At 45.9% G+C, this 60,948-nt stretch overlaps 1 protein-coding gene and 1 long non-coding RNA gene across 6 annotated transcripts; one reads left to right on the top strand and one right to left on the bottom strand.

Annotated features, from left to right (window-relative positions):
• Positions 1–3,821: 3,821 nt before the first annotated feature.
• Positions 3,822–12,444, bottom strand: HIC1 (HIC ZBTB transcriptional repressor 1). Of its 5 annotated transcripts, none has more exons than XM_069761367.1 (2): positions 12,289–12,444; positions 3,822–7,628 (listed from the first exon to the last, which is right to left on the bottom strand). In XM_069761367.1, exons 1-2 carry the CDS (start codon positions 12,311–12,313, stop codon positions 5,701–5,703), a joined length of 1,953 nt encoding a protein of 650 aa, XP_069617468.1. In that variant the 5' UTR covers positions 12,314–12,444; the 3' UTR covers positions 3,822–5,700. The 5 variants fall into 5 exon arrangements, with proteins under 5 accessions (XP_069617468.1, XP_069617467.1, XP_069617469.1 ...); XM_069761366.1 differs by lacking the exon at positions 12,289–12,444 and adding an exon at positions 11,096–11,279; XM_069761368.1 differs by lacking the exon at positions 12,289–12,444 and adding an exon at positions 11,088–11,253.
• A 1,010-nt stretch (positions 12,445–13,454) lies between these two features.
• Positions 13,455–45,436, top strand: LOC138671949 (uncharacterized). The gene is made up of 3 exons (XR_011319500.1): positions 13,455–13,642; positions 21,739–21,853; positions 45,033–45,436. It is a non-coding gene; the product is annotated as an uncharacterized lncRNA (long non-coding RNA).
• The last annotated feature ends 15,512 nt before the right edge of the window (positions 45,437–60,948 follow it).

Below are 60,948 nucleotides of genomic sequence, written 5' to 3'. Positions count from 1 at the left end.
TTTTTGGGGTCTAAAATAATACTAAAAGCTCAAAACGTAGAATTTAAGTTTAGAGAGATTAAAGGGAAAAATATATAGGGGGCGCTCACTGCACATTGAACTCAATAGTAACACTTTGTTTAGTAAGCTCCTGCTAACTGTAGCTGCAGGCAGTCCAAATATTATGTGTGAAGAAGTAGGGAATTAGCAGAGAAGCAGGGATCTAGACATATGGAGAATAAGATTTCGTATAATACCTGTCCTTTTATCAAAGTTTGATTATTTTTCTACGAAACCTTCATCAAATTTGCACTGTTTGAATAATGTCTAACCATTATAAGGCTGGAATCACTCTTGCAGTTCTGTGGGAAATTTTTAAGCCTTGTTTTATAAACCATGAGATTTAAAGGGAGTATAAAATATAAAGTAATGACTTGTACTTCTCCATCATGCTGTGGATCCACTTCTGGCATTGAGATATTGAAAAAAAAAACTGGATAAAACAAACTCAAACTACAGGGACAATCCCAATTTACTGAGGTATTTTGACATTAATCCGCACAGCACTTTGGACTTAGATAATTAACCAAAAAGAACAGCTGCACATTTGTGACCATGAGGTTATGTGCACACGTATTCTTGGCCACTGCAGATTTTTCCGCAGCAGATTTGATAAATCTGCAGGGCAAAAACGCTGTGTTTTTGCTGCAGATTTATCGCGGATTTACCGCAGTTTTTCTGCGGTTTTACAACTGCGGTTTTCCATAGGGGCAACTGTAAAACCGCTGCGGAATCCGCAGAACGTGACATGCTGCGGAATGTAAACCAACCGCTGCGTTTCCGCGCATTTTTTTCTGCAGCATGTGCACAGCGTTTTTGGTTTCCCATAGGTTTACATTGAACTGTAAACTCATGGGAAACTGCTGCGGATCCGCAGCAAAATCCGCATCGTGTGCACATACCCTGACAGCTTAGCCTCTGTTCACACGTTTTTGATTTTTTTTTTTTTAATTTCCATTTTTCTCTTCTGTTCTAGGAGCTACAAAATGGAATTGATGTCCAAAACAGATAAGTTGGTTACATAGCTCCTACAATTGAAGCACAAGAGAATCCAACCCTGATGCATATAATGGGGTCTGTGTTGTTTCTGTTACCTGTAACAGAACAAAAAGTGCTTCACATTCTGTAGTAAAGTGTTATATGTACAAAAGTCTATATCTTAAAAGCCAGATGGACCTGGTATTGGTGTTTACAGCTTTAAAATATGAAAGCCTAAAACTGAATTTGGCCAAGGCCCTTGTATCATTGTTGGTTGACTTAGAATAGTGATAAGTTACCTAATATAATTCTTATTAAGTATTATTAGTATTACTATTATTCGTAGTCACCTCTAGTAATATAATCATTAAGTCCATCATATAGACAAAAGTTTTAGATTGTAAGCTCTTTGTCCAAGAACTGTACTTCTTGCATTATTTATCCTATAAGGTACGATAGTGCAGACCTGTTCATATATTGAAGCATTAAAATGCCCATTATGTCTGAGAGAATTGACTTTTGTTTGTAGAAAGTGGGTGTAACAGGTGTAAGGAGGGATAGGACTACGTAGGTCGGGATTCCACAGATTCAGGCTTTCCAGATCATATACCACAACTGATGACTACTGATGTCAAAATGGCATCAGTTGCCTTTAGGCTCTTTTACCAGTTGAGTCAGAAAGGAAAACTCAACAGGTAGCATTGACCGATCTGATTCCTTAAAGGATCAGGTACAACAAGTGATGAGCCACATGAGTGTGAAGGATTCCATATAAATATTTAGAATTGAGAGTCCTCAGTGGTTGATACCTTTTAATGGCTAGCTGAAAAGATGGAAACAAATTGCAAGCTTCCGAGTCTACGCAGGTCCCTTCATCATTCATAGACCTGAGTAGTCTGGAAAGCTTGCAATTTGTTACCATCTTTTCAGTTAGCCATTAAAAGGTATCAACCACTGAGAACTCTCAATTCTAAATATTTTTCCATCTACTGGCTAACACGGTACAAAGATATATATATCTTTCCTGTATCAAGGATCCCATAAGAAACTATGGGTCAGTTCTTGCATAATTCCTTCTGGTGTTTCATTGCCAGGTCCGAGACCGACCTGCCCTACATTATATGTGTTTGATCAGTACTTTGCATCACTGTTTGTATGTCAAAAGCAAGAGTGGAACTTACAAAGAAAAACTATAAGTGAAAGATTGACACCTGTTCTGTGTTTTGGAGACTCCTGGTTTTGGCATACATGCTGATGAAATACTGATGTGGGAATAAAACTTTAGACTCAGGGAATTTTAGGTAAGAAGCTGAGATGTAGTTACAGAAAACCTGCAGATAAAGTATTTACACCTGAATGACGACACCATTTACAAAGTAATCTGAACTCATGCCAGCAAGTGTCACCGACATGATAGAACAATATATTGGAGTATTTGTGGAAATGAAGGCAGATAATTAAGACAATGGAAAACGTATTGCTTTGCCGGCCTGGGCAGGATATTGTTTTCCGCTATACATAGGAGCTGGTGAAGTAGTAAATTACCCAAATACTCCTGTTTCATATTTCAGCAATGTCCTGGGACTTCTAAATAACTAGATCACTTTTTTTACTTCACTTTAGATGAACAATGCTTCATCTTTCTTCATTTATTTTTTATATATATAGCGCTAACATATTCCGCAGCTCTTTACAGTTTCATCTATAGGAAACATGATCATTTGGGCTAAGGCCTCATTCAGACGTCCATTTTTCATGTACTTATTCTGATTTTTACATGGATTCCCATTATACTCTATGTGGCTGTTCACATGTCATGATTTTTTCCCGGGTTGTGTGCCCACAAAATAATCACAGGACATGACCACTTTTGTGATCTGAGAAACAGATCAAAATCACCCATACTTAGTCTGTGGGTCCATGAAAATCACAATCAACACATGGATTAGAATTTGTTTTTTTTTGCATACAATAAAAATGAGACGTCTGAATAGGGTCTTCATCATCTGGAAACTTACACAGTGTTATTGAAGGCTTATTCTTACATCACCATTTCAGTAAATGACAGTATAATAAACCTTGGATACCACATATGGCAAAGATAAGAAACTGTAAAGAATGCCAGAAATGTGGCTACATATGTAGGGGTTTTTTTTTTATCAATAATTAGATCTTGTTTTATACAAATAAAAAGGTAAAAATCATATTAAAATGGTTGTATATAGATAGATAGACGCGTGTATATTTTGTTTTGGCATCATAAAATAATGGCAATATTCCTATCTGTTGTTTGTATACAAAATTTTACAAAGGTATAGAAATAAAAATAACTTTGCGACCCTGGTTGTGTCAAGTGCTACTCCTATCTTGTAAAACCTCAGTAATCTCTGACAAGTCATGCAGCAATTGTTAGTGGCTTTGGAGTTACTCCCCATGAAATGATGACAATACTCTAACAAAGTACAGTCTAATAGTTTTCCTTAAATAAGCCAACTTGATAAAATAAGTTCTATAAGTATAAGAAGTCCTTGTGAGCCCTCAGAAAATACATGGACTGATGGGATCAAGGATCATCTGCTCTGGCTTTTCCCAGCTGTAATAAGTAACATACAACCATGGACATGTTCCAGTAATTGGTTCCAGGTGAAGCCGGAGCAGAACATGGTGACACTGACCATGATTCCTGCTAACAGTCCTGGAACTTTATTAACTCTTCTATTGACCTCTTTGAGAAGAAGGTAATGAGATGTCTACAGGAGGTGACACCTAAGGAGATATCATACATAAGCATGTCTGACACAGTGTGGTATTCATATGTTTATTTCAGGTTGTGATCTCGTTTTGTGGTCTCTGTTCATCACCAGTATAACATTCATCAATATGTGACACAGTGACTGACTGTATAATACAAAGCATAGTCCGCCATCCTAGTAGGCTTCACACTGTGATCTGTGAGAACAAGACACCAAAGGCAGAAAACCAATGTCAGCTCAGCAGCTGTGGGACTACTTCTGTGTAATGCCATGGATTGTGAGCCTCTCTTTATTGTAGACATATGCAGGTACCCACATCTTCACAGTTGGCACATAATATAATACATTGGATGATTGCCTATCTACAGTCAGCACATGAACTTGCACATAAACAGTCTTTGCCCCCCTCCCATTAGTGGTTATTGTGTTGGCTCCTACAGGAGAGCAGGCTTTGGTCTCAGCATAAGGCACTGTACCAAGAAGGTTGGGGTTTATTTGGTTTTGATACTGCTCCAATGTAATAATGTCTTTGGTGTGGGGTTAGGGTAGTGGAGGCAATGGAGGATTGCACATGTAATAAAGCATATATGCTCAGCTCCTGATTCTGGAAACCTGAGCTTATTGCTGTAAAGCACTGCAGGAGACATTAACTCCTGCTCAACCGGAGGATTGCTGGTCTTACAACAAACATACTAGGCATCAAGTGGTATAATGGTTAAGGCACAATGGTCTCCAAGAGACCTCATTACAATACAAAAATATTCATATAATACACTGTGCAGACAGCACAAATCAGTATTCCCGCATCACACACGGACCCAGAGCCTAGTTGCTTTGGTCCCACAATAAAGTGGGGGTGAGGAAGAGTTGGGAAATAATGGCTGGGAAGGGAGGTGTCATTTCTAGGAAGTAAACACCCACACTTCACGTCTGTAGTGGGTGTGAGTGGGCCTATGAGGCAATTCACAGTGCCCCAACCTGGCAGGCGACATCCCTCTCTGCTCTACTTCAGGTGACCATTATGACTCTGGTCAATCATGAAGTGCCACATCCCATGTCACAGGATCATTGTGCTCCCCATCGCTTGGCAGACATGAGCTACTTGTCTCCTGGCTTCTAGTGACAGTAGACTGGGGATGGTTGGCTCAGGATATGAAAGGCATTGTTGTGGCTCAGTGAAGGCGTTGTGATTGCACAACAGCCAGACTGTTGAGTCATGCTTGTTCTTCAGAAATGGACACATGAAGACTAGAGTCATCTGTGGCTGCTCTGCACTCATAAGAAGTCAGGGTCTTTTAAGAACATATTTCATAGAGTGATTAGCATTGCAGATGAAGCACAACTTGTTCTAAACATCCCCAATCCATTGTCACTAATGCAAGTCAAGGGCAGCTAATACGCACATTGCTAGTTATTGCTATTAGTCTGTCTAGTGATTCTGGGAAAGCCTCTTCACATCTTTACAGGGCATTCAATATTGCATAGCTACTGTACACTTGGGAAATACTGATTTCTGCATCTGATTGTCCTTACAATACAAAAAAATTACAATATTCTATATAAACGTCCACCATTCATAGGTCAATAAGCAGCAACTCTCACCACTACCTTGGGCAGAGGAAAGGTTGTCTACATGGTGGAGGGATTTTCTTTTCTGGTTCCTGTGGGATAGTGCACCAGAGCCTTTGCACAGGTCCCTCTGAAAGTGCTTCCCCAATGTGACAACTCTGCCTGGTCACTTAGTGATTCACAGGATCAAGCTGCCACTTTAGTCTTTGGCAATCATTATTTGGAAGCCCAGAATCTGCAGCCAAGCAATGGGCATTGCAGGGTGATCACTGGGGAAAGAAATGTCTGTTTGGTCCATGTTGGTGCACACTTTTGATACTGAGTCACTTTTGATTTTTAGCCCCAGAAGGAAAGGATGTTTTTAAGGAGAAGAGAACCTTTCAATGATCCTATCAGTGCCCAGGAGCTGACTTTGAGTTAAGACCTCAGCAGCCTTTTCTTGGGTTAGTCCAAACTGTTCTGCTGTGAATTTAGCCAAAGGGTATAGGCTCTCTATAGTTTTTGGATCATTGAGAAAGTGTGAGGTCTGGGACAGGATTTCAGCTGCTTTCTCTTGTTTAAGGCCTAGATGATCTGCAGTGAACTTGGCCATAGCATAGACACTGTCAGGAAAATCCAGCTTGGGCTTTCCATCTGGTCCAGTGGTGTGCATTTTCATGTGGCTAATGAGGTTTCTCTGCTGAGCAAACTTTCCCCCACATACTTGACATTCATAGGGTTTTTCCCCAGAATGGATCCTCATGTGCTCTGTCAGACGATACTGTCTGGTGAAACGCATCCCACAAGCATCACAGGCAAATGGTTTGAGCCCAAGGTGGCTTCTCATGTGACGGGTCATTGTTCCTCTTTGGGTGAACTTCTTTCCACAAATACTACATGGGTAAGGACGAGTGAGCCAGTGAGTCTTCTCATGCTGACGTAAGGTGGCTGGGTCTTTGTAGGACTTCTCACAGGAGGAGCACCTATAGGGCCTGATTATGTCCCCCAAACTTTGACTGGTCTTTTCTAGAAAAGGCACTGGGGGCTCCATGATATCCTTGTGGTACAGTTCATCTTCATTGTGAGCTTCCACATGGGCATTGAGTTGCTCACTGCTAGGGAAACCTTTCCCACAGGGAATACAGACATACAGGTTGTCTCCATAGCTCTCTGGATCATACAGGTGGTTACAATGGTATCTCTCAAGGTTGGAAGAAGGAGACGGATCCCCACTGCTGCCAGTCTCCTCACTGGTACTTTTGTCATCGTCCGGCTCATTACTCTCAATGCTGGGATATCTAGGCTGCTGAGATAAAGGGGAACTCTCCCCTTTCTCCTCTCTGTCCAAGTCTTTCTCTCGATCACTTTCATCCACATAATTTCCAATTGGCTCAGGCTTCATCCAGTCAAACATCATATCACGACTCTCATTCCTAAGGTGACTGTTAGAAATGCTGTTTCTAAAGGGTTCAGGGTGTGGGACTGGTGGGGTGTTGGCCCGCTTAGGATACCCATGGTTTTGGTCTTTGTAAGAGTTGCTGTTGGTCAGAACACTGGCACTAATTATAGGGCTGTCTGTTCTGCCTGGTATGGGAGGATCCCTGGTTTCAGGTCCATCTGAATGGAGCTGATTAGATGGTCGGCTTGGGCTTTTCTTAGAAAGGTCTAGTCCACACAAGGGAGAGCAATGCCTTTCTGGTGGGCACAGCCCATGCTGGTGTAACTGGTTCCCCTGAGATATAGAGGCATAAAGCTCTCCACAGTGTGTGTTAATGGGGTTCACTGGTTCTCCAGGTGGTATATCTACTGCTCTTGGAGTTGAATTAAAACATGATTGGATGACTGGGGTTGTAGCTCTCAGCCCCCTTCCAAGACTCCCATAACCTGGGTAACCTGCTGTCCTTACATGGCAGTATTTTCCATTTCTCTTCAGCTTCTTCTTGCACAGAGATACCAGGTCAGCGATCTGAAGGTAGCTGGCAGCTGCCAGCACAGCCCCAAAGAGCTGCTCACTAGTTGGCTCACCATCTCCCAATCTTCCCGTGTAAATGAAGTCTAGGATAATTCTGAAGATGCTGGGGCTGACCATTTCGTGGTCGAGGTTGATCAAGTTATCGTGGACAACCAGTGATTTCAAGTAGACACTGCTAGCAGCTAAAATGTTCTTATGTGCCCTGAACAGGGCGTTCTGTACCACAATGATCACATCGCACAGGAAGCCTTTAGTCCTCTGGCTGTTGAGCTGCAGGAGAAGTTGTCTGGAATGACTTGGTACCTCCATGGCATCCAGCATCGTGTTCAGTTGTCCACCTTCAGAAACACAGACAAGTCATCATTAGTCACTCAGCTGTGGGCATTACCTGCTTACTAAGCATGCGACAGGGGGGCCAGTGTTTATTAAAGGTGGGCACAAGTCTCAGTAGGTTGCTCCACTGATCCTAATATCTGTGATTAAGCCATAGTTCTCCAGGTTCTATAAGGAACAAATACTAGAACATCAGGACTCAAACTATAAGGGAGGTTGTGCTGAAACTTGTAGTCCCACAATTCCAGACCGTGTAAAAATATGGAGCAGCTCGAAGTTATCTAATATGTAACCATCGTGATTAATATATGTATTTTACAATGTACCCCCGACATTTACATTGTAGCTCCGAATATTTATCCCCAGTTTTATCTGCTCAATCATTTCCTGCAGAATAAGGTAATAAAGAGTGATCTTGTGGCCAGGAAAGACAAGGGTTCAAACTAACAACCCTGTCCGTATTTTACCCGCACCTCCAGACACGATGTAACGGGCAAAGTTAGCCGGCATTCGTTATAAATGGCTGAATCATGTATTCAATCCTCCTGATACAGGACAGCACAACGCTGCAATCCATCACAACACAACCACACCTGCCGTGCACCCCAGTCACACGGTGAATATATGTACGTGCGAGATCCGTGCGCGTAACGCAGCAGTCATCCGTATCTGCGCTCTCCCCTCTGGAAATGAAAGAGTTAAAAAGCAATAACCCACCGCACTGCAGACAGGTATATCTGTATCTGCGCCCCCGACATCATTAGTGTGTTCTTTTAACTCTTGTCTTTCCAGATTTGCTTAGAAGGAGCATTGCCCGTACATAATTCCGCTGGAGAACATGAGTCAAGCACAGAAGGAAAGGAGTGTTGGAGGGGGCTTCCTAGGCATGAGTGTGTGGGGGGCAATGCTGCTGAAAAGTCTGAATGTGTGAGGGGAGAAGCAGTGGAGTACCTGGCTGAGAGGAGGCAGCATGCAGAATGACAGAGACTCTGCTGTCAGTGGTAGAAAGTAATCGCGGAGCTTCCCAACCTTTCCTCCTCATCATGGTGTCCGATGCCTTGTGCCACCTGGTCTCCTATACATACTGCTTTTATCCCCTGCACATGTGGGGCTGGGGGTGGCTACAATCCCTCGTAGGCATTAATACAATGACATCATCAGCTCAGATGAGGAACCAGCAGCTTCACATCACCCCACCTTCCTGCAGCCTGACAGGTGATCCCCCCACAGAAAGATCCCAGTATACCCATTTGTCACCTCCCCACCTTACACATGAATATGTCTGTGTCCTAGTCATATCTAAAAAAAAAGAAAAGCAGGCAGCGCTTTAATATACTGTGCAAAAATGATGACTTCTATTAGCGACATTTCGGTCCATACACAGGACCTTTATCACGCGTATTTATCTACCTTTATTGCAACCACACTCTAATTGGTGCTGCTTTATTTATTTTTTTTTATAATTATCTATTTAGCTATTTATCCATACATACATCCATGATATAAGATTCCCTTCGCTTTCTATTTTTACATCGTTTTGGCCCCTATGTTTTGGCTGCAGTTTCTGACAATTTGCTGCTAGAAAACAATAATTTGCATCTAAATGTTGTCACTTGCTCAGCTCCTTTTACATTATAATGAATGCTAACAAGTTTTAGCTGGGGTATAATCCCAGTTATGTTATTATTACACACAGGGAGGGATTCCCAAGGTTGGGTGTGATCCCCTGCCGTGTACAGGTGGATTTATGGCTGGGATCACTATTAGTAATCTGCTCTGATTTATTGATCTGATAAGGAAGAGAAAAGCAGGAAAAGTGAGAATGCAGGGAAACAATACACGATTAATAATCTCTATCAGGAGGCAGAATCACCTTCTAGCCTCATACATCACAAAATTGTACATTTTACGCATCATCCTGAATATACACAACATGGACAGTGAGAGGGAAAGATCAAGTGGAGGTGAATTTTTCATGACACTATTAACAACCATGATCTGACCCTCAGGATTACATTTTATAATTTTTTTTATTAGGTAGAATTTTCTAAAACAATATTTTAATTACTTTAATACATAAAAAAAATCTACTTTTACATAAAGATAAAAATTCCAATAATCATAATCTAATTTTCTAGCTATTAACGTAATAAATAAAATCATTAGTTCACATATCGAGATAAGTTTTAATGGTCTAATTACTCACAGGATTAAACCTGTCCTCCCTTTATCACACACTATAGTACTTAAAGATGTGAATATTTAACAGGATATAAATATTAATTTAGTATTTTCGTATTTTTTTCTCTTCCTTTTCTAATTATTATTATTATTTTTTGCAATCGAAGTCTCATCAGTTCTAAACCCGAGGTGACTTTCACCAGCGAGAACTTTGTTGCTATTTTTTACTGTTACATTAATTGTTTACAAAATTGTACGAAATTATTTGTAAACACGAATTTGTATCTTCTTGTGTTCCATTTGTCTGACTGGTACAAAGATCTATATTTGTAGGTTTAGCTTATTTTTGTTCCTTGATTTACATAAGTATGCTTTTTTTTATTTGTCCTGGAGCCACAAATTAACGTGCTCAAAATAAATTAATTATTAATATTGTTATTATTATTAGTAGTAATAATAATTAATCATTTTTGGAACTAGATTAACATTTGTATTTTTTTCAACCGTATAATGTAACTAATTAATATAATAATAAATTAATATTTGTATCACTCGTTATCACATTTTTTTCTCCATTTCCTTCTTGTTTCTGCCCAGATTATTGTATTTCCAATAACTGATATTTACGCAATAATTATAACAGCATTCTCCACTTTTCCTACCATATTTCTATGGAATTCCACTCCCTTACACGCAGTACAATAGGATCGGTCTAATAATAGCAGTCAGTTGGGTGACATGGGAATTACCCTCATCATTAGTGGCATTAATACTATTATTATATGCTGCCTTTATACAGAGGTCGCCGGCGTTAACTCCTTCCACGCTGTGGCCAGGATGCATTATGAGAAGCAGCTGCTCTATACTGGGGCGGTGACTGCCCGGATTGTGCCCGGTGGTGACACTTCTGCAGCCCTGATATAGCGCTCTGACAGTGGGCACAGACAGGTGATGGGTTGGTGGCACCATCAGATTCTGTGCCCTGCATGGGTGGCACTGACACATCTGGCGGCGGGTGGCATTCACATATCCCCGGCCAATGGTGATCGTCCCGTTCCCTGTAGTCTGCTCAGGTTCAGCGATGATATTGATGCTGTCGTGACAAGAGTCGTGGGTCCCTGCCAGGTGATGGCACCAATTAATGATGTGATATAACTGGCAGCGATTTACATTCATTCACTCAGAGCTTCGTACACACTTGACTTTTCTAGAGGCTTTGATGCCACCCTGTGCTACCACCCCAGCAGGATGTGCCCCTGTATCCCCCAGATGTGGCCACTGACCCCATTACCTGGCCGCCCAGCGGAGTCCACACAGCTGATCTCTGAGTGAGTGACCATCCCCGGCTGTGGCCGCTGCCAGCCTCCCCGCCGTGCCCTCCGCCAGCAGTGCCCGCCGCCGGGCTGTGGGGAGATAATGGAGCCTCTGTGCGGAGCTGTTAGCGCCCCATGTGATGTGGAGCTATATTAAACTACAAGGTAAACTCCAGGGCAGGAACTTCAAGTGACCCCAACGTGAACTTCACACACAGCGAAACTGCTTCTTAAAGAGACAGTGCGCTGTTTCCTACTGGTGTCATAGGATGGAGGAGTCCCCCAGGACCAGAACCAACACATTATTAACCCACTCAGCGACATACTGGGAGATCCCCTTCTCTGCCACCAAATACACCAGGGCGAGCACTACAGATCCCGGAGATCCATCATCCACATCTGTAGTCTGATAGCACAGCCCTGTATAACTCATGCATCCAATTATCTGCAATCTGTGTACGATCTGTTATGTACAATCTCATCCATACAATCCGTGTACGATCTGTTATGTACAATCTCATCCATACAATCTGTGTACGATCTGCCATCCATACAATCTTATCCATACAACCTGTGTGTACTTGACACATCCCTACAATCTTATGCATTCGCTCTGTATGATACTTTGTATCCAACCCTCATTCATTCAATCAATCAATTCCATTCACGCGATGTCAGGACCCCTCCATCAGATGTGATGCAGCTAGAGGGGGTCTTGAGCAATCAGGTCTTCCTCTGCTAGTGACATTCACCCCTGACTTGCTGGAGGACTGATTGGACATAAGTACAGTGTTAAATATACTAATGACTAATGATCTATATATATATATATATATATATATATATATATATATATATATATAGTCAAATAACCTAATAATGACCGTGTAAAGAACTAAGCACTCGCCCCCCGTCCCCTCGTGCCATGTCCTGGCAGTGCCCCCAGATGGGCAGCAGCTCTGGCGTCACAGACACTTCAGCAAAGTGACAGATGTCGCAACTTGGAGATAGGAAACTTATAAGACCCCCTAGGATGGCACAAGGCGACCCCGGACTGTGGGCACCTGGGGCAGAGGACGGGACCTCCCGACACACTATGAGAGCATAGAGGGGCTCAGCTGTGATAGCATGGCATTAGGTGGTCCAGGCTGGCATACAGGCTAGAGCATACCTTGGGGGTCCTCTCTGAAACCCATTCCCCGCTGGAGATGTTCCCAGGAAGGTGTTGTCCTGGCCAGTAGTGCCGGCTCCTCTCCTCCCGGCTCTCTGGTCCTGCTGCTGTGCTGCTCCTTCCTCTGCTCTCACACTGCCACCTTGTGCTCAGCAGCCGGGCTCTGCCCTATTATCACACTGTGCACAGACTCTGCCCTGTGAGGGGCCGGGGAGGACCCTGTGCGAGGTGTGTGCGGCGCCTCCTCTGCTCACACTGCCCGGTGAGTGCCCGGCGACGGCAGCTCAGTGCTCAGCCCGGCCGCCAGGGTCAGTGCTCAGCCCCTCCAGGGTCAGTGCTCAGTCCGGCCGCCAGGGTCAGTGCTCCGTCCTCCGGGCAGGTCAGTGCTCAGCCCGGCCGCCAGGGTCAGTGCTCAGCCCGGCCGCCAGGGTCAGTGCTCAGCCCGGCCGCCAGGGTCAGTGCTCAGCCCGGCCGCCAGGGTCAGTGCTCAGCCCGGCCGCCAGGGTCAGTGCTCAGCCCGGCGACGGCAGCTCAGTGCTCAGCCCGGCCGCCAGGGTCAGTGCTCAGCCCGGCCGCCAGGGTCAGTGCTCAGCCCGGCCGCCAGGGTCAGTGCTCAGCCCGGCCGCCAGGGTCAGTGCTCAGCCCGGCGACGGCAGCTCAGTGCTCAGCCCGGCCGCCAGGGTCAGTGCTCAGCCCGGCCGCCAGGGTCAGTGCTCAGCCCGGCCGCCAGGGTCAGTGCTCAGCCCGGCCGCCAGGGTCAGTGCTCAGCCCGGCCGCCAGGGTCAGTGCTCAGCCCGGCCGCCAGGGTCAGTGCTCAGCCCGGCGACGGCAGCTCAGTGCTCAGCCCGGCCGCCAGGGTCAGTGCTCAGCCCGGCCGCCAGGGTCAGTGCTCAGCCCGGCCGCCAGGGTCAGTGCTCAGCCCGGCCGCCAGGGTCAGTGCTCAGCCCGGCGACGGCAGCTCAGTGCTCAGCCCGGCCGCCAGGGTCAGTGCTCAGCCCGGCCGCCAGGGTCAGTGCTCAGCCCGGCGACGGCAGCTCAGTGCTCAGCCCGGCCGCCAGGGTCAGTGCTCAGCCCGGCCGCCAGGGTCAGTGCTCAGCCCGGCCGCCAGGGTCAGTGCTCAGCCCGGCCGCCAGGGTCAGTGCTCAGCCCGGCCGCCAGGGTCAGTGCTCAGCCCGGCCGCCAGGGTCAGTGCTCAGCCCGGCCGCCAGGGTCAGTGCTCAGCCCGGCCGCCAGGGTCAGTGCTCCGTCCTCCGGGCAGGTCAGTGCTCAGCCCGGCCGCCAGGGTCAGTGCTCAGCCCGGCAGCTTAGTGTGTGGCCCGGTCCGGGTCAGTGCTCCGTCCTCCCGGCAAGTGAGGTTAGTGTTCATCCTGGCAGGTTAGTGTTCATCCTGGCTCGGGTCAATGCGCCATCCTGGCAGGTTAGCGTTCATCCTGGCTCGGGTCAATGCGCCGTACTCCTGGCAGGTTAGTGTTCATCCTGGCCCGGGTCAACGCGCCATCCTGGCAGGTTAGCGTTCATCCTGGCTCGGGTCAATGCGCCGTACTCCTGGCAGGTTAGTGTTCATCGTGGCCTGGGTCAGTGCGCCGTCCTCCCGGCAGGTTAACGTCCATCCTGGCCCGGGTCAATGCGCCGTCCTCCTGGCAGGTTAGTGTTCATCCTGGCCCGGGTCAATGCGCCGTCCTCCTGGCAGGTTAGTGTTCATCCTGGCCCGGGTCAGTGCGCCGTCCTCCTGGCAGGTTAGTGTTCATCCTGGCCCGGGTCAGTGCGCCGTCCTCCTGGCAGGTTAGTGTTCATCGTGGCCTGGGTCAGTGCGCCGTCCTCCCGGCAGGTTAACGTTCATCCTGGCCCGGGTCAATGCGCCGTCCTCCTGGCAGGTTAGTGTTCATCCTGGCCCGGGTCAATGCGGCATCCTCCTGGCAGGTTAGTGTTCATCCTGGCCTGGGTCAATGCGCCGTCCTCCTGGCAGGTTAGTGTTCATCCTGGCCCGGGTCAATGCGCCGTCCTCCTGGCAGGTTAGTGTTCATCCTGGCCCGGGTCAGTGCGCCGTCCTCCTGGCAGGTTAGTATTCATTTTGGCAGGTTAGCGTTCATCCTGGCCCGAGTCAATGCGCCGTCCTCCTGGCAGGTGAGTGTTCATCCTGCCTCAGGTCAATGCGCCGTCCTCCTGGCAGGTTAGTGTTCATCCTGGCCCGGGTCAGTGCGCCGTCCTCCTGGCAGGTTAGTGTTCATCCTGGCTCGGGACAATGCGCCGTACTCCTGGCAGGTTAGTGTTCATCCTGGCCCGGGTCAATGCGCCGTCCTCCTGGCAGGTTAGTGTTCATCCTGGCCCGGGTCAGTGCGCCGTCCTCCTGGCAGGTTAGTGTTCATCCTGGCTCGGGACAATGCGCCGTACTCCTGGCAGGTTAGTGTTCATCCTGGCCCGGGTCAATGCGCCATCCTCCTGGCAGGTTAGTGTTCATCCTGGCCCGGGTCAGTGCGCCGTCCTCCTGGCAGGTTAGTGTTCATCCTGGCCCGGGTCAGTGCGCCGTCCTCCTGACAGGTTAGTGTTCATCGTGGCCTGGGTCAGTGCGCCGTCCTCCCGGCAGGTTAACGTTCATCCTGGCCCGGGTCAATGCGCCGTCCTCCTGACAGGTTAGTGTTCATCCTGGCCCGGGTCAATGCGCCGTCCTCCTGGCAGGTTAGTGTTCATCCTGGCCCGGGTCAATGCGCCGTCCTCCTGGCAGGTTAGTGTTCATCCTGGCCCGGGTCAATGCGCCGTCCTCCTGGCAGGTTAGTGTTCATCCTGGCCCGGGTCAGTGCGCCGTCCTCCTGGCAGGTTAGTATTCATTTTGGCAGGTTAGCGTTCATCCTGGCCCGAGTCAATGCGCCGTCCTCCTGGCAGGTTAGTGTTCATCCTGGCTCGGGTCAATGCGCCGTCCTCCTGGCAGGTTAGTGTTCATCCTGGCCCGGGTCAGTGCGCCGTCCTCCTGGCAGGTTAGTGTTCATCCTGGCTCGGGACAATGCGCCGTACTCCTGGCAGGTTAGTGTTCATCCTGGCCCGGGTCAATGCGCCGTCCTGGCAGGTTAGCGTTCATCCTGGCCCGGGTCAGTGCGCTGTCCTCCTGGCAGGTTAGTGTTCATCCTGGCCCGGGTCAGTGCGCCGTCCTCCTGGCAGGTTAGTGTTCATCGTGGCCTGGGTCAGTGCGCCGTCCTCCCGGCAGGTTAACGTTCATCCTGGCCCGGGTCAATGCGCCGTCCTCCTGGCAGGTTAGTGTTCATCCTGGCCCGGGTCAATGCGGCATCCTCCTGGCAGGTTAGTGTTCATCCTGGCCCGGGTCAATGTGCCGTCCTCCTGGCAGGTTAGTGTTCATCCTGGCCCGGGTCAATGCGCCGTCCTCCTGGCAGGTTAGTGTTCATCCTGGCCCGGGTCAGTGCGCCGTCCTCCTGGCAGGTTAGTATTCATTTTGGCAGGTTAGCGTTCATCCTGGCCCGAGTCAATGCGCCGTCCTCCTGGCAGGTTAGTGTTCATCCTGGCTCGGGTCAATGCGCCGTCCTCCTGGCAGGTTAGTGTTCATCCTGGCCCGGGTCAGTGCGCCGTCCTCCTGGCAGGTTAGTGTTCATCCTGGCTCGGGACAATGCGCCGTACTCCTGGCAGGTTAGTGTTCATCCTGGCCCGGGTCAATACGCCGTCCTCCTGGCAGGTTAGTGTTCATCCTGGCCCGGGTCAGTGCGCCGTCCTCCTGGCAGGTTAGTGTTCATCCTGGCTCGGGACAATGCGCCGTACTCCTGGCAGGTTAGTGTTCATCCTGGCCCGGGTCAATGCGCCATCCTCCTGGCAGGTTAGTGTTCATCCTGGCCCGGGTCAGTGCGCCGTCCTCCTGGCAGGTTAGTGTTCATCCTGGCCCGGGTCAGTGCGCCGTCCTCCTGACAGGTTAGTGTTCATCGTGGCCTGGGTCAGTGCGCCGTCCTCCCGGCAGGTTAACGTTCATCCTGGCCCGGGTCAATGCGCCGTCCTCCAGGCAGGTTAGTGTTCATCCTGGCCCGGGTCAATGCGCCGTCCTCCTGGCAGGTTAGTGTTCATCCTGGCCCGGGTCAATGCGCCGTCCTCCTGGCAGGTTAGTGTTCATCCTGGCCCGGGTCAATGCGCCGTCCTCCTGGCAGGTTAGTGTTCATCCTGGCCCGGGTCAGTGCGCCGTCCTCCTGGCAGGTTAGTATTCATTTTGGCAGGTTAGCGTTCATCCTGGCCCGAGTCAATGCGCCGTCCTCCTGGCAGGTTAGTGTTCATCCTGGCTCGGGTCAATGCGCCGTCCTCCTGGCAGGTTAGTGTTCATCCTGGCCCGGGTCAGTGCGCCGTCCTCCTGGCAGGTTAGTGTTCATCCTGGCTCGGGACAATGCGCCGTACTCCTGGCAGGTTAGTGTTCATCCTGGCCCGGGTCAATGCGCCGTCCTGGCAGGTTAGCGTTCATCCTGGCCCGGGTCAATGCGCCGTCCTCCTGGCAGATTAGTGTTCATCGTGGCCCGGGTCAGTGCACCGTCCTCCTGGCAGGTTAGTGTTCATCCTGGCCCGGGTCAGTGCGCCGTCCTCCTGGCAGGTGAGGTTAGTGTTCATCCTGGCAGGTTAGTGTTCATCCTGGCCCGGGTCAATGCGCCGTCCTCCTGGCAGGTTAGCGTTCATCCTGGCCCGGGTCAGTGTGCCGTCCTCCTGGCAGGTTAGCGTTCATCCTGGCCCTGGTCAGTGCGCAGTCCTCCTGGCAGGTTAGTGTTCATCCTGGCCCGGGTCAGTGCGCCGTCCTCCTGGCAGGTTAGTGTTCATCGTAGCCCGGGTCAATGCGCCGTCCTCCCAGCAGGTCTGGGGGTCTCGATAGCTGCTCTTCACAGATGCGTAATATCAGTGCCGCGGACACCTCTCTGTAGGAGACACTCATCATCCCTGGCAAGTAGTAATGTTTGGGAGTACTCCACTACAGGGGTAACATGTTACTAGCGCCCATCTATCGCTTATCTATAGTGTGCACAGCATCCAACATATGGACCAAACCTCTTCAATAAATCTGCAAAAATAGAAGCAGCAGTGGAGCGATCTTATGTAAAAGGTACCAGTCCTGTTTATTCTTAGACCCACAGCAAGTCCTGGTTTCATACACTGAGAAAGGTTCAAGCACCTGGACCAATATTTGCCAGATGGGCCAGTAATAGCCCAGTATTGCTTTGCATTAAACGGCTGGAGTGCTGCTTCCAAGTTATGGATCTAACAGAAAAAAATGACAGAACTCCCATCTCAAAAAGGTGAAAAAACGTATTTACTACAAGCTACATGGGCACAACGTTTCGGCTCTGGCAATGAGTCTTTTTCATTGTAATAGCCAAATGTTGTGTTCATGATTTTGGCATAAATCATATTGTGTCTATGTATCTGGGGTCATTCACAGGATTGTATTTTTGGTCCCAGTGCTATAAATTAAAAAAACAGACTCATGTTGTTCTATGGGGCAGTGCAAATGAACGCTGAATATGCGTGTGATCGCATCAAAGACTCATTTCTTTCATAAATTGGATAAGAAAAAAATTGTACGCCATACGAAGCCACGGAATAACCTCTGATTAATAGGAATACAATTGCAATTCTGTAACATAGGAAACTTAATGACTAATAGCTGCTGCTGTAAAAAACGGGTTGTATATGAACAGCGCACGAGGACAAGTGAGAATGCAGTCGTCCCACTTTTCTGGATGAAAATCAGCCTGATTTTTTTCATACTGTAGTGTGACTCCAGGACCTGTCTGTCTGTCTACAAACCAAATAAAGCAGCACTTCAGAACAATATGAAATTAAAAAAACAATTATTTTATTTATCCATAGCAACGAGCCAATAAAATTCAAATTTTTGTGTTTCAAATCTTTTTTTTTTGGTTTTTGGATATTTATACAAGATTTTGGAACCAGGACCCCGAGTCTTGCTCTTACATCTTGGATACACAGCGCTATTCTACTTTTTTTTTTTTTAAATATACCCCATGTAACGGGGTCTTCCAAGCTGGGGTACCTCTTTCAGTACCACCCCGTGTTTCAGGAGGTCCACTCTGCTTTGGCTGGAGTCTGAATGAAGGACGCTGGCTGGAATTGCTTGGTTACATGGGCGCATATAAAAGATCATTGCTTCTCCACGTGTTTCCAGTCTGACAACACTTTACTCACAGAACACAGAATATATCACACAGATACAGAGGGCAGGCCAATAGAAAAGCAGCAGGCCAGACATACATTACAATAGCCGCAGGTGGCCGGAGCGTGCCGATATTTACTGTGGGAATTACAAAGATGAGGGGCAGACAAAAGGGGAGTATCGTGTCCCCTCTGCCCAGGGGCGCAGCCTGTGGGCTGATGCATTAGGGACATGCATCTCACATGGAACCTATTATACATACATATAACTGCACAACATATTCTGGGTGCTGAGTGGTTCCGTAACACGTAACACCCCAAATACCTAGGTTTATACAATATGCACATACAGTATATGTCAATCTATGTCTCGCGTGCACAGTCTTTTCTCATCCAAGGGCCACATTATCACATTGAATCACTCCAATGGGCACAATAGGGGCAGTATTACTACCTATTGAGACATTTCTGGCATAGCAGAAGTGAATGCACTAAATGCATGATAGATAGTAATCTAGAGAGTGGAACCTGCACATCTGGGAAGAGTGGGGGTCCCTTTTCTTTTTCACTCTCAGCAGTTAATAGAGGGGAAGGTTATACACAGTGGCGTATCACCAATGGTGGCAGGCTACACAGTTGCTATGGGGCCAGTGAGGACTATTGAGAGAGCATTACAGTATATGGAGGACTATGGGGAATGCATAATTCTATATGGAGGATTATGGGGAGTGCATTATACTGTATGAAGGACAAGGGAGCAGGGGCGGACATAGTGCATGTGCAGCCGGGGCCCAGAGGTGAAGGGGGGCCCCTGCAGGGTGGCTAACATTGAGGGCATTCTGGCCTGTTTATCTGGCCCTGAGGCTTCGGGGGAACCCTGGCCAGATTGCCCTCATGTGCGGTGAGCAGGGAGCGATCTCTGCAGCTCCGCTGCCTACAGGAGAAAATGGCAGTGGAGCTGCAGGGATCTGTCCGTCGCTTCCTGTCTGACACAGAAGCGCGGCTGGATGACCTCAGTATTCAGCGCCCTTCTGTGTCAGAGAGAGGAAGCTGTGAGTGGTGTGTGTGTGTCTGCCAGGGAATGTGCAGAGGGTGTGTGTGTGGCTGTCAGGGAACATGCAGAGAGGTGAGTGGTGTGTGTGAGTGTCTCTGCTGGGGAATGTGCAGAGTGGCTGTGTGTGTGCAGGGCCAGTTTAAGGCAAAGTGTCGCCCTTGGCAAAGTTTAAAACGGAGCCCCAAATGCTAACATATTGCACATCACACAGAAGCATTTCGGTTGTATTTACATTCGCTGAGTTCAGGCCGCTAAATGAGTTTGATCGACAATACTGATGTCATTCAACGCTTGTTTCCCAGCCTCTTTCCACCGTCTGAGAAAGAATGATGGGACAGAACGATCACTAACAGATCACTAACCGATCCCCATACAGTATCATGTTATCAGCAGCACACCTACAGTTTACATCGGCGATGTGCTACTGAGAACAATGATTGATTTTGCCGGAACAAAAATCTGAATATGCAGCATTTTACTTGTTTAGTATAATACACCCCATATTCCTCCATATATTATAATGTGCACCACAGTCGTCCATATAGTATAATACATTCCTTATAGTCCTCTATATGTTAAAATACACTGCTCAGTCCTCCACATAGTATAATACACTCCTCATAGTCCTCCATATAGCATAATACACTCCTCATAGTTATCCATGTAGTCCAATTCAGTTCCCATAGTATAATGCACCCATAGTTCTTCATATAGTATAATGTATTCCCCATAGTCCTCGATACAGTATAATGTAGCCCACATATATTATAATGCAGCCACCACCCTACAGAGTATAATGCAGCCACCCCACAGAGTATAATGCAACCACCCCACAGAGTATAATGTAACCTCCCTATAGAATATAATGCAGCCCCCCTCATAGTATAATGTAGCCCCCTCATAGAGTATGATGCAATCACCCCTCATAGAATATAAATATAATACAGCCCCCATAGAATATAATGTAGCCCCAAATAGAATATAATACAGCCCACCTCCCCATAAAATATAATGTAGCCCCATCAAAGAGTATGATGCAATCATCCCTAATAAAATCTAATACAGCCCCCCATAGAATATTATACAGCCCACCTCCCCATAATATATAATGCAGCCCTCCATAGTATATAACACAGCTTCCCCCATAGAATATAATGTACCCCCCCAAGTATAAAACACAGCCACATAGTATATAACACAGCCTCCCAATAAAATATACCCCCCATAGTAAATAATATATCCCCACAATAGTATATAACACAGCCACATAGTATATAACACGGCCTCCCCCATAGGAGGCTTCTGGGTAATTTCACAATGCATCGCCGGGAACGGAAGATAGCGGCAGGCGCGAGCAGCTCAACGGACTACGGAGGGTGAGAATAGCAGGTTTTTTGTTTTTTTATTATTTTTAACATTACATTTTTTTTACTATTGATGCCGCATAGGCAGCATCAATAGTAAAAAGTTGGGGACACATGGGGTTAATAGCAGCGGTTACGGAGTGCGTTACCCGCGGCATAACGCGGTCTGTTACCGCCGGCATTAACCCTGTGTGAGCGGTGACCGGAGGGGAGTATGCGGGCGCCGGGCACTGACTGCGGTGAGTAAGGAGCCGCCATTTTCTTCCGGACTGTGCCCGTCGCTGATTGGTCGTGGCTGTTTTGCCGCGACCAATCAGCGACTTGGATTTCCATGACAGACAGAGGCCACGACCAATGAATATCCGTGACAGAAAGACAGACAGAAGGACAGACAGAAAGACGGAAGTGACCCTTAGGCTACTTTCACACTGGTGTTTTTTGGAATACGTCGCAATGCGTCGTTTAGGGGAAAAAATGCATCCTGCAAAGTTGTTTGCAGGATGCGTTTTTGCCCCATAGAGTAACATTACCGACGCATTGCGACGTATTGTCACACGTCACAACCGTCGTGCAACGGTTGAGCCGTGTTGTGGCGGACCGCCGGGAGCAAAAAACGTTAAATGATGCATCCGCTGCACCCGTTGTGCGGCGCATCAAATGCTAGCGTCGGAATCTTGGCCCAACGCAATGCGACGCTAGTGTGAAAGTAGCCATAGACAATTATATAGTAGATTAGGAGTCAGAGATTATAGTTAATAGGGGACACAGCGCTGCTTATCACTTTATATTCTTAATGGTGTGTGGCTAATAGTATGTTCATGGTGGGGTACATATCTGTATTAGGGGGAGACACATGTATGTATGCAATGTATGTGACTTTGTTATTTTCAGGGCTGCGAAGATCATTGTGACAAAACGAGTCGTGGCTTGGAGATGTCGACATGAAGGTCTGACCAGATTGAGAAGAAACAGGATGAAGCGGGTCTAACCAGACAAGACGTCAGCGGTAAGTGGAACGCCCGCCAGGGCCGTGGGGTACTCTGTGCCGGGTGAGGTACTTAAAGGGGGATGTCACGGTGACCTGATCAAGGGCCCTGGGCGCCCATGTTAAAGAGAATGTCTTTAAAGGGGTTATGAATAAAGTTTGTGTTCGTGACGCCACCTGTGGTATTCGGTCAGAGGGGACCGATGCTGTTTAAAGGGGTCCGCTGGGGTGATGTTATGGCAGCTAAGATGGTATAACTTCCCACAGGTGAAGTAGGTCCCCAGGGCTCCCGGTATGTAGGTGAAGATGGTGAGTGGTGCAGTAAAGAACGGAGGACACGGGTTTGCAGTCTCTTTACCTGGTTTACTGAAGACTTCAGGCAGCCACAGTCCAGGGCACCAGATCACAGGTACAGGCACGGTCCGGCCGGCTTGGAATCGAATTCAGAGTCCCCTTTACCAGGTGGAGATGAAAGCCTTCCTACTAGCACGGTGTTGTAGTCCCTTGCTTCCTATGGCTTCTGACAAGGTCCTCTGTTGTGAATTCTGTTGTCAAGCTCCCTCCTGTGGTCATGAATGGTACTTCGGCTGGTTCTGTCCATGGGCTTCCTCTGGTGGTGGTGAGTGGGGCTGCGGCTTCTGAGGTTCCTTCCACAGGTGACGAGGTTAATTCGTTAGCTGGCTGCTCTATTTAACTCCACCTAGATCATTGCTCCATGCCACCTGTCAATGTTCCAGTATTGGTCTAGTTCACTCCTGGATCGTTCTTGTGACCTGTCTTCCCAGCAGAAGCTAAGTTCCTGCTTGTTTTTCTCTGGTTTGCTATTTTTCTGTCCAGCTTGCTATTTTGATTGTTGTCTTGCTTGCTGGAAGCTCTGGGACGCAGAGGGAGCGCCTCCGCACCGTGAGTCGGTGCGGAGGGTCTTTTTGCGCTCTCTGCAAAGCTACCTTTCCTATCCTCTGTCTGTTCAGTAAGTCGGGCCTCACTTTGCTAAATCTATTTCATCTCTGTGTTTGTAATTTTCATCTTTACTCACAGTCATTATATGTGGGGGGCTGCCTTTTCCTTTGGGGAATTTCTCTGAGGCAAGGTAGGCTTTATTTTTCTATCTTTAGGGCTAGCTAGTTCCTTAGGCTGTGACGAGGCGCCTAGGGAGCGTCAGGAGCGCTCCACGGCTATTTCTAGTGTGTGTGATAGGTTTAGGGATTGCGGTCAGCAGAGTTCCCACGTCTCAGAGCTCGTCCTATATTATCAGTAACTATCAGGTCATTCCGTGTGCTCTTAACCACCAGGTCCATTATTGTCCTGACCACCAGGTCATAACAGTCCTCACAGTTCTCTCTGTCCTTCATAAAGGTGGGACATAAACCCGTATGACAGGTGGCTCGAGCCTTTTTATTGGGTCTCTATCATTACCCGGGCTCTATGCGCCACTGTGACTAATGGGTATTAGGGCGGACAGGTAACGTATAGTCCAGCTGTCCTGCCGGTTTCTGCTGTGCCTCCTAGAGTCCGACACAACCTCGGTCATCCGGCTACCGGTATCTGCGCTCTGCCAGGGAGGTAGACCAGTCGCAGCTGTCCTCCCCAAAGGTCACTCCTATGCTTCGCTCTCCTGCACGCTCTCTAAAAGCTGCTTTCCCTTCCATAGTCTCTCAATTCTGGAGCTGCAGCACCTCAGGCTGCACGGCCCCTCACACGTCTCTCTGCCTCAGACTGCTCCAGGCTGCTGTCAGGCACGAACTAACTCACTTTCCCTCCAGACCAGAATATATATACAGTGGGGCAAAAAAGTATTTAGTCAGTCAGCAATAGTGCAAGTTCCACCACTTAAAAAGATGAGAGGCGTCTGTAATTTACATCATAGGTAGACCTCAACTATGGGAGACAAACTGAGAAAAAAAAATCCAGAAAATCACATTGTCTGTTTTTTTAACATTTTATTTGCATATTATGGTGGAAAATAAGTATTTGGTCAGAAACAAAATTTCATCTCAATACTTTGTAATATATCCTTTGTTGGCAATGACAGAGGTCAAACGTTTTCTGTAAGTCTTCACAAGGTTGCCACACACTGTTGTTGGTATGTTGGCCCATTCCTCCATGCAGATCTCCTCTAGAGCAGTGATGTTTTTGGCTTTTCGCTTGGCAACACGGACTTTCAACTCCCTCCAAAGGTTTTCTATAGGGTTGAGATCTGGAGACTGGCTAGGCCACTCCAGGACCTTGAAATGCTTCTTACGAAGCCACTCCTTCGTTGCCCTGGCGGTGTGCTTTGGATCATTGTCATGTTGAAAGACCCAGCCACGTTTCATCTTCAATGCCCTTGCTGATGGAAGGAGGTTTGCACTCAAAATCTCACGATACATGGCCCCATTCATTCTTTCATGTACCCGGATCAGTCGTCCTGGCCCCTTTGCAGAGAAACAGCCCCAAAGCATGATGTTTCCACCACCATGCTTTATAGTAGGTATGGTGTTTGATGGATGCAACTCAGTATTCTTTTTCCTCCAAACACGACAAGTTGTGTTTCTACCAAACAGTTCCAGTTTGGTTTCATCAGACCATAGGACATTCTCCCAAAACTCCTCTGGATCATCCAAATGCTGTCTAGCAAACTTCAGACGGGCCCGGACATGTACTGGCTTAAGCAGTGGGACACGTCTGGCACTGCAGGATCTGAGTCCATGGTGGCGTAGTGTGTTACTTATGGTAGGCCTTGTTACATTGTCCCAGCTCTCTGCAGTTCATTCACTAGGTCCCCCCGCGTGGTTCTGGGATTTTTGCTCACCCTTCTTGTGATCATTCTGACCCCACGGGGTGGGATTTTGCGTGGAGCCCCAGATCGAGGGAGATTATCAGTGGTCTTGTATGTCTTCCATTTTCTAATTATTGCTCCCACTGTTGATTTCTTCACTCCAAGCTGGTTGGCTATTGCAGATTCAGTCTTCCCAGCCTGGTGCAGGGCTACAATTTTGTTTCTGGTGTCCTTTGACAGCTCTTTGGTCTTCACCATAGTGGAGTTTGGAGTCAGACTGTTTGAGGGTGTGCACAGGTGTCTTTTTATACTGATAACAAGTTTAAACAGGTGCCATTACTACAGGTAATGAGTGGAGGAAAGAGGAGACTCTTAAAGAAGAAGTTACAGGTCTGTGAGAGCCAGAAATCTTGATTGTTTGTTTCTGACCAAATACTTATTTTCCACCATAATATGCAAATAAAATGTTAAAAAAACAGACAATGTGATTTTCTGGATTTTTTTTTCTCAGTTTGTCTCCCATAGTTGAGGTCTACCTATGATGTAAATTACAGACGCCTCTCATCTTTTTAAGTGGTGGAACTTGCACTATTGCTGACTGACTAAATACTTTTTTGCCCCACTGTATATATATATACATATATATATAGGGGAGCCACCCACAAGTTGAATCAGAGCTCCCCCTTCTGGCCTGGAGTGTGAACATGTTGTGTGCTATGTGGTTACCTGATGAAAGAGATCTTCCTACGCTTCCAAGCGTGACATCACTCTCCCCGTGAGGAAAGCAATGCCACTGTGTCAACCAGGACACTGGGGTGTCACATAAGTGCCTGGTACTGTGTGACGTGGATTGATAATGGTATCTGTAAAATCCCTTAATCACATTCTCACATTTGTGTGAAATGTCCCTGTGCTTCCAGGTTTTTTTTATTGGATGGCACACGGACTCGTACAGTTTTATAGGTCCATTCACACATACATTAAAATCACAGATCTGAGAATTAGATCCGTGAGGGTCAAAGAATGTTCTGTTCTGCTCCGATTTTGAGGATCAGAATAGGACAAGCTCAATGCGTCTGTAAAAGCAGGAAGCACACCAACACTGCAAACAGATACAGGGATGTAGCCTTAGTATGTATTGCACAGTCCCTTAGTATATAGTGTATTCACTTATTATGTATAGCGCGGTCCCTTACTACTTACCATCCTCTCTAGTTATATATGGTGCCGTCCCATATTATATAGCTTCCTCTGCTGTTATGTACCATGCTGTCTCTTACATAGTGTATTCTTGTTGTGTTTGTTATTCACAGTGCCCTCTTTTATTACATAGTCCCCTCTCTTGTTAGATATAAAATGACTGCTGATGGAGCAGCCGGTGACCAGAAGACCAGTCCATCAGCTCCTCTATTAGAAAAGAAGCTTTCCCATGCTCTACCAGCCACCATTGCGTTATACATCTAACAAGAGAGGATGGTATGTAATAAGGAACAGGGCTCTATGTAATCCGATATGTAAGGGACAGTAACAGAACAAGAGAGGGCACTGTGTAATAAGGGATGACAATATACAGTATATAATAATGGAGACTATGTATTATATACATGTTTGTGTGTGTGGATATATATATATCTATATATATAGATATATATATATAGCTTTGTCGCCATAAAAGGAGGGGGCCCAGATGCATTTCTTGCACAGGGGCCCCAAGCTGTCAGTGTCCACCCTTGCTATGGTGTGTGTATTATACTAAATGAAGGACTATGGGAAGTGCATTATACTACATAGAGGACTATGAGGTGCAGTATACTATAGGGAGAATTATGGGTCAAAGTAAAATATATGTAGGACTATGGGGCCGATTATAGTATATGGAGGGCTATGGGTAATGTATTATATTATATGGTGGACTATATGAAGTGCGTTATACTGTATGGAGGACTATGGGGAGTGCATTATTCTGTATGGAGGACTATGGGGAGTGCATTATACTGTATGGAGTGCTATGGGGAGTTTATTATTCTGCATGACGGACTATGGGAAGTGCATTATACTGTATGGAGGATGTTGGGAAGTGCATCATACTGCATGGAGGACTATGGGGAGTGCATTATATTGTATGGAGGACTATTGGGAGTGCATTATACTGTATGGAGTGCTATGGGGAGTACATTATACTGCATGGAGGACTATGGGGAGTGCATTATACTGCATGGACGACTTTGGGGTGCAGTACACTATATGGATGATTATGAGGTCAAGTATAATATATGTAGGATTATGGGACCCATTATACTATATGGAGGACTATCTGGAGGCTGTTATAATATTCGGAGGATATGTGGGAGCCATGATAATATTTGGAGGCTTATGTGGGGTCCATTATAATATTTGAAAGGCTATGTGGGAGCCTTTATACTTTATTGAGGGCTATATGGAAACAATTATACAACATGAAGGTTTGTGTGGGGTCCATCATACTGTGTGTAGGGCTGTGTGCCAATTTACAGTATGGAGGACTATTGGGGGCCATTATACAGTGTGGTGAGGTGTTGGGACATTATATTTTATGTAGGCCCATTATACAGGATTGAGGGCTGTGTGGGGGTCACAGTGGGGGGATCATGCTGTGTTGGGGTCACCATACATTACTGGGGGAGTCGATGAGGTGTATAGTAGGGTCATCACACTGTGCGTGTGGAGAGTACTGTGGAGGAATTCACTATGGGGGTATCGTACTGTATTTGCACTTATGTTGGCATCATACTTTATGGGTGCAATGAAAGGGGAATCTAGGGCCTCAATAGAGGGAAAATTACTTTGTAAGGGCTGCAAAGTTGTCAGATAAGATCTTCTGTGACCCTGCGAAATATTATTATCATTATTTTTTTAATTTTTTTTTTTTTTGGGGGGGCGGAGGTAATTAGAACTTTTGCTATGGGGCCCAATGATTTCCATGTACGTACCTGGCCACATGACAATATGGCTGTCCCTATTGTAAATTCAAATGCCATAAACTACAATGTGAAGCACTTCCAGCATAAATAGATAGAGTGGTAAAAGGAACCCTTTCTCGTAAAATTGATGGGAGACAAAGGTGACTGTGCGCTACCCTTTTCTTTGATACAAACACCTATATGCAAGCATTCAAAGACAGGCCAGCATTTCTGTAAGCAGATGGTTGAGGATCGAACATAAAGGCCTAGCAGACTGAATGTGGCTCCTGGGCCGCAAGTTGTGCTCCCCTGATCTATATCCATGTATTCATACATGTGGACCACCCTATCAGGGCAGCGGGGTACTCGGTATCGGGTCCGGTCCCAAAGGGGATGTCACTGCGGCCGCGACCCGATCCGTGGCCCCGGGCGCCCAACAAAAGGGGAACGGTCTTCAAAGGGATATTGTAAATGAGTCTGTCGTGACGCCACCTGTGGTATTTGGTCACTAGCGGGACCGACGCTGCGTTAAAGGGGTCCTCTGGGGGATGTTGTCGCAGCAATGATGGTAACGCTTCCCACAGGTGAAGCGGGGTCCTGAAGTGTATGGCGATGATGGTGTAGGTCGGTAGATGGTGGCTACACGGTTATAGGCATGTGCGTTTGGGCACCTTTTCACATGTAGGGCATAATATCCCCTTTCTCCATGGTGCTGGGTATAAGTCACTTTGTCTCCAGGGTATAAGTCACGGTCAGGGTGTCCTCTTAATAAGTGTGGTTCCACATCCCTGCGGTTGACGAATAGTTCCCTGTGTCCTATTTGTTCCTTGATGAAACCCCATCCTTTATCCAAATTGAAAGAGACAACAGTTCCTGCTCTGATAGGTCCTCTGGCTGCGGGTTTAGCTATGCGGGACTGGGCTTTAGCTAGCAGGTTCTTTTCCTCCATAATCTCCCATTTAGCGCTACGTTGTTGTTCCTCTTTGGCCTGTTTTAAAATCTGCTGTCTGCAGTAATATTTTGTGTCAGTGGTTTTAACGCTGTTTGCTGCCAATTGGGCTTCTATAGGGAACCCCATAAGGTCCATCTGTGGGTGTCTCCAATGAACAGTCTCTTTAGGCCTGCATGCCTTCAGGGGCGAGGATACAGGTGTCATGGGTTCAGTTAGGGCATTGCATACGTCAGTCATACGGTCCCAGGCTATTGCAGTTGTAATCTGTCTGAGCATTAAAGTTGGCGGGGGTGCTAGTGGGTGTCTTGAGCTACCGGGGCAGTTAATTTACCTATTTCGCCGGTGCCGGTGTCTTGTTCTGTCTCCACTGCGGCCTGGTGTGCTGTCTGCAGGGCCTGGTGCTGCAGCATTGTCGTCTCAGTTTTCGGCGTCTCGCTTTCTGGCGGTGTTTCACTTTCTGGCTCCGTTGGGGTAGCAGTCGTCCGGGTTCTCCGTCGGCAGAGTCAACTTTTATAGCAGAGCGTTGCTTTCCAGATCCACCAAGGTTGAAGGTGCAGGTGCCGCCGGGGCTGGGAGCGCGACTGGTGACTATTGTCATTGCGGCTGGGAAGTTGTCATTCTCTGGACCAGAGACTCTTTCCAGGCGGCCACCGCTGTCATCTGGGTCTTTAGAAGTTGCTGGGCCAGCTCCTCCATCTCTACGGCGAGGAGCTCTGGGTCAATGGTAGGCTTCAGGTCCGAGGTTTCATGCCGCTGCGGATCGGGGACATCTTTAGAGGTAGTTGCTGGTTCTGGCGGCTCTTCTTTGTTGTCCGCCAAAGCCTGTACCAGGTAGCGTGCAGCCATGTTGCTGCCACACTTTCCCACGTCTTTCTCCATCTTGCTTCCAGGACTTTTGCCTCCCGCACTTTCCCGCCAGCCATCTCTGGGGGCCGACCCGTCCTGTTGATGGACATCTTTTGTCAGCATTACAGTCCCTGAAGGGGTGGATCCAGCTTTTGCGCCGGTTCTTGAACTCCACCCATGGCAACACATCTCCCTCCTTTATCTGCCTTGTGGTGCAGCAATGGCGGCCATTACACAAATCAATTTCACACAGTCTATTATAGTCCATGTTGCACAGGACCCATTCCAATGGGTCGGTCCATCCTGCTTGTGACGCCAAGATTTGGAGCGCCCTACCAGGGCAATGGGGCACTCTGCACTGGGTCCGGTCCCAAAGGAGATGTCACGGTGGCCGCGACCTGGTCCGTGACCCCGGGCGCCCAACAAAAGGGGAACGGTCTTCAAAGGGATATTGTAAATGAGTCTGTCATGACGCCACCTGTGGTGTTCGATCAATAGCGGAACCGACGCTGCGTTAAAGGAGCCCTCTGGGGGATGTTGTTGCAGCAATTATGGTAGCGCTTCCCACAGGTGAAGTGGGGTCCCCAGAGGTCCTGAAGTGTATGGCGATGATGATGTAGGCCGGTAAAATGAATTACTGTAGTTAGCAGGCCACAGTCCAGGGTACCAGGCACTGGTGATGGTATGGCCCGGCCGGCTCGGAGGCAATGGAAGATTCCCTTTTTCCAGTCGAGGTCCGTGAGCCTTTCCAACTAGCGCCTGCTGTATATGAAGTCCCTGCTGCCTGAAGATTTCTGCAGAGTCCTCTATTCCCCCTGTCCTGAGACAGGTACCTGAATGATGGGCAGCTTGAGCATTTTTATATTGACTCTATCATGCCCCAGCTCCTCAGGTGCTGCTGTGTCTCAGGTGTGGTGTGGGCCAATCCCATAAAGTTCTCAGCCCTCCGGTTCTGCCAAGTGTCCTACAGGTCCACTAAGGCCTCGGGCTCCCGGTACTGCGCTTCGGCTCTGAGGGTGCCTGATCACAGTTCCCCTCTGAGCCCTGTTCCTCTCCTTTGCTACTTTCTCCTGAAGCTTCACCACATACAACCCCTTGGGTTATCTGTCATTTTGGAGGCTTCAGCTCCCTCGTGGCTGCCAGGACTCTCTGTCTGCTCTCTCAGACTTCCTTCTCCTTCCATGTCTCTCCTAGACTAACTAACTCCTCCCCCAGACCATTACATATATCCATATTTGAGAGAAGCTCCCCTGATTCCAGGTCTTGAGCTCCCCCTCCTGGCCTGGATTCAGAATGTGTTGCATGTGGGTGCCTTACCTGGTGAAGAGAACTCCATTGCCTCTGAGCATGATATTACCCTCCTCAAAGGGAAAGCAACATCACTGTAACAACAGGTTACCTGGGGTGTTACACATGCTGTGCATAAAATTTAACCATTTAGTATCTATATAAAAATCTAAATGGATGAATAATCATCACCAATTTTTTCACCCAAACTTTGAAATGTTGTCCTCATCCTTATTTTTGTATACTATAAATTGCACACATTCTGTTTCAGGTTTGATATTGGTGCAGATCTATTTGGTCTCTAGCAGTCTTCTTTGTCCATTGCTCATCAGCTTGGGTACAGTAGTAATGCTCAACCATCAGCTACATACAGGTTCTCCCTTAATTGATCCGGACTTGTAAGACTTGTATACTGCATGTAGAGAGATGAACCCACTGAAGTCATCAGCAAGATGTTCTCTAATGATGTTGTTGTTTCAAATACTTTCTAACTAAACAGCAGGGAAATGGGTCTGTGAACAGGATGACTTCAGACTGACTAGAAGAGGGGGAGAGGGGCCTAGAGATAGAGGCGGCCTTTGGATAGATTCTCGAGTTGAATTCCAGCTGTTCATCTTTCCATTTTCCAAACCACAAGATGATGTGCCAACTTCATTTGTCAGATTATCCCAGCTCTGAATTACAGGGAGAAGATCAGGGGATCCAGCTTTCTGCAATTTAGCTGCCTGACTTTTAATTAATTCAAAATTTGTATTCAATTAGGAGCCCTCGGAGGTGGATATACAACCCAACTGAACAGTATACCATCCCCACTCCAGAGACCCCTTAATTAAATGCAAGTTTTTAAATAAAACATTGTTTCATGGATGGGCGGAATACCAGAACCAGTCAGGAAATGGATGATGGTGCCAGATCCCTGAATCAGGAGGCAGGGGGAATTCCAGACTAGGTCTATGTACATAGGAGGCTTGCCACATAGACACACTCAGGATAAGAAGTTACGGGGTACAGATGCTATCATTCACTATGCAGCTAAGAAGTAATTGCCATGTCGCCCATATGTGCTTCATATGTGTCTCATCATCCAGTGTCATTCCTTTCACTTACTGGCCAAGGACATAATGTGAACTGATGCATCTACATGATCAGATGTAAATCTAATGAAACAGTGTATTGTTCAGAAGCTTGTTAACATTCTGATTGATAATAAATCATAAGCGTTTTATCAAGAAAGCATCCCTCTGATTGTCTATAAAAAGTTGACATAACCTGGGGAATAGATAGTTAGAGGGTCTGTCCGGATAATCAGTATTTGTTTTAAAAGGATCATACCCATTCCAATTATTTAATGATCTCAACTTCTTGATCCCATCTTGAAACAAAGTAAAAAATGCCCAATCAGTCAATTGCTGGCCGCAGCAGTGTCCTAACCTGCCCGCGATTGGGACCAGTGATGTCCATAAGGTTAATTTTTGTTTTAAAAGACTCCTTCTAGCATAAAAAGGTACACCAACCCCACACACACACCTTTTCCAGTGTTCCTTAGGTCCAAGTTGGTCTTTGCTGTTTGAGTATATGTTGACAAACTGGAGTGGCAGAAAAAGCCAATTACTGGTCGTAGAAATAACCTTCACAAGGTCCAAGAAGCTGAGACCATTGAGTATTCAATTGAGTATTGATAATGATCAGACTTTAGTCACAATTGTAACATTTTTACATTTACAAAAGAAAATGCGCAAAAATGACAGTGATGTCATTTGTTTCAGGTTGGCTACACTATGTAAGCGATATACAAGAATGTCTTAGAAAATTAGACACCTGAACATGTCATTTTGAAATGACTCAGATAAAATGAAATAAAAAAAAAATTGTGTTGTATAAATGCATTTTATATATAAAACCTAGTAATCTATACTTGTTACTATCAATGGCGTTTGACAAGTTTATAGTCAGGAGCCATAAATCTAACTTCAAGCATGAGATTGGCTATTGTTCATACGACTATATCAGATAATCCATTATACAATATTCCTAACAAAAATATGTGCCTGCTGTCTCCATAGGCGCTGACTACATTGGTGGAGGAGGGGCCTCCGGCCACTTCCTCCACCAATCAGCGTGTAAAACAACTGATGCGATGATGTAATTTCATCGCATCAGCGGTGTACTGCCGAGAGTCAGCGCATTGGAGGCACAGAGAGAAGCAGAGCGCCAGGGAATGGGACCACGGTGAGTATGTGGTGTTCTTTTAGTTTTACGTGTATGGGATGTTTGGGTGGACATGGGGAGGCTATGGGTCTGTCGTACTGCACATGGGGAGCCTATGGGGGTGACATGCTGCACATGGGGAGGCTATGGGGGTGTCGTGCAGAACATGGGGATACTATGGGGGTGACATGCTGCACATGGGATGCTATGGGTCTGTCGTGCAGAAGATGGGGATACTATGGGGGTGACATGCTGCACATGGGGAGGCTATGGGGGTGACATGCTGCACATGGGGAGGCTATGGGGCTGTCGTGCAGAACATGGGGATACTATGGGGGTGACATGCTGCACATGGGGAGGCTATGGGGGTGTCGTGCAGAACATGGGGATACTATAGGGGTTACATGCTCCACATGGGATGCTATGGGGGTGACATGCTGCACATGGGGAGGCTATGGGGCTGTCGTGCTGCACATGGGGATGCTATGGGGGTGACATGCTGCTCATGGGGAGGCTATGGGGGTGACAAGCTGCACATGGCGATGCTATGGGGTTGACATACTGCACATGGGAAGGCTATGTGGCTGTCATGCTGCACATGGGCATGCTATGGGGGTGACATGCCGCACAAGGGGAGGCTATGGCTATGTCATACTGCACATGTGGATGCCATGGAGGTGACATGTTGCACATGGATTGTTATGGGGGTGACATGATGCACATAGGGAAGCTATGGGGTGACATACTGCACATAGGGAATCTATGGGGTGACATGCTGCACATGGGGAGGCTATGGCTGTGTGAAGCTGCATATGTGGATGCCATGGGGGTGACATGCTGCACATGGGATGCTATGGGGGTGACGTGCTGCACATGGGGAGGCGATGGGGGTGTCATGCTGCACATGGGAAGGTTATGGGGGTGACATGCTGTTCATGGGGAGTCTATGGGGGTGTTGTGCTGCACATGGGGAGCCTATGGGATGACATGCTGCACATGGGGAGGATATGGGGGTGACATGCTGCACATGGGGAGGCTATGGGGGTGACATGCTGCACATGGGGAGGATATGGGGGTGACATGCTGCACATGGGTAGGTTATGGGGGTGACATGCTGCACATGGAGAGGCTATGGGGGTGTCGTACTGCACATGGGGAGGCCATGGGGCTGTCATGCTGCACATAGGGATGCTATGGAGGTGACATGCAGCACATGGTGATGCCATGGGGCTGACATACTGCATATGGGGAGGCTATGGGGTGATATGCTGCACATGGGAAGGTTATGGGGGTGACATGCTGTTCATGGGGAGTCTATGGGGGTGTTGTGCTGCACATGGGGAGCCTATGGGATGACATGCTGCACATGGGGAGGATATGGGGGTGACATGCTGCACATGGGGAGGCTATGGGGGTGACATGCTGCACATGGGGAGGATATGGGGGTGACATGCTGCACATGGAGAGGCTATGGGGGTGTCGTACTGCACATGGGGAGGCTATGGGGCTGTCATGCTGCACATAGGGATGCTATGGAGGTGACATGCAGCACATGGTGATGCCATGGGGCTGACATACTGCATATGGGGAGGCTATGGGGTGATATGCTGCACATAGGGAGGCTATGGGGGTGAATACTGCACATAGGGAGGCTATGGGAGTGACATACTGCACATGGGGAGGCTATGGGGGCCTCAAGCAGTATATGGGGAGACAATGGGAGCCTCATACAGTATATGGTGAGGCTGTCTGGGGCTCATGCAGTACATGGGCAGGCTATGGGGGCCTTATGCAGTATATGGGGAGGCTGTGGGGGCCTCATGCAGTATATAGGGAGGCTGTGTGGGGCTCATGCTGCATACGTCCAGGCTGTGTGGGGCTCATGCAGTATATAGGGAGGCTGTGGAGGTCTAATGCAGTATATGGGGAGGCTGTGTGGGGCTCATGCTGTATATGTCCAGGCTGTGTGGGGCTCATGCAGTATATAGGGAGGCTGTAGAGGTCTAATGCAGTATATGGGAAGGCTGTTTGGGGCTCTTACAGTATATAAGGGTCTGTGTGGGGTTCATACGATATACATGGGGCCAGCATACTTAATTCTGCTCAATATTGACAATTAATATTAATATTTATTAATATTATTATCAATAATATAATAATTATAATATATCACTATTAATATTGAGTAGAATTAATTTCAGCCTATTTGTTTGGCCCTCCACAACAGTCACGGTCTCTCATATGGCCCCTCAGGAAAATTAATTGCCCACCCCTGCCCTAGCCTAACAGTGAGGTTATGTGCCCACGATCAGGAATAGCAGCATTTTGGAAGCAGTGGTTTTTTGCTGCCTCCAAAATGCTGCTCTCTAATCACGCACTTAAATCTGCATGTTCTTTGTGAACCTTGCGGATTTAATGCATGTAATGGCTGGCTATGGGGGAAACTACCCAGCAGAGACTGGCGTCTCCACAGCCAAAATTAACATGCTGCGGGTGAATTTACACAGCATTAAATAGAAGCACAGTGGGCATGGGATTTCTATAAATCCCATCCACTGTGCTTACAATGTAGAACGCAGCATTCTGGACACAGCGCAAATGCGCTGAGTCCAAAGCACTGCTATTCCTGATCATGGGCATGTAGCCTTAAACATCAGAAATCATCTGCCCGGATGGAGTGTGCGTAGTGCTCCTGGCATACACACAATTACTGTGGCATACCATTATATCAAGATGCGTAGCTACTGGGGAGCAGAGGGTGCGGTTGCCCGGAGCTACACTACCCTTAAAGGGACACTGTCACCTGAATTTGGAGGGAACAATCTTCAGCCATGGAGGCGGGGTTTTGGGGTTTTTGATTCACCCTTTCCTTACCCGCTGGCTGCATGCTGGCTGCAATATTGGATTGAAGTTCATTCTCTGTCCTCCGTAGTACACGCCTGCACAGTGCAATCTTGCCTTGCGCAGGCGTGTACTATGGAGGACAGAGAATGAACTTCAATCCAATATTGCAGCCAGCATGCAGCCAGCGGGTAAGGAAAGGGTGAATCAAAAACCCCGCCTCCATGGCTGAAGATTGTTCCCTCCAAATTCAGGTGACAGTGTCCCTTTAACGTTGATATAGCGGTCTACAGAACGGCCGACGCGCAGAACGTCAAAGTCCTGGTGTGGTGATGTCCTGTGCATGAGTCGGTGCTATGACAGCAGTTTGGTCTGCCCAAGCCTCGCCAGTGGACTCATCAGGATCATGGATTAGGTGAGTGCATGATTTTTTTTATTTTAATAAGATTTTGGGGCATCATAAAAAATGGGGAGCCTGAAACAGTGTGGGGTCCCCATACATTATACGGAGTACTGTGGGATAACTGTTAAAGTGTTAGACCTATTATTTAGTTTAGGGGCTAACGTGGGGCCCATTGTACAGTATAGGAGATAAAATCATTATTAGAAGTTTTGGTCTCCGTGCATCGGGGCGGGCCTGTGGGTAGGCTTTTCAGCTTTGCCATGGCCAATCCTCTGCCTTTGCTGTCTGTCTATCTGCTTCATTTTTTAAATTCCGAAAATGGCGAATGCCGAGATTAATCTTCTGAATACTGCAGCGGTGGCAGCACATACACAGATGATCATGGCTATTGTCTGAAATATAAAACTATTTAGACTGTGGACAACATTTTTCTATTTTAGTCATTAACCCCTTTCTGCATTCCCGTAAGCCACCATATATATATGGTGCCATGATCACGCGGGTTCATTCTGAGCGCCACCATGATCAAATGCGGGTGTCAGCTCTATATGAGTGCTGACATCCTGTAGCAACAGCCAAGACTGGTGCTAACATCGATCGCGGGCATTTAACCCCTCTGATGTCGCTGTCAATAGTTACAGCGACATTGTGGGGCATTGCAGAGGGAGGGAGCTCCCTCTGTGCTCCCATCTGCAAAATGCTATGCGATCATGTTATGCCGATGGTCTCCATGGTGACCCTTGACCGGAAAATGGCCACAGGTCACCCAGGGATGGTGGAGATGTGGAAAAATTATAGCTATCAAAATATAGCGGTGCAAAAAGTTCTTGCAATAAAAAGCATCTTTTAGTGTGTGACAGCAGCCAAACATAAAAACCCTATATAAATCTGGTATCACACCGACCCGAACAATAAAGTCTCCTAATCGCTTATACCATACGAGAAACAGCAGAAAATATAAGTAAAAGCAATTCTTCAACCTGCTGTTGATTTGTTCATTCTGACTCTCAAAGATCGCAGTAATGCTCAGGTCACATTTATCCTGCGCTCTACGCTGAGTGCTTACACTGGGATTTCCATATAAATCTCTGAAATACATGATTCAGACAGAACTCCCGATGGAAGATTCCCTATTCTGAGGCAGATGGAGGCACTGTAGATGTCGTCTGGCTGCCTATGATCTAATAATAGTACTGGTGACTGCAACGTACTGGGCAGTTTTCAATTTTCACTCGACAAAATCCACTACTGTATGTTTCTGGAAAACACCCATGGAGTAAAAATCATCACTACACCCATAGTTAAATTCCCAAAAGGGTATAATTTCCAAAATAGGTTCACTTGAGGGGTGATTCTGCTCTTCTGCCAACTGTTCTAGCAAAATCTGCGCTCCAGGAGGGAAATAGTGTTCCATCCCTCCCGAGTCTCACCGTATGGCTAAGTAGTACTGTACAGCTACATATGGGGTATTTCCACATTAAGCACAAATTGTGCAACAAATTTTGCTGTAATTTTTACCCATTTCACAGTGTGAAAATGTAAAATCTGGGGCGAAAACAACATTTTGGCAATAAAAATGTAAATATTTTTTCTTCACTGCCCCATAAAATTCTGTGACACGCCTGTAGTGTCAATATGATCACTGCACCTATAGATTAATTCATTAAGAGGTGTAGTTTGTAAAATTGGGTCAATAATGGGGGGATTCTGCTGTTTTGGCACCTCAGGTCTCCACCAATATCACATGGCACTCTCAAACCATTCCAGCAAAATCTGAACTCCAATATGGCCCTTTTTCTCTTCTGAGCTTTGCACTGTGCCTCAAAAGTAGTTTTGGATCACATATGGGTTATTGGTGTACTCAGGAGAAACTGCACAACAAATTTTGGGGTCCATATTCCCCTATTAACCTTGTGAAAATGCTAAATTTGGGGCTAAAAAAAAATTTTGGTGTGAAAAATGTGATTTTTTTATTTTCACGGCTTAACCTTATAAACGTCTGTGAAGCACATGGGGGTTTATGGTGCTCACCACACATCTATATAAGTTCCCTGAGGGCTCTAGTTTACAAAATGATGTCACTTGTGAGCAGTTTCCACTGTTTAGGCACATCAGGGTCTCTCCAAACACAACATGGCATACGCTAGTTATTCCAGCAAATATTACATTCAAAAGCCAAATGGCGCTCTTTCGCTTCTGAGCCCTGCTGTGTGCCAAAACAGTAATTTCCCCCCACAAATGGGCTATCGTTGTACTCAGAAGAAATGGCATAACAAATTGTATGGTGCAATTTAATCTGATAAATTTGTGAAAATACAAAATTTTGGGCTAAAAAACATTTGCGTGAAATTTTTTTTTTAATTTTCACTGCTCAATGTTATAAATGTCAGTTGTGAGCAGTTTCCTCTGTTTAGGCACATCAGGGGCTCTCCAAAAATGACATGGCATCCGCTAATAATTCCAGCAAATTTTACATTCAAAAAACCAAATGGCACGCTATCCCTTCCAGGCTCTGACGTGCACAAAAAAAGTAGTATTCCCTCCACATATGAGGTATTGGAGTACTCAGAAAAATTTGGACAACATATTTTGGGTGCATTTTTTCCTATTACTCTTGCAAAAAAAAAAAATTAGTGAAACAATGTTAAGCGTTCATTAATTACTTCAGCATTCCATTTTTATTATTATTTGTTTATATAGCACCATTAATTCCATGGTGCTGTACATGAAAAAGGGTTATGTACAGAGTTATAGATATCGTTTACAGTAAATGAATTTACAATGACAGGCTGGTACAGAGGCTAGAGGACCCTGTCCTTGCGGACTTACATTCTACGGGATAATGGGGTCGAGACAGAAGGTTGGGGGTGCAGCAGCTCTAGTGGTGGTGAGGCGGCAGCTCTGGTGGTGGTGAAGCGGCAGCTCGGGTGGTGATGAGGCGGCAGAATGGTTATTGCATGTTCTAGGCTTTCCTGAAGAGATTGGTTCTCAGGTTCCGTCTGAAGGAACCGAGGGTTGTGGATAATCGGATGTGTTGAGGCGTGGAATTCCAGAGAATGGGGGATATTCGGAAGAAATCTTGGAGGCGGTTGTGTGAGGAACAAATAATTGTGGAGGAGAGTAGGAGGTCTTGGGAGGATCGAAGATTACGTGAGGAAAGATTTTGGAAGCTTAGTTCAGAGATATAGGGAGGGGACAGGTTGTGGATGGCTTTGTAGATCAGTGTTAGTAGAATGAACTGGATTCGTTGGGGAATTGGGAGCCAGTGGAGGGATTTGCAGAGGGGAGAAACAGGGGAGTAGTGAGTAGAGAGGTGGATTAGCCAGACAGCAGAGATGAGGACAGATGGGAGTGGTGCAAGAGAGTTAGCGGGGAGGCCACAGAGGAGGGTATTTTAGTAGATTGTGGGCTGAGGAAGGGACAGATTCTGGCAATATTTTTGAGTTGGAGGCGACCAGAGGTGGCAAGAGTTTGGACGTGTGGTTTGAAGGACAGGGCAGAGTCAAGAGTTACCCCAAGGCAGCGGATTTCAGGCGCGGGAGAGAGCGTGATGCTGTTTACCATAATAGATAGATCAGGTAGGGGGGATACGCGAGATGGGGGAAAGATGATGAGGTTGGTTTTGTCTACATTGAGGTTTAGGAAGCGAGAGGTGAAGAAGGAGGATATGGCTGATAGACACTCTGGGATTTTGGACAGCAGAGAAGTGACACCTGGGCCAGAGAGGTAGATCTGAGTGTCGTCCGCATTAATTTCTGTGAAGCATCTGAAGGGTTAATAACCTCCTTGATTGTGGTTTTGCGCACCACAGGGGGTGCATTTTTTATAATGGTGTCACTTTGAGATATTTTTTGTCATATAGACCCCTCAAAGTCACTTCAAATGTGATGTGGTCCCTAAAAAAATGGTTTTGCAAAACTGAAAAATCACTCGTCAACTTTTAACCCTTATAGGGTCCTAATAAAAAAAAAATTGTTTCAAAAATTGTGTTGATGTAAAGTAGACACATAGGAAATTTAATTAACTATTTTGTGTGACATGACTCTGATTTAAGGGCATAAAAATTTAAAGTTTGAAAATTGCTGCATTTTCAAAATTTTGGGCAAATTTCAAATATTTTCACAAATATAAGCAAGTCATATCAAACTAATTTTACCACTGTCATGAGGTACAATATGCTCTCAGAAAACATTGTCAGAATCAGTGGGATATGTTGAAGCGTTCCAGTTTTATTACCACATTTAAAAAAAAAATTGAGCCTGGTTTGAGTAGGTATACATGAAGCACATAAACCCATGTTCACATTGGCCATAAAGCATACAAAACTACAAGAAAAAGAGCGAAACCCTGCTGTAACTAAATAAGTAAAAAGCAAAAGTTCATTTAAATAACACAGAGTTCTTAGTAGAATGATAGAATGATAGAGTTATAAGGGACCTCCTGTGTCATCTGGTCTAACCCCCTGCTCAATGCAGGATTCACTAAATCATCTCAGACAGATGACTGTCCAGCCTCTGTTTGAAAACTTCCATGGAAGGAGAACTGACCACCTCTTGTGGTAGCCTGTTCCACTCATTCCACTCCACCCTAACGTTCAAAATTTTTTTTCTAATAATCTGTGTCTCCGCCCATTCAGTTTCATCCCATTGCTTCTAGTCTTTCCTTGTGCAATTGAGAATAAAGATGATCCTTCTACAATGTGACAGCCCTTGAGATATTTGTAGACAGCTATTAAGTCTCCACTCAGTCTTCTTTTCTACAAGCTAAACATTCCCAAATCCTGCAACCGTTAATAGGACACGGTTTGCAGACCGGTCACCATTCTGGTCGCTCTTCTCTGAACTTGCTCCAGTTTGCTGATGTCTTTTTTTAAGATGTGGTGCCCGAATCTGGACACAGTATTCCAGGTGAGGTCTGACAAAAGAGGAGTAGAGGGCAATAATGACTTTGAGTGATCTAGACTGTATGCTTCTGTTAATAAATCCCAGAATTACATTTGCCTTTTTTGCTGCTGCATCACACTGTTGACTCATGTTCAGTTTATGATCTATTAGTATACCCAAGTCTTTTTGACATTTGATGTTGCTTAGCCCTATTCCTCCCATTCTGTTTATGCTTTTTTAATTTTTATTGCCCAGATGTAGTACTTTGCATTTTTCCTTGTTAAATACCATTCTGTTAGTTGCTGCCCACTGCTCCAGTTTGTTTATATCTTTTTTAATCATCTCCCTCTCTTCTGTAGTATTAGCTATCGCTCCTAGCTTTGTGTCATCAGCATATTCAATTAGTGTACCCTCAATTTCATCATCTAAATCATTGATAAAGATGTTGAACAATACAGGGCCCAGGACAGAACCCTGTGGTACCCCACTTGAGACATTCTTCCAACTGGATGTGCAGCCATTTACGACCACTCTTTGGGTCCGATCACTAAGCCAGTTATGAATCCATCTAATAGTTGCCTTGTCCATTCCATACTTAGTCATTTTTTCAATAAGGATGGTGTGAGATACTTTGTCAAATGCTTTGCTGAAGTCAAGATATACTATATCTACAGCATTTCCCTGATCCACCCAGTCAGTGATTCTGTCATAGAGGGAAATTAAGTTAGTTTGACATGACTTATTAGTTACAAAGCCATGCTGACTCTGGTTAATCACTTCTTATCCAGGTACTTACATACATGTTGTTTAATAATTTGTTCAAAGATCTTTCCTGGTATAGAAGTCAGACTCACCAGCCTATAGTTCCCTGGGTCCACCTTCTTCCCCTTTTTGAAGATAGGAACGACATTTGCTCTTCTGCAGTCTTCTGGGACTTCTCCTGTTCTCCAAGAATTTTCAAAGATTATGGAGAGTGGTTCAAAAATGTTTTCTGCTATCTCCTTCAGTACTCTGGGGTGTAATTCAACCGGACCTGAAGACTTGAATTAATTTATATTAGCTAAGTGTTTCCTCACTATCTTTCTGTTTATAGATATCCTGGATTCTTCTACTCTAATAGGAAAGTCAAGATCAGTTGATATTACATTTCCTTTCTGAGAGAAAACAGATGCAAAATAGGAATTTAAAAGTTCAGCCTTCTCAACATCCTTTCTTACCATTTCATCATTTTCAGTAATACTGTTTTTGATCAAAAATAGCATAAAAGCCATCCCACCATTGACAAGGTGTCCTGATCGGGACAGTCCTATGCTGTCTAATATTAAAAACCTTACCATGTGTCAGAGATGACCTCAGTGTGTGAATAAGGGCAGACAAAAGGACTGGGTCCCGACCTGTGGACACCAGTCTGGGGAAGCCTTTAAATGTAATTTCCAGCTCAGGAGAGGGAGGCCACACCCCGGCTTGCACAGAATGCAAAAATACAAAGAAAAAACACAAAAACTGAGTTTGGCTTAAGTTGGTATACACAACATAAATTGACACTGGTCAGAATTATAAATTTTGCTTGGCGAGAAAGGTGAAAACAGGCTTGGGGGTGAAGGGGTTAATATTTTTGAGAGAAAAGTTTAGCCACCCACCACATATAGCTACCAGGAAGAGTGTTGCCTGATTAGGGTTAGGGTTTGGATTACATTTACGATTAGGGTTGGGATTAGAATTAGGGGTGTGTCAGGGTTAGGGGTGTGGTTAGGGTTACCGTTGGGATTAGGGTTAGGGGTGTGTTTGGATTAGGGTTTCAGTTATAATTGGGGGGTTTCCACTGTTTAGACACATCAGGGGCTCTCCAAATGCGACATGGTGTCCGATCTCAATTCCAGCCAATTCTGCATTGAAAAAGTAAAACAGTGATCCTTCCCTTCCGAGCTCTCCGGTGCGCCCAAACAGGGGTTTACCCAAAATTAGGGGGAATCAGCGTACTCGGGACAAATTGGACAACAACTTTTGGGGTCCAAGTTCTCTTGTTATCCTTGGGAAAATAAAAATTTGGGGGGCTAAAAATCATTTTTGTGGGAAAAATAAGATTTTTTTATTTTCACAGCTCTGCGTTGTAAACTGCAGTGAAACACTTGGGGGTTCAAAGTTCTCACAACACATCTAGATAAGTTCCTTGGGAGGTCTAGTTTCCAATATGGGGTCACTTGTGGGGGGTTTCTACTGTTTGGGTACATCAGGGGCTCTGCAAATGCAATGTGAAGCCTGCAAACCAATCCATCTAAGTCTGTATTCCAAATGGCGCTCCTTCCCTTCCGAGCTCTGCCATGCACCTAAACAGTGGTTCCCCCCCCACATATGGGGTATCAGCGTACTCAGGACAAATTGGACAACAACTTTTGGGGTCCAATTTATCCTGTTACCCTTATGAAAATACAAAACTGGGGGCTAAAAAATCATTTTTGTAAAAAAAAAAAAAATAATTTTTATTTTCACGGCTCTGCATTATAAACTGTAGTGAAACACTTGGGGGTTCAAAGTTCTCACAACACATCTAGATAAGTTCCTTGGGGGGTCTAGTTTCCAATATGGGGTCACTTGTGGGGGGTTTCTACTGTTTGGGTGCATCAGGGGCTCTGCAAATGCAACGTGACGCCTGCAGACCAATCCATCCAAGTCTGTATTCCAAATGGCGCTCCTTCCCTTCCGAGCTCTGCCATGCGCCCAAACAGTGGTTCCCCCCCACATATGGGGTATCAGCGTACTCAGGACAAATGGGACAACAACTTTTGGGGTCCAATTTATCCTGTTACCCTTGTGAAGATACAAAACTGAGGACTAAAAAATCATTTTTGTGAAAAAAAAAAGAATAATTTTTGTGAAAAAATATGATTTTTTATTTTCACGGCTCTGCGTTATAAACTGTAGTGAAACACTTGGGGGTTCAAAGCTCTCAAAACACATCTAGATAAGTTCCTCAAGGGGTCTACTTTCCAAAATGGTGTCACTTGTGGGGGGTTTCAATGTTTAGGCTCATCAGGGGCTCTCCAAACGCAACATGGCGTCCCATCTCAATTCCAGTCAATTTTGCATTGAAAAGTCAAACGGCGCTCCTTCCCTTCCGAGCTCTGCCATGCGCCCAAACAATGGTTTACACCCACATATGGGGTATCGGCGTACTCAGGACAAATTGCACAACAACTTTTATGGTCTAATTTCTTCTCTTACCCTTGGGAAAATAAAAAATTGGGGGCAAAAAGATAATTTTTGTGAAAAAATATGATTTTTTATTTTTACAGCTCTGCATTATAAACTTCTATGAAGCACTTGGTGGGTCAAAGTGCTCACCACACATCTAGATAAGTTCCTTAAGGGGTCTACTTTCCAAAATGGTGTCACTTGTGGGGGGTTTCAATGTTTAGGCACATCAGGGGCTCTCCAAACACAACATGGCGTCCCAACTCAATTCCAGTCAATTTTGCATTGAAAAGTCAAATGGCGCTCCTTTCCTTCCAAGCTCTGCCATGCGCCCAAACAGTGGTTTACCCCCACATATGGGGTATCGGCGTACTCAGGACAAATTGTACAACAACTTTTGGGGTCCATTTTCTCCTGTTACCCTTGGTAAAATAAAACAAATTGGAGCTGAAATAAATTTTGTGTGAAAAAAAGTTAAATGTTCATTTTTATTTAAACATTCCAAAAATTCCTGTAAAACACCTAAAGGGTTAATAAACTTCTTGAATGTGGTTTTGAGAACCTTGAGGGGTGCAGTTTTTAGAATGGTGTCACACTTGGGTATTTTCTATCATATAGACCCCTCAAAATGACTTCAAATGAGATGTGGTCCCTAAAAAAAAATGGTGTTGTAAAAATGAGAAATTGCTGGTCAACTTTTAACCCTTATAACTCCCTAACAAAAAAAAAATGTTGGTTCCAAAATTGTGCTGATGTAAAGTAGACATGTGGGAAATGTTACTTATTAAGTATTTTGCATGACATATCTCTGTGATTTAAGGGCATAAAAATTCAAAGTTGGAAAATTGCAAAATTTTCAACATTTTCGCTACATTTCCGTTTTTTCCTCAGATAAACGCAAGTTATATCGAATAAATTTTACCACTAACATGAAGTACAATATCTCACGAGAAAACAATGTCAGAATCGCCAAGATCCGTTGAAGCGTTCCAGAGTTATAACCTCATAAAGGGACAGTGGTCAGAATTGTAAAAATTGGCCCGGTCATTAACGTGCAAACCACCCTCGGGGCTTAAGGGGTTAAAAAATCCTCCTTCATTAAGGGGGTCTGCTGCATCCTGTTTGTGCATTTTCATCTGTGACCTTGGTTGGTAAATACCATTGCCTTTTTGCTATGTTTATAATTGAATTACCGTACTTTGGAAATTTGTTAAAGTTCAGTTCATTTCATTTATTTGGCTGTGCTTTTTATTTTACTAAAAATAATTGAATTTAATTAAAAAAGTTGCACCATTTTGCTTTTGCAGGCTATATGTATTCCACTTTAATATACAGGGTGTCCCTAAAGTCTGGGCATGATCATTAAATGTAATTTTAATTAACTATAATATAATTTTGCAAAGCACACCAACCTTTGGATCACTAATAATAGAAATCACTTAATATTCCAATTGAATAACATGTTAATAAATTTCAATTTTTGAAAATATGTATTTTTTGCCTGTGTGTCCAGACTTTAGAGACAGCCTGTAGTCTGTGGCCATAAATCAACTGAGAGAAGCTCAGAAAAGACAGATAAAAATGTTTCAAACTCTCCTTTTAGACCGTCAGAATGAGCTCACTGATGTATTCTCAGTTAACTCCTCTTACAGCCAACAATAGACTGCAACGCAGAGGTTGTAGAAGGCAAACTGTACAACATATTCAATGTAATTGTAAAAATGATTTTTAGCCTAAAATAAATGCTTTAAAAGAAAACTGTCCCCAAAAATGATGACAGTTCCAATGTGTACAATTATACTGTTTTTGTTTGGCATATGAAACATAGAATGTATGAATATATCTCTCACCTTAGTGGCTTGTGCTGTGTTGGCACAACTCCATGTGGGCATTGGCATTTTTGATCCGCATTATTAACTTCTCAACTAGATTGTGCGCTTCTACCAATAGAAATTACTTGAGCATAAACCATGTGAGGCAGCGACTGGTGTTATTTGCGAGGATCGCTATGTGTCCCCCAGAATGCGGGCAGAAGTGTATTAGACCCGTTGGAGTGCCTTGTGGTCACAGAAGGATGCCTGTGAGTCATAGGGCAAAATAAAAGTAAGCGTGGACCTGGTCAAGCTATTTAGCCAAGGCATTGTTCAGGAAAACCCGGTATGGGCTTTTATTTTTTAAACAGACTGCAGGAAGGTATTGGGGCCGGTCCTTTTCTTCCAGGCCAGGTCTTACAAGTGGCCCATGGCCACAGATTCCAGTTTAGAAAAAACCCTGCAGGAAGGGATTTGAGTGTGTCAGTGTTGAGTTGCAGCAAGCAGAGCAGACGGCTCTACAAAAGCTCTGCCTGTATGAGGGAACACAGGGCCAAGCAGAGCAAACTCCTGGCACCCCGCAGCGTGGTACGGTGGTGCAGTTGCCCTCGGTAACTGGACGCAGTTATGGACTGTCTTGTGTCCCGGCTGTGATCCGGGGGATACCGTGTACTGTACACTGTGTGAGTTTGGACATTAAACACATTTTACTGTGAACTTTTCCTGTGGTCACTATCTGTCACACTGGACCAACCCCGCTGCAGTACAACCGTTTAAAGTAATATATTTTACTGTCAATGGGTCGCTAATCTTGTGGGTTCTTACAAAGATAGTTTGTAAAGTCCTAACAACACTGCGCTGTCTGCGGGTATGAAATGTCTCTGAATACTAATTAGTCCCTCTAGGTAGGAGGTTTCATTTTTCTTTATAACCCTAATGTTTATATTCTTTCAAAAAGCCATTAATGTTTTTCAACTAAATGCAAACCCCGGGCTTGCTTGATGTGTAACTGCCTGCAGTCCATAAACTTGTCAGGAGATAGGAAAGAACTTGTGATTGCCTTTTCACCCCAAATAAGTATGCGTCTGTAGGGTCACCGCCGGTGCAACGCTCATCAGAACCATTTAATTTATTCCGAGGAATTATGTAACGAATGACTCTTCTGTGTCAACACCTGTAATTTCCCTATGGAGAAAAATGCTCACTGTGGGGTCATACAGACGTTCTTGTAGCAGCAGACCTAGTGCTTCTGCTTGAGGACAGATGTTTCGGACTTGTTAGCAGTTCTGGCTTCTGCTGAGTAAGGCTTGGAGAGCAGTGTTTTTTGCCTCTACTCCGTGGAGTTGTACAGATTTGCTCTTGTGTCCCCTCACACCCTGTTCAATCCCACTTCAAACGCCAGAAAGCTCAACTTGGGATTTAAAGAATCAATAGAACATGTATTGAGGAAGAGGGATATCCCCCGGAAATATTCATAATATCCTCAGCTAGAATTCCTATCTAATAAGTTACAGGCGGACAACTGCAGTGATGTCAGAGAACGTCGTCTTTTAGTGGACCTTCTAACTGGTGAGAATGAGTGGGCTTAGCTAACCTCGTGCCCACCTGTGTAAATACCAGACCTCATCATGACCACTTGTAATTGGGTTAATAATAACCATTTATCTGAGAGATATATTCCCTGAGGAGAAATCTCCGAGGAAAGAATCTGAAATAATTATTAACCAATGCGATACGTTATATGAAGGGTCAGCTCCTTCCACATTACATATTGCACGCACAAACGACAAGTTACCACCCAAAAATAAACAGTTTCAGGTTTTTTTTTTTAAACGTGACAAATATAATTAAGAAAGTAATATTAAATGTATAAGACATTGTGTTTGTGCTGTGGTCATGACTGAATTAAATTCACTTATATGACATTCCTTCAGCAAGGAGATAAGTCGCTGCCAGATGATTTTAGCATTCATCTTAAAGGGAACCTGTCACCCCCGTTTTTTGAGATTGAGCTATAAATACTGTTAAATAGGGCCTGCGCTGTGTGTTCCTATAGTGTATGTAGTGTACCCCGATTCCCCATGTATGCTGAGAAATAACTTACCAAAGTCGCCGTTTGCATCTCGGCTTTGGGAAAATGGCCGCCGCGATCTCTAATGCGCACGCGCGGCATCCCGCGGCCATTTTCCTGAAGCCCCGTGCAGCAGAGCACTCGATCTGCGCACGCGCGGCCCCAGGAAGATGGCCGCCCCCACCGACGAAAGGGATGACAGCGCAGATCGCGCGCTGTGTCTTCACCACTACGCCACTACGCCACCAACGTAAAGCTGAGGAAGAACCAGCGATGTCACCACGCCCTCCCGACCTGACCAGCCTGATTGACAGGCGAAAACGGCGACTTTGGTAAGTTATTTCTCAGCATACATGGGGAATCGGGGTACACTACATACACTATAGGAACACACAGCGCAGGCCCTATTTAACAGTATTTATAGCTCAATCTCAAAAAACGGGGTGACAGGTTCCCTTTAAGCTCCATTCACACATTTAGTATTTGGTCAGTATTTTACCTCAGTATTTGAAAGTCAAAACCAGGAGTGGGTGATAAATGCGGAAGTGGTAATCTGTTTCTGTTATACTTTTCCTTTAATTTTTTTCATTCTTTTGGCTTACAAATACTTAAGAGAAAACAGGGACGCTCTACGACAGGGGAATCGGTAACGACAGCTGTTAGCTGAATTGTCATTCGGCCGACAGCCCCCTAATGTTAACGGCCGGCTTTGGGGTACAGTTTGCCTGCCTTTGTTAGATGGTCGTCTTTGTTGTAATAACATGTAGTGCATGAGCCGCTGTTCTGAGGTCAGATAGTCTCCAGATTCAGCTCGCTCTGTGGTTAGAGGTTGCACTTGTATGTACGTTATTTTTGATGCATTATTTGGAACCCCCCTCACGGGAAATAAAGGGGAATAGGGACAAAGTCACGATTCAGCATAAAGTCACGTAGAGCAACTGCAGACTTTTTTTTCTACGACTGGAAAACCCTAATAAATGTGTACATAGTAGTGAAAAGCTACAAGAGACAAAAATGTGGACCAGGTCTCCAATTGAAAATTTGAAGACACGGCCTAGTTGGATGCTAATGAAGCCAAAGAATGTTAGGCTTAGGTTGGGGTCACACGACAGTTTAGAAAATCATTCAGAGTTGTATCTGAAAAGTCGGATGATTTTTTTTTCTCACTTGGCATTTGTATACAATCCGTTTTTTTTTTTTTCTCCGTATCAATAATCTACAGTTTCCTTTGTTACAGAATTGCAATGTATTGGAAAAAATCAGAAGATATACTGTGACTCTTGATGGGATCCTATTTTTTTTCTCACACCCATAGAGTTGAATGGGTGAGTCTCGGAGGAAAATCGTGCATGCTGCAATTTTTTGCACATGCAGATTCAGTCAGTGATAAAATCGTTCATTTACACTGTATCATTGAATAACATTGATGTGATTGCAATCTTTTTTTTTTTTTTGAATGGATAGCACTCGGACCGAAAATATGGTTCGTGCAGACTATCAAAGGTTTGGTCTGACTGCGATCCACCAAGACATCGGATCACACCCAGATCAATGTTATTCATTGAGGTCGTGCACGTGTCTGATATTTTCCTCTGACTGAGTGGTCTGTGGAAAGGAATTACAGCTTGCACGATTTGCCTCCAATAAACGGATGACACTTGCCCATTCATGTCCATGGGTACACACCGGACCGCACTTCCAAATGCAGTCCGATTTTCAGACAGAGACTGAATGGAGAAGATGAAGAACCATTTTTTTTTCTGTCTACCTTCAAGAAAATCGGAGCACACTCTGATCAAACTCTGATCAGAGTGTTATTAGCATAATCAGACTGATTTTCTCGTAGGGAGAACATACCGGTACATTCATTTTTTGCCCTTAGAGTCATATTTTACCAGGATGTTAAAAACCATGTGGTTTTAGATACCAGCTGAACGTGTTAAAATCAAAGTTAAAGGTACAGTAACATTCATATTTCTTGCTTCAGCATTTCTGCTTCTGATTTTTCTACAGATCAATTAGGCTGGAGTCACACTAGCGATTTTAACATTGGTCCCATTTTGTTCCTGCAAAGTCGGACAAATGTTGTGCATTTTTCATGTGAGTACAATCTCATTTTTATATGGAGAGAAGAAAAGCTGGCAATTCAGCAGCCATGTACAGTAAAATCACAGCAGGACCCGACAGGATAGAAGAGATGGATTACATACAGTGCATACACATAGAATAGATAGATATACAGATGTCAGTGACACATACTGTACAATTGGTGCAGTGTATATGCAGCTTACTGTACATGTATTTACTTATTAAAAGATTGTTTTTATGAAAAAAAATGCTGTGGGCTCTAGTGTAGTTTTCTTAACTAGCAGAGGGAAAGCCAATGGTTGGCAAATATTTATAGCTTGGGAAGGTGGAAATACCCATGGATCTTCCCAGGCTGTTAATATAAGCTCACAGCTGTATACTTAGCCTTTACTGGCTCTTAAAATTGGGGACCCCCCTAAAATGATGTAGGATCCCCTTATAATTAGCAACCAGGAAAGGTTAGGCAGACAGCTGCAGGCTGATGTTAATAGCCTAGGAAGGGGACATGGAGACTTGCCTCCAAAGACTAAAAGCATCAGCTCACAGCTACCCCAGAAAAGCTGCATCTGTAAGACACACCAATTCTGGCACTTAGCCTCCCTCTTCCCATGTGCCCTGATGCGGTCGCAAGTGGGGTAATAGTTGGTGGGGTTGATATCACCTTTGTATTGTCAGATGACATCAAGCCCAGAGGTTAGAAATGGAGAGACATCTATAAAATGCCCCCATTTTTAACCCAATAGTTATATAAAAACACACAGAACCAGTATAAAGTCCTTTAATTGTAAGAATGACACAAACTCCTTTAATAAATCTTAATTAAACCATACCTATGGGTATGTTTCCCCGGTAAGGAAATGCTGCGAGTTTGATGCTGCGTACATCCGCAGTGTCAAACCCGCAGTGTTCAGATGTTACAGCATAGTGGAGAGGATTTGGCGCGGCAGCTACAGGTGTTGATGCGAGATACTTGCACGAGTTTCTCACATCACACTCGCAAGTGTGACATTGGCCTGTCACGTACTTCCGGATGTGACACAAGATTCAACATATGTAAATTAGCACACATGTATAGTAAGCTGCGTTCCCGCAGTTATTACGCATGTGACTAATAATTAGATGCGGTTTTACCTAATGATAGTCTATGGGAAATTTATGCTGCGGGGACTGAGTGTCTCCGCAGCGTTAATAGACATACTGCGGTCTATAAAGACACTCGGCATGTGCGTATGCACAGGTCTGCCACCTGTGTCTTTGAACGCATAGTGGAGATGGGATTTCATGAAATCCCATCCACTATCCTGTAACATTTGGACGCTGCAGCTGTACACAGCGTCCAACCTGCAGCGTTTACTGACACTGTGCACGTACCCTATCTGCAAACAGGAATTGATTTTTCTCCCCAGAAGCCAACTTTCAATAAGCTTTATTTCAAGTGACAAAAAAGTATGCAATGAAAAAAAACGGATCACAAACGCATCAAAAATGCATGTAAAAATGCATAAAAACGCAGGTGACCTGCCAGTGACCTCAGATGCAGATTTCACCTGCGTCAAATCCTGAACAAATACTGAGCCTTTCCTGACCGTGGAAACATACCCTTACACCATCGCCAATTCCAGTGATGCCATTGTCCCCTGCAAGAGAATTAAAATAACGTATATACTCGTGTATAAGCCGAGATTTTCAGCACATTTTTTTGTGCTGAAAACGCCACCCTCTGCTTATACACGAGTCAACTGTCCAGAATGCTGGCGGGGGAGGGGGAGCGGCTGAGCAGCGGCAGGAGCCGGCAGCTGGGGCATAGTGACAGCTGCAGCCGCCAGCTAACAGAAGACATCAAACTCACCCTCCGTCGCTGCATCTCCGTCCCTGCATCTCCGTTGTCCCGGTGCCGGCAGCTCTCCTCTCCTGTGCTGAGTGGTCACATGGTCCCGCTCATTGAGGTAATGAATATGTACGCGTCTCCACTCCCATAGGCGTGGAGGGTGAGTATGATGGGGGGAGGGGGGATGTGAGCCATGCATACAACGATGGGATGGAGGGAGCCGAGCCATGCGGGACCAGGGGAGCCGAGCCATACGGATCAGGGAGCCGGGCCATGCATACAACAAGGGGAGCCACATACCAGGACAGGGGGAGCCACATACCAGGACAGGACGGGGGAGCCACAGGACAGGACAGTAGAGCCAGAGGACAGGACGGGGGGAGCCACGCATAGCAGGACAGGATGGGGGAACCACGCACAGCAGGACAAGGGTGAGGGGACAATGCATACCCGGCTTATACTCGAGTCAATAAGCTTACCCAGTTTTCGGTAGCAAAAGTAGGTGCTTCAATTATACTTGGCTCAGCTTATACTCGAGTATATACGGTAACAAAAACAATATCCCTCACCTGTCCCCTAAGGTGATAATCCATTTGTCCCATGACGTTCTCACCATCACGGTGCCGTCAGAGAGGTCCTGGGAGTTTTTTTCCAGTACGATCATGATCCGATCCGAGCTGGAAAAAAAAATGCAGATGAACACACAATGATAGAATAACATTGGTCCAAATTCATCGCAAGTGGTAATGAGGCCCTAGCCTTAAAATCTGTGACAAAATCTACGTTTGTTACAATAAGATTTGCCATAGATTTTGCATTAGATTTCGCCCTGTGCATGGGAAAATCTGCTGTAATAATGCACAGAATAAAATTGATTTAATGTAGTTTTAAAATCTAGTTTCTGCTGCAAACTTTTTTCCTCCACCCCCAGTGGTTGAGATGTACTAAAATCTCTTTTAGAAGCAAAAACAAGGGATTGCACACCTGTTTGTATGAGGTTGCATTCACACATCTATGTGTAATGTCCGAGTGCTGTTTTTTTTATCGCCCCGCCCTCAGACCCATAAAGTGTCACGTCTCCATTACCAAATCCGTGAAAATGACTGGTACTAGAATGAGGTCCGTAAAACTCCGAGCATGTTCTATTCTGATCCGATGTTGAGGATGAGAATGGGACATTACTCAGTGGGTCAGTGTGCTTGTCGATTTAAAGAAAAAAGAATAATTGGGAAGCACACCGATATTCACACGGATGTATGAATGCTCCCTAAGGCCTCACGTAACGGAGACACTGACACACGTAGACCCATTCAAATGAATGGGTCTATGCACATGTCTCTGTGTTTTCACGGACCGTGTGTCCGTGTGCAAAACACAGAGGCATGTCCGCTTTTCTCCGGCAGCACGTACTGCAATACATCCTGCACACGTGCACACGGAGAACAGTGTGCACTCTCCGTGTGCGCGTACTGCCCGCAGGAGAGACAGCGCTACAGTAAGCGCTGTCCCCAATGCGTGTGGTGCTGAAGCCGGCATTCATCCCTTCTGTCCTGCTCGGCTGAAAGCAGCACTTGCAGGAGAGAAGGGGTGAAAAATCAAGTTTTTTTTTTGTTTGTGTTAAAAATAAAGTTTGGGGGTTACCTCCCGCCTCCCATCCCCTGTGCACCCGCCCGCTTGCAGAGAAATACTCACCTAACTCCCGCGATGTCTCCTCTCAGCGCCGGCAGCAGGTCCTGTGTGAGCGGTCATGTGGTACCGCTCATTACAGTGATGAATATGCGCAGGAGACATCGCGGGAGCTGGGTGAGTATTTCTCTGCAAGCGGGTGGGCGCACAGGGGATGGGAGGCAGGAGGTGACCCCAAAACTTTATTTTTAACACAAACAAAAAAAAACCTTGATTTTTCATCCCTTCTCTCCTGCAAGCGCTGCTTTCAGCCGAGCAGGACAGAAGGGATGAATGCCGGCTTCAGCACCACACGCAGGGGACAGCGCTGTCTCTCCTACACGGTCCGTGTGGTCCTCAGGCGGCACACGGCTGCCGCATATGTGCCACACTGATGTGCCACATGAGCACACAGACACGGATAACTCCGGTACCGATTTCTCCGGTACCGGAATTATCTGGACGTGTGAAACCGGCCTAAGGCTATGTGCACACGTTGCGGATTTTGCTGCAGATCCACAGCGGATCTGCAGCTGCGGGTCCGCAGCAGTTTTCCGTGAGTTTACAGTACAATGGAAAACAGAAAACGCTGTACCCATGCTGCGGAAAAAAACGCGTGGAAACGCAGCGGTTTACATTCCGCAGCATGTCAATTCTTTGTGCGGATTCCGCAGCGGTTTACACCTGCTCCACAATAGGAAACCGCAGGTGTAAAACCGAAGGGGAATCCGCACAAAATCCACATAAAAACCGCGGTAAATCCGCAGGTAAAACTACTGTGTTTTACCTGCGGATTTACTGCGGATTTACTGCGGTTTTTGTGCGGATTCCCCTGCGGTTTTACACCTGCGGTTTCCTATTGTGGAGCAGGTGTAAACCACTGCGGAATCCGCACAAAGAATTGTCATGCTGCGGAATGTAAACCGCTGCGTTTCCACGCGTTTTTGTCCGCAGCATGGGCACAGCGTTTTCTGTTTTCCATAGGTTTACATTGTACTGTAAATGCGGACCCGCAGCTGCAAATCCACTGCAGATCCGCAGGAAAAACCGCAACGTGTGCAGATACCCTTAATGTAATATTCACATACACATGAATGGCCATTAGCAAAGAAATATAACCTGGCATACAAACAATGTGTAGGTGGTACACTATAGCAAATCAGTAGTAACAAATGTAAATAACATAGGGCACTTACTGTAGTTAAAAAATATTTTGATAAAAAAAGTGTAAAAGCCATCCCACCACAGCAAGGTGTTCCCAATCATGGTGGTCCCTAACAAAAGTAACTCACCTCGCTAATCGCCAACCAGATCTCTTAATAGACAGGGGCAGAGACAGAATCAGTGCCTTTTTTTAACCCCTTAACGACCGCCAATATGCCTTTTAATGGCGGTCGTTAAGGATACTTAAACCACAGCACCGTTAATTAACGGCGCTGTGGAAAAAGTGTTTAGCGCCCTCCAGAGTCTGATTTTCTCCAGGGTCTCGGTTGCCGGGGGTAGCCGAGGCCCCAGAGAACATGATTCAGGTTGGTTTTTACTGACCCCGGGGTTGCGATCGCCGTTATTACCGTATAACAGCGCCCCCCCCCCCAAAAAAAAAGTCCGGTTTTGCATTTAATTTCTCTCTGATGTGATCGCACATCAGAAGGGAAAGAAATAGGGTCCCCCGAGCCCTGCACAGTACTTTATGTACCGGAAAAGCTGTCCCCTGGTCCCTCGCCCCCCTCCTCCTGTGCCAAAAGAAAATGGCAGGCGTATGCGCAGTGCGCCCGACAAGATCTGCCGGCCGGCACCGAGCAACCAATGAGAATTTTCTCATTGGCTGCTGGGTTTTGATTACTGTAATAGATCCTATGACAGTGATCAAAACCCCTAATATTTGATAAACATGGCAGCACTTAGGCTGTACCTCTCCCTTCTCTCCTTGTAGTTGTTCTGGCAGAGAAGAGAGATAGACTTCAGTTGAAGTGCTGCTCTGTCAGAGTGATAAAAAACATCATTTCTGCATCCGCAAGCACCCTATTTACCCACCCCCGTTCTCCTTTTTTTAAAAAAAAAAAAACTAAAAACATTTTTCTAATAATTTTTTTCTAATAAATTTTTTAAAATAATTTTTCAGAGTTAGGGTTAGGGTTACACATATTAGGGTTAGGGTTAGCATTGGAAATAAATAAAATGGCCTGCAGAAGTTTCAGCGCGAAACAAGCTTACAGCCTGCTTTGCTCCAGCAGCTCCGGCAGTGAAACAGAATCTGCCCTAAAGCTGAGCAGCTTTCAGACAGTGACGATGAGTCTTTCTCCATGGGATCCCCCAGCCCAATGGTAGCGGAGTCGTTCGTCACTGCTGAAGCTTCAGAGGCAGGACCAAGTACCGCAGTCCCCCCACTGCTGTGGTATAATGACACCTCATTTTCCCCTCAAATTCCCCCTTTTTCTGCAGTCCCTGGAATAAGAGTAGATGTCACCAATTTTAGCCCCATTGATTTTTTCCAAATTTTCATTAGCCCCGAAGTCCTAGAATTAATTGCCCACCAAACAAACCTATGTGCCCGACAATATATTTCCCATAAACCCACTGCCTTTCATTCCCGTTCCTGGATCCACACAAATGTCCCCAAAATAAAACATTTTTAGGCCTTACCCTGAATATGGATTTAGTTAAAAAAAAACACTCTGCTCTTACTGGGCAACAAATCTGTCCACTGCACCCCTGTATTTGCAGCCGTCATGTCCCGAGTTCGTTACGAAGCCCTGATGAGATTCCTTCACTTAAGTGACAATTCTCAAGCCCCCCCAAGAACTGACCCCAACTATGATTGGCTAAATAAATTGAGACCCCTAATTTCCCTCCTAAAAACTTCATTTCTAAATTCCTATACCCCAGAGCAAAATGTGGCAGTCGACGAGTCCTTGATGAGCTACAAGGGCCGTCTGTCATTCCGCCAATTTATTCCCTCCAAGAGAGCCAAATACGGCGTAAAATTATATAAAACTTGCGAGCGCTCATCAGGGTACACTTCCTAATTTATGAAGGTAGGGACCGCCAAATAAACCCCCAAAACTGCCCCCAGACAATTGGAATCCCAGGCAAAATTGTCTGTGATGCTAATGATGCCCTTTCTCGATCAAGGGTACCATGTGTATATGGACAATTATTACACGAGCATCCCCCTATAAAAATGCCTCCATGCTGCAAATATAGGGGCCTGTGGGACAGTCAAGAAAAACAGAGTGGGGTTTCTGTCACAGTTGGTGTCCAGACGTTTGGAGAGGGGGCATCATTCTCACTCACCAGTGACCATCTTCTTGCAGTGAAGTGGAATGACAGGAAGGACGACTACATGCTGATCACACTGCATGCGGACACCACTGTGACGGTCAGAGAGAGGGGTGCCACCAGGAACAAGGAAAAACCGGTCTGCGTCACAGACTATAACAAATATATGGATGGCGTAGACTTGTCAGACCAAGTTCTGCAACCATACCTGGTCAAGAGGAAGACCAGGGCCTGGTACGAAAAGGTGGCTATCTACCTTATTCAAACTGCCACATACAACAGCTTTGTCCTGTATAAAAAGTCCCAAGGACCACTTACGTTCGGGGGAAGCCTTCGACTCTGAGGATTACTGGAGACTTGCAGAGCGCCATTTTCCTCACCCTGTCCATGTCACTCCCACCCAAAGGTATCCTCAAAAAAGATGCAGAGTTTGCAGAAAGCATGGCAGACAGAGTGATTCCTGGTTCTATCGCCCCACATGCCTATCCCAAACAGACCTTTGTATCTCCCCCTGTTTTGAGACCTACCACACCACCTACAATTAAAGAATATTTTAATTAGTAGATCCCATTTTACCCCATTTCACAATTAATTCCAGAACTTGATCAATCCCATACCAAACTACTATTCCAACAAATTCTCATCCACGTACCCACGTCTATACGCTTTAGAGTGTGGACCCCACAAATGTTCTTGAAATGTCAGGTCATCTAAAAACGAAGTCTAGGACTTGATTACTCACAAACATTTTTGACCATTTATCTATCTTTGACTGTTTTTACGACTCTCTTGCTACACAAAACTTTGGCTTCCATTTATATTACTTATATTTATGTTGGTGATACGGGCATGATCATTTTATTAGAGGATTTCTAAAAATGAGGAAGTTCCGTACTTATACACTATGGGCTTTACTTTATGGTTCTTGCCGAACCTCTGGTACCAGACAATACTTTCTATATAGAGAACTGGTTGTTTTGTGCATATAGCGGTTCTGACCTTGGCGGGTGGGAGCCCGTCTATTGGCACATTCATCTCTCATATAGGGATTGATGGAGCTAAAAGGACGTTGTACGATCAGTCTCTGAAAGTGTCTGCCATTCTAGCCCTGATGGTGTTCTTTCATCTTTGGAACAAACTCAGCTTTGCCACATAGTTGGCTGCATTTTCCTCCACATTTTGCCCTTCATTCCAGCACAGTTTATTCTTCCAGCTACAAGATACGCATATGGAGGACAACTGTTTGGTTCACAAGAACAAATTTTATAACCAGCCAATGTATTTTTAGGAGCATGCCTCCCTCTGTGAGTAATAATTCCTGAAAGGATTTTCTTGTTTGCTCAATGTCTCTAGAAGCTTTGAATGGGTCCTGGAGCTTCAATTTCACCCTAAACACTAAATGTTGTGCCATCTATTATAGGCACAGCCGTGGGTCCAGTACGCACATTGGTGCCATATTGGATATACACTGCTCAAAAAAATAAACTGAACACTAAAATCCCACATCCTAGATATCACTGAATAAAATATTCCAGTTGTAAATCTTTATTCATTACATAGTATAATGTGTTGACAACAATAAAACCTAAAATTATCAATGTAAATCACAACTAATATCCCACGGAGGTCTGGAGTTGGAATGATGCTCAAAATTAAAGTGGAAAATTAAGTTACAGGCTGATCCATCTTCAGTGGAAATGCCTCAAGACAAGGAATGCTCAGTAGTGTGTGTAGCCTCCACGTGCCTGTATAACCTCCCTATAACGCGTTGGCATGCTCCCGATGAGGCGGTGGATGGTTTCCTGAGGGACCTCCTGCCAGACCTGGACTAAAGCATCTTCCAACTTCTGGACAGACTGTGGTGCAATGTGACATTGGTGGATGGCGCGAGACATGATGTTCCCGATGTGTTCAATCGGATTCAGGTCTGGGGAACAGGCGGGCCAGTCCATAGCTTCAATGCCTTCATCTTGCAGGAACTGCTGACACACTCCAGCCACATGAAGTCTGGCATTGTCCTGCATTAGGAGGAACCCAGGGCCAACCACGCCAGCATATGGTTTCACAAGAGGTCTGAGGATCTCATCTCGGTACCTAATGGCAGTCAGGCTACCTCTGGTGAGCACATGGAGGGCTGTGCAGCCCTCCAAAGAAATGCCACCCCACACCATTACTGACCCACTGCCAAACCGGTCATGCTGAAGGATGTTGCAGGCAGCAGATCGCTCTCCACGGCGTCTCCAGACTCTGTCACATCTGTCACATGTGCTTAGTGTGAACCTGCTTTCATCTGTGACATTGCCATCTCCGTGTGCGGTTCCACCATTACTCCAAAGCAACATGCCCGCTGCCTTGGGGTCATCCTTGATTCTGACCTTTCATTCACCCCCCACATCCGATCACTGGCTCGCTCTTCTTACCTGCATCTCAAAAACATTTCTAGAATTCGCCCTTTTCTTACTTTCGACTCTGCAAAAACTCTTACTGTTTCACTTATTCATTCTCGTCTGGACTATTGTAACTCTCTACTAATCGGCCTCCCTCTTACCAAACTCTCCCCGCTCTAATCTGTCCTGAATGCTGCTGCCAGGATCATATTACTCACCAACCGTTACACCGATGCCTCTACCCTGTGCCAGTCATTACACTGGCTACCCATCCACTCCAGAATCCAGTACAAAACTACTACCCTCATCCACAAAGCACTCCATGGCTCAGCACCACCCTACATCTCCTCTCTGGTCTCAGCCTACCACCCTACCCGTGCCCTCCGCTCCGCTAATGACCTCAGGTTAGCATCCTCAATAATCAGAACCTCCCACTCCCGTCTCCAAGACTTTACACGTGCTGTGCCGATTCTCTGGAATGCACTACCTAGGTTAATACGATTAATCCCCAATCCCCACAGTTTTAAGCGTACCCTAAAAACTCATTTGTTCAGACTGGCCTACCGCCTCAATGTATTAACCTAACGATCCCTGTGTGGCCTATTTAGGAAAAAAAAACTATTGTTTTTTTTTTTTTTTAAATAGGCAATCAGGTTCCTCGCATCATGTTCTCATTCACTTTATGCAGTTAATAGCCCTCTGTGTCTGTACTGCTACATACTTAGGCAGTTAACTGGTTCATGCAGCTTTACATGAACACCCGAGCCTTACACTATGGCCGGTCCGAATAACTAAAGCAATTGTTACCATCCACCTCTCGTGTCTCCCCTTTTCCTCACAGTTTGTAAGCTTGCGAGCAGGGCCCTCATTCCTCCTGGTATCTGTTTTGAACTGTATTTCTGTTATGCTGTAATGTCTATTGTCTGTACAAGTCCCCTCTATAATTTGTAAAGCGCTGCGGAATATGTTGGCGCTATATAAATAAAAATTATTATTATTATTATTATCTGTGAAGAGCACAGGGCACCAGTAGCGAATTTGCAAATCCTGGTGTTCTGTGGCAAATGCCAAGCGTCCTGCACGGTGTTGGGCTGTGTGGACAACCCCCATCTGTGGACGTCGGTTTCTAACCGCATGCACGCATGCACATTTGTGGCCTGCTGGAGGTCATTTTGCAGGGCTCTGGCAGTGCTCCTCCTGTTCCTACTTGCACAAAGGCTGAGGTAGCAGTCCTCCTGCTGGGTTGTTGCCCTCCTACGGCCCCCTCCATGTCTCCTGGTGTGCTGGCCTGTCTCCTGGTAGCGCCTCCAGCCTCTGGACACTACGCTGGCAGACACAGCAAACCTTCTTGCCCAGTGGCGTAACTACAAAGTGAGGGGCCCCGATGCGAACTTTCAAATGCCCACCCCCCGCGCCAAAATATTTCCCACCGAAATTCACATTTTCCCTATTCATTTCACACACTATAGTTTTGTTGCAATGTTGTATAGTCTGACCTAATACTGCCCTGTAATCGCTGAGAAAAATGATTTTATAACTAACATGTCCCTATACTAATTAGGGCGATGTCTTCGGAAGTGCAGACTCTGGGCGTTCATGTCCTCCCTCGCTCTAATTCCAAGCGCACTCCCGGCATTTGAAATCTGTGTGCTGTTTCTTCCTGGTATGACCCTGCAGT

This window comes from Ranitomeya imitator, chromosome 3 (genome assembly GCF_032444005.1).
Source record: "Ranitomeya imitator isolate aRanImi1 chromosome 3, aRanImi1.pri, whole genome shotgun sequence".
Lineage (NCBI taxonomy): Eukaryota > Metazoa > Chordata > Amphibia > Anura > Dendrobatidae > Ranitomeya > Ranitomeya imitator.
This window is presented reverse-complemented; position numbering and strand designations above follow the sequence as displayed.

Coding starts and splice junctions, on each gene's coding strand:
- HIC1 (XM_069761365.1), bottom strand. CDS start 8,668: ATGATGAGGAGGAAAGGTTGGGAAGCTCCGCGATTACTTTCTACCACT. Junction 7,629..8,574: donor TGCTGCCTCCTCTCAGCCAG/GTACTCCACTGC, acceptor GTGTTTCTGAAG/GTGGACAACTGAACACGATG.